Source organism: Thalia democratica, chromosome 5 (genome assembly GCF_965202585.1).
Source record: "Thalia democratica chromosome 5, ktThaDemo2.hap1.1, whole genome shotgun sequence".
NCBI lineage: Eukaryota > Metazoa > Chordata > Thaliacea > Salpida > Salpidae > Thalia > Thalia democratica.
This window is the reverse complement of record NC_139169.1, coordinates 6,325,908-6,397,996: the sequence shown is the minus strand read 5'-3', so window position 1 is coordinate 6,397,996 and position 72,089 is coordinate 6,325,908. Positions and strand designations below refer to the sequence as shown.

The 72,089-nt window shown below is 26.9% G+C and overlaps 2 protein-coding genes across 2 annotated transcripts; both read right to left on the bottom strand.

Annotated features, from left to right (window-relative positions):
* Window positions 1-24,511: 24,511 nt before the first annotated feature.
* On the bottom strand, window positions 24,512-35,356 carry LOC145836214 (uncharacterized). Its single transcript, XM_082944033.1, has 13 exons — window positions 35,240-35,356; window positions 34,982-35,044; window positions 34,740-34,757; window positions 34,149-34,184; window positions 34,037-34,072; window positions 33,118-33,339; window positions 32,434-32,895; window positions 32,283-32,376; window positions 31,203-31,832; window positions 29,953-29,979; window positions 27,365-27,601; window positions 25,920-26,039; window positions 24,512-25,550 (listed from the first exon to the last, which is right to left on the bottom strand). Exons 1-13 carry the CDS (start codon window positions 35,354-35,356, stop codon window positions 25,441-25,443), a joined length of 2,172 nt encoding a protein of 723 aa, XP_082800159.1. The 3' UTR covers window positions 24,512-25,440.
* A 307-nt stretch (window positions 35,357-35,663) lies between these two features.
* Window positions 35,664-44,651, bottom strand: LOC145836213 (uncharacterized). Its single transcript, XM_082944031.1, has 7 exons — window positions 44,413-44,651; window positions 40,853-41,022; window positions 38,937-39,078; window positions 38,083-38,129; window positions 37,516-37,649; window positions 36,590-36,750; window positions 35,664-35,689 (listed from the first exon to the last, which is right to left on the bottom strand). Exons 1-7 carry the CDS (start codon window positions 44,618-44,620, stop codon window positions 35,664-35,666), a joined length of 888 nt encoding a protein of 295 aa, XP_082800157.1. The 5' UTR covers window positions 44,621-44,651.
* Window positions 44,652-72,089: the final 27,438 nt, after the last annotated feature.

Genomic DNA, 72,089 nt, shown 5'->3' with positions numbered 1-72,089 from the left:
AAAAGTATATATAAATTATTAATTTATTAGTTATTAAGTTTAAGTTGTATACTCACAATGTATTTATGTATTAAATGAAACCAAAAGTTAAATGAATTTTTAAATAAAGTTAAACCATAGTCACCTTAATTTTGAATATTTGTTATTAAAAATTGTTGTTATTTCCAAGAGTTTCTTGAATATTCCATTTTATTCTACTAACTACTTAAAAATTTAAAAAAATTAACCACCATGAAAAAAATCTTTAATCTTCGTATCAAAAATATAAACTTGAAAAATACAGTAGCAAAGTTCTAAAGGGAGACTAAAATTAAATAATATAAAAGTTTTTATTTTTAATGTTTGCTATCAAGACTACGGTTTCGATTTTATAAAAATTGAGTTTTACTAAAATGTTTATTTTGCTATTAAAAGTCTAAAAAATGTGTATTTAGACAATCTTAATAAAAACCTCTTTTATCCGGCTTAATTTTTGAAAAATAACTGAAAACTTGCTTCCAGTTTATTGTATTTACGATGTCATTATGTAAAAATAAAAACTTAAAGTAAATTCGTATTAAATTTTTGTAAAATTTAAAGCTATTTTTTGAACTTTTGATTTCTTATTACAACCTAAAATTATTAAGTACCAATGTTTTAACCGAATTTGTAAGTTATATATATTAAGCATACATAAAAACTCTGTTTTGATAGCTAAAATTAAAAAAAAATTGCTAGAATTGGTGCTTAATTTAAAAGTTTTTATTAAAAGCATAGAAGCAACCAATACTTTTATAACAGTTTTATACTGTCTATACACTTTTAGCTAAATTGATAAACCTAACAACAATAAAGTCTCTTTTTTATCCTTTCATCGTTGAAAGATCAAAGATAAAAATCGATTATTAAAAATAGTCTTTGAAACCTAATACATAAATTTATTTTGGTGTCAAACTTATTCAAATTTAAAATGATTTATTCGTAAATTTATACTTCAATTGTCAGATTAAAGTTGGTTACATATTTAGAATACTTTAAATTTAAACTGTATTTAATTTATAATACTTGGTGTTACTAGCTTAATGTTTTATAACTTGTACATGTATTTCAATCCTAAAACTTAATCTTAATTTTTCTATCTGTGTTGATCGATGTGTTTGTGAAACTCATTTGTTTAATGAATTTAGGTATCTATCAATTTAGAATTGTTTGATAAGAAACATACAAACTACCTACGTGAAAAGAATTTAAAGTGTTGACAAAGCTTCAATAAAGTAATTTTTTTATACAATTAAATTGAGAAGATTTAAGATTTTGTTAAGTTTATATATTTTATTTCTGCTAACTGCATTATTAATTTTATTTCAAGCAATCATCTTGAATTCATTTTTTTCTAAGCTTCTTTAGTAGAAATTAATATAAACAATTTAAATAAAAAGCTTTTGTTCAGCTTTAAAATGCTGCAAAACTCTTATGAAAACGAAAGTGTTTTAAATAAACTCAATAATTGATTTCCTACTCAAATAACTAATCGTGAAGAATTTTGATAAAAGATAATTTTCTAACACTTAATTAAGTGTGGCGACTTATTTGATTGCTTTCCTGGATATTAAGCTGTATCCTTGGTTTATGACTTGATAGCTGAAAAGTTTTTTCGTAAACCAAGTCCTTGGACAAAAATTTTTGAGCACTTTTTTTGTCTTTCAATAAATAATTTATTTACCATATCATCTTTTAAGATATTCAGATTATAAAGATTGCTTTTTGATAATTAAAAAAAAACTTTTCTAATAACTTTATAATATCATTCAAGTTAAAATTCTTTTTGATGTCTTATTTGCTGAATTGCGTAAAATATTTACTTAAATTACAAATAAAGATTAATTGTTAGATTAATTTTGAACAAGTTAACCATTTTGAAATTTTATCTAGTTTTGAATTTAAAATTTGACAACTTAAAACTGTAACTAATTGGAAACAATAAAAAAGTTTAGTATTGTTGTTAAATATGATTGATTTATTTAAATATTTACTTGTTACCAGAATAGGTTTTAATGTTTAAAATAAATAAATTTTAACAAATGGAAACCACATTTATTTATAAGAATTTGCTTGACGTAAAAATTTTTTTCGATATTTAACCTGTTTACTTTAATAGTAACAACTTAAGTAAAAATTCTATCTTAATTAGTATTAATGTGGATAGAGTAGAAATACTTTAGATTGTTAAAAAGTGTAAAGTAACAACACTCTTACTATTTAAAACATGTTAATCTTACCGATTAGTTTTTAAAAATTGTGTTTTGTGGTAAATTACTAAAATTTTGTCTGTAGTAAAGAAGGTATCATGAAAAAAAACTTGTTCTGACATATTATGGTGATCAGATTGATTGAAAGGCTGTGAATTTTAAAAAATAAACTTTAGTATAAGATTATGAAAGTATAGTTGTTAAATACCAACTTAAGTATTTAGTAAGAACTTATTATAATGTTAATATTTTTATACTTAAGTTTGCGATTTGGTGAGTTTATTTTTATAAAAAAGGCTATTTTAAAACGATAATAAATTTGTTTATGTAAAAAAATTGATCATATTATCAATACTTAACAAGTTCATAAAAAAAGAAATTCAAAAATAAATGCTTTTTTGCTTGTTGTTTAAACAGTAAATTAAAGTTTTTTATTCTAATAAGCATGGAAACATTTTAATTTTCAGTAGTTAAAAACACAAATTTACCACTAATAAATTTAAATTCTTTCTATTTTCATATTCTGTTAAAAATTAGCGCATTTAATTCAATAAACCATACAAAATTCTTGATTTTTACCCAAACTAAATAAAATCAGCTAGTTGTATCATATCTTTATCTTTCAACAAAAAGGGTTTATAACTTATTAAAACTTAAAGTACATATGAAAGACTTCTATGACTGCTTGGTTTTGCAAATGTAAGTCATTTCAAATAAAAAAGCTGAAAATTTACTTTTAATAGTTGAAAATAAAACTTTAATACATTTCAAGGTGGTTTTTCACAAGTGAGTTCGTATAAACTAAATAATATTAATGTTTCTATTGTTACTATGACAACTTCATTGTTTTCATAAATTGTGTAAATAAACTTCAGTCATAACAAAACAATTTTGACACTTTTGTTTGTATTAAAGTGTTATATTATTTTAGGTTTAGGAAATTAATACTTTTGTTTACCTAGCTTATGCATCATTGAATTTATGAATAAAAAACAATATCCTAGTATTTTCAAAAGTCAATTTTGAAACAATATTTTTTTTTTATTTTTTATAACATTTCGTGTTTTTTATTACCCGTATCCTTTTAGTCATACTTTTTTCAATATATCAAATTCTAGTAGCATTTGAAAATTTTAAAAAGTCAATAAATAACAAAACTACAAATACAGTGTTACCCTTGGTGTTTCAAATTTTATAAGTTATACTCATTAATATTTTCATTTACAGTAGACTTATCTGATATTATAGTACAAAGTAAAACTCTTATAACCAAGTAGTTGATATTTTAAAAAAATTAAAACAATATCTATGCAATGAAAATAAATGCTTATCGATGGCATTTTGTTTTTAAGTTAAAAAGAAATGACAATAAATTATAATAGTAGTTGATAACAAAAAAATTATAAAGTAGTCAATATCTAGATGTATTTTTATTAAATTTTCTTAAAAACAATTTAAAAGCAAAAAGAAGACAACAGCATAATCATTACAAAAGAACCTTAACAATTTACCTAAAACAGTTTGTTTAATAACAAGTGTTTACTTCGTTAAAAACGAATCAGCAAAAGTTTGATAACACAATTAGAAAAGTTTTAAATTGCATGTAGGAGGAATAATGAGCTTTACAGATTTATTTACCTTATTAAATTAAAATATGTGAAACTTTAGTTTGCGACAGTTTATATCTAATTTCTAAGCTTTACTCAAGTATCTATTAAAAAATTAAAAATAAATCTACTAAAAAGCTATAAAAATGGTCTGTTAAAGCATAAATCTTACTAATCTAACTTTCTTTAACAACTTAAGTATCGTTTAATATCCAAAATTTCAAACCTTCGTTATATAACTAGTGCTGTAATAATTTAAAAAACAGTATTATTATGTTTTTACTTGAATAGTTTGTAAACAAGCTTTTGAATCACATACTTAATTAAACATTTCGATATAGCAGTTTATCTAGATAAAATCAAACAGACAGAATCATAAAGCAGACGTGATGAAATTAAACATATCGCTAACAAAATAAATTAAAAAAATCAAATCATCATCTATGACTTTAGCCAGAAAATCTTTTAAATGGCATAATTAGTTAGAATATACAGAAAAGAACTAAAATGTTTTGCAAACGAAAATTAGATAAAACATAACGCATGCAAAAACTTGTATCTTAATTAATCGTCGTGTAAGATTTTATAGTTTGCCAACTATTAATATTGCAAAAAATTATAACAAAATACAGTTTTTATTTTGGCATAACTCGATAAGAATCAAGCAAACTAGAGTTAAACTATTATGCATAACGGAAAATACTTAAGTCTAATTGGTCTTTTTGTTTATGCATCATCAAAGGTTATTACAGATAACTTGCATTAGATTTAAACAAAGCTAGCTTTTGTTGATAAAATCGTATTTTAATTTAATTTAATTTTAGCTGAAAACTTAATATTTTTAGTTAATTTAAATGCATAGAGCTTTTACTTTTTTTCAAATACCAATAATAATTAAATAAAAAGTAATACTAAACTTTTATTTTCTACATCAAAGATTTTGTTATTAATAAAACATTTAATGATCAACGTTAGTGTGCACTAAATTTTTGTAAAAAAAAGGTAATTTAATCACTTTCAAAATTTATAATACAAAATCTTATTGGTTTAAATGTAAAACGTTCATTAAATAACAGTGTAAACAATGTAATAAGCTTCTAATAAAGAAAATGATAAAAATTAAAATTTTGAAAAAGTTAATACGTTGAACTTTGTTTAGCATTTTACGATAGAAAGTAAATAATCATGAAAACTAGACCTTGTTTTGCCTCTAAAAAGTTTTCTTCTTGTCACTAAATTAAAAAAAAAATTTTTATAAAAATTAAAATGAGTAAGCGCAGTTTTTTTTTCCGGTATAACGTTTTATGATGTCATTAAATTAATTATTACTCGTTACTAAAATTATAATCATAAATCTATTATAACATAGATTTTAATTTAAAAGGTGCAATGTCTGAATAACAGCTAACTTTACACATAAATAACTATATTCTTAATATAAATTTTAAATCATAGTCTAAATCAAAATAATATTGTATTTGACTTTAAGAAACATAAAAAGAGTATAAAATAAACAAGAAAAAAAAAACGATTTTTTTATAGATGTTTGCTAACATGTCTGTGGTTTCTATTACTAAAAATTCAAAGTCTTTTTATTTTCTTTCTAGTTTTTAGATATGGGATTTTTGTGTATTTAACCAACATTAACAATAGAAAGTGTCTTTTATCTTATATGATAAGCATTTCATGATGAATTATGAAGACGTTTGTTTCCGTTTTAAATTTCATCAAGATGTTATAGAACTAATAACTGTTAAAAATTACAATTTTTTGATTTCAGAATAATAAATTAAGTTTTCTTTCAGTAAAATTTTTAGAAGTTGCCTTTAGTTTTTGATACTTTTACTGATTTTCTAATAGATTTACTAATGTTTATTTAACAAAAAAGCGCTATAAAAATTGGTCCAAGGACCTGGTATACAAAAAAACCTTTCGGTTATCGAGTCATTAACTAGGATACACAATTATGTCTAATAATACTACTAAATACTTAAGCGTTTTAAATACACAAACATTAAAGTGAAAGTGTTGTCTTGTTTATTTTTTTGGCAAACAAAATTATTATTACTTATTATGTGTTTTACGTTACGTTTAATATTTAAAATAACATGCCAATGTAACAACATATGAAATTTATGACTTATTTAGGCGTATCTAAATAACTCATAGCTTTTTATTTTGATTTCCGAATTTTATTTAGTAGTAAAATAACAGATAACTTATGTAGAAACTTGATCAGTTATGATTAGCTTAAAATGAGTCAAAAAATTTTAAACGTTTTGTTTCTACTATAGTTTTAAGTATTACATATTAAATTCCTAAATTAAATTAGACAAGGTTTTAGTTACAAAATAATTTAAGTGTATATAAACAAATGTGTAAGTTATATTCGTTATTAGTACTAATAAATGTAATCTTTGTTTTGAATTTCTTCTAGAGGTAAAACATTGTTTTGTATTTTGGTTTTAGTTTATAAAATGAATAATACTTAAGTTGCATTACTAAAATTATTATATCACAGATGTTCTTGTGCTAAAACTTTATTTCAACTAACGGCGTTTCACTGCTCTCAAATAAATTTAAGGACAGATCTACGGAGTCTCAAAAAGCTCTAAGAATTCTTAGAGCTTTTTGAGACTCCGTAGATCTGTCCTTAAATTTATTTGAGAGCAGTGAAACGCCGTTAGTTGAAATAAAGTTTTAGCACAAGAACATCTGTGATATACATTCCGATAAGCTTAGCTTATCAGGATCTCCAGGATTTAACGCCTTATAACGTTACATCTTATAAAATTATTATATGTTAAAGACACCAATCAAAACTTAGTAACAAAAATAGTTTTTTTAATGATATTTTGCGTAATAACACAAGTACATAAATAAAGAAAAGCTCAAACAGGTAATCATAGTATTAATAAAAGAACATTGGTGTAATAGACCTTTGATAGTGTTAATTGAGACTCAAATAATATTTGAAGTTTAATTAAACAAAAATAAAAAAGTCATTATCAAAAGACTTGTTTTGTTTTCAAAGGCACTTTTTTGTATGTTATAAGTCTTTATTTTCTTAAAAATACCTTAATATATGTAATGTAATCAAAGGTGTTTCTTATATTAGACTGAAACTCATGCATGAGACAACAAAAGTTTATTTGTATTTAATTATTTCCTCTATACACCACAAAACCAATAATATCTTGTTTCTCTTTAAAAATCATTCTCAAAATAGAACTTTTCTACAGTTAAAAATAACTGGACTATAACTTTTAAATATCTTATGTGTATTAAAAAAAGCCTAAACCTTCTATGCATTAGAATTTGCATTATGTTTCTTTTCAAGATTTCAAAAAAAAAAAAGATTACCGACTTAGAATATTTATGACATCATAATACAAAGAGTAAATAAGTTATATTTTCTATACTTATCAAATTGATGAATTTAACTTCGAAATCTTTACTTCCATAAAATTTTGTAAGCTTACATTTAGTCAAGAACATTTTCATAATTTGAACTTGACAACTAACTGAAAATTTATTACATTATTTGGATATTTAGCATAGTTTGCTATTTCACTTAAGAGCAAAATAAGTTGTTTTATTTACTTGACCTAAAACAAAAACATTGACAAAGTAGAAACAATATGAAACAATCCGTCGATATGTATAATAAATACTTTTACGTGTACTTGTCTTAATCATTAGTATGATATTTTTAATAAAATATCTATTGATATTATTGATATTATTGATATAGAGTACATTCTCACAAAATTTCACGCTTATTAGTCTTAATACTTTATTTATTAGCCTTCAATTAGGTTTTTTTAGCATCTAGTCTATTATCTTGTTTTTTATAATTTTAACTTTACCAATAAATAAGCTTGAAAATACAATTTTCAGCATTTAAGTGAATTAATCGTAATTTTTAGAGCATATTTTTTTGGTCCGAACTCAATTAAAAAACTAAGTATAAAACAAACTTTCAGAAAACTTTGATATAAACATTCAGAACTAGATTTTTATATTAAAAACACAAACTTTAAATTAAAAACAGTTTTTAATCTTGTAATTTATATCTTCAAAAGATAACATTATGACAGTGTTCAGTCAAAAGAAAACTGTTCCATCGATTTTTTGATCAGATCTTATTTATTATTTTTGCTTAAAAAACCTTATCAGATTTAAAACAAATTGATAACTGTAAAGGTTAAATAAAGGTCACTGTTTATGTGTTACAATACAGTTTTATCTGAAAAATCGGTAAAAAGTTAGTTTAAATAGACATTAGTAAACATTAAAAAACTTCCATAATCTAGCTGTTAAAATCTTAGAAATAAATATAACTTATTTTTGAAGTTTAAGTTCTTCTGACAAACTCTCATTATTTTAGATATTACTTTTTGAAGATTTAATTTGCAAAGAGTAGTATAATTGTTTAAAAGTACTGTGTATAACTAGTGTACCAAAAAATAGTTTAACAGTTATTACAAAGTTATTATAATTTAAACATGTATTAATCATCGTTCAAAGGGAAAGTTTTCTTTATATAAAGTCAAACAAGATAAAAAAGACCAAAAGACAAACATAAAAAACCGTTTTTTACGATCTTATTTGCTGACTAATCTGCGGTTTGTATTTAACAGAAACCTGATATTTAAACGGATATTTATTTTACCATTTAAATTATAAATTTAATTTGTATTTAGACAACCTTTGTAGAGAAATGTCCTGTAAAGCCGTTAAACTGTTTTATGTTTATGGGCAACATTTCGTATTATAAAAGCTATTAAACTTAAAATATATTTTCTGATCAGTTATATAATTTTTTAGATGACAAATTAAAATAAAATTTTTGCAAAAAACTATGTTGAATTCTTAAGTTTGTATAAAAACTTCCTGTTACAAATTTATTTACTATCTATTTTCTTTCTATTTATGAAAACATTTAACATTAAAAAAAACAAATTGCTTTTCATCAAATGTCCATGGGTAATTAAATATATATAGGCCTAAATTCTAACCTAATAAAGCTTATAAGTTATTCAACTATAGTCTGCTTTTAGTTTTGTACAATTTCAAACACTTTTTATCTAATGACATCTTTGTTTATTAAAATAATGTAATAGTTTATTATTATCCTTTAATGTACTTGATTAGGCTTAAATGTTTGAAGTTAGTTCTTAATCATAATTAATTAAAGCATTCATGTCCAAGTATAACAAACATAAAGTAAGGTTTATTATCTTAAATTTCGGGAATATGTTTCCGATGCGTCTGTGACATCATAAAGCCAACAACTAGCCAATTGTAATCAGAAAGGCGCCTCAAAGTTCGGTTCTTGAGTAATTTGGCATTCATAACTGATTTCATTATCAATTATTTCAATCAATTTTGATTAGCTTAGATTATAATAAAGTTTCTTATTTTTTATTTTTACAAAAAATTGTCTAGTTTACGTTTTGTATATTGTGTTATTTACTTTTTTAACGAAAATACGTTTTAAAAAAATTTATATTTAAGTTAGCTTGTACTTTTTTATTTCAGTTTTATAAGTTATCCAAAAATAAATAAAAATGCAAGCAAAACATAAAGTCAAACTTGTTTTAAGTAAGTAGTTTGTTTTTAAATACATTGTGTAACACTTTTTACAGCAAAAATATTGTTTATAATCTTTTAGATAAGATTGGACTCAAAAATATTCACACATTAATAGAGTTAAAATACATTTTAAAGCTTGACTGAAATCTTATTTAATCTTGTTGTTAATATCTTCAAAAGATTAAGATTAGTACAATTCGTGATCTAACAACTATTTGATCACTTTTATCTGAATTGTTTGTCTGAATAGAAACTGATAAAAAAGGTCATTAAAAGGTCTCTGTTAAAATGTAAACAAAGTAAATGTTTGTTTAAAAATGAAAAAAAAAAACAAAATATTAAAGAGACTAGTTTCACACTTTAACAAGTATGTATAGTTTTACAAAGTAGATCCTTTTTTTAACTTCGTTTTAGTTTTAAGATAAAAAAATACTTTGTCAAGGCTTACAGTTAAGTTTCTTAAACATTTTTAATATGTGGTCGATTAGATAAAAAACCGCCTAAAATAATCATCTTAATGTCAAAAGAGCTATTTATAGCGTAAAACCAAATAGTTAAAACTGATTCATTGAATTATTGCTTCCAAGTTTGTATTTTTAAAGATAAAACAACGTTTATAATGACACAATCAAAAAACAAAATTTTTAAGTTGTTTATAAACTGTTAAGTAAAATGAGTATTAAAAATACTTACAATTTTCAAAATTCAGTTAAAATTTATTTAGATTTTTAATTCTTGACTAACGGAAATTGTATTGATAGTTTATTTCCGATTGGTTACCTTAATTACAAAGCAAATGAAACTATCAATCTGTAATCGATGGGCGTAAATACTAGATCTTATGATTGCAACATTTCGACTCTTAAATGACTTGACGTTGGTAATTGAATAATTTATCTACAATTGTAATCAATTTTGATTAGTTGAGATTAAAACATGCGTTTATAATCTGATCGCTACAGGCAGAATTTGGACAGTATGAAATAAATTCAAAGTATAATTTTTAAATTTTTATAATTTTTAATGAAGTTTTTTAACATTTTTTATAATTGTCTTCATTAAAATTCAGTTTAATTATTTTTAAAAATATTTTAGAAAGTAATTAGTAAAAATTTCTTAAAATAGAATAAGTACAAAATACCTAAGAAGTACATTACTAGTATGATATTAGTTTGTATATTGTTTATCTTTATTTAAAATTATATTAATGAGACTAAAACTTTTGTAACTCTGATCATTTCAAAAAATAATCATTTTAACGTTGATTCCAAACAAATCTACTCAAAAGTTTGTGATATAATGAAACAGCCTTTATTTCATTCATTTAAAGTTTAATTACCATAGCTTCTTAGTAATATTTAATAAAACCTGTATTCTCTTAACAAGTAAATAATACTGTATGTTTATTGTTATGATAACTTTATTTCTTTCTGTGAAAAACAAAACAAAATTATTTTCTTCAAATAAATAATACCTGATATCGGAAGCAATATGACCAATATTAGTATATTTCTCAAGTTTAAATAGGTTTTTCACACATTTTGAAATACTTTATTTTCGTAACATATCTATATTTATACATTTACAAAAAAGATATTTATACTATATTTCAATTAAAAAAAATATCTTTTAGTATACATAGAACCTCAAGAAACATGTTATTAAAAGTATTGTGATATTTTTGCTTTAACTTTAACTTTTTAGGAAAAATATGAATATCTCCTAATTTTCAATTAAGTTTATATATTCAAGCATGACTACAAAATCTTAATCACTGATTTATAATTGAAATACGTAACTCGATGACACTATCTTTTATTTTTTATTTGTGTTGTGTTATAGGAAATAATTATATTAGTTGTGAAAAAGGAACAAAAAGAAAACTTTACAACTTTAAAATTGTCTAAAACATCTATTTACACTTTTTATAAACGGATGTAGTATTAGTTGTTCACTTCCTATTTATTACTTTGATCATATTTAAAACAAGATTTTGCATATCTAATCAATGGGCGTTTCTAGTAAACCTTTTAATTGCTTTAGTTCGACTCTTAAAGGATTTGAAGTTGATGACTGATTACTTTATCTACAGTTTTAATCAATTTTGATCAAGTCAGATTGAGATAAGAGTTACTATCTTGACCTTTAATGGTTATTACAACATTTATGAACGTTGATAGCGTCTAGATGTAGTTTACAATTTAAATAGGATGTTTAATTGTAATAATTTTTACATTGAAATCAATTTATTTAATGTACAGAAATATTTTAGATACCATGTACTTGAGTTTTGTAAAAAAAGTTCGTGGAAAGTTGTAGTACTGAACTTTTGACTGATTTAATCATTTAATCATAACTAATAATTACTTTCATTATTTTTCTTTATTTAAAATATAAAGTTATACGTATGTTAAAAAAAATCTTTAACACTTAATTCATTCAGAATAAATACATAAATATTAAGAAAAAAAAAACATTTGAAAGAATAAATTAAAAAATTTAAATTTTTAAGTTAACAATTAAATATATAAACATCAAAAGAAAATAATTTAAAAAACTCATATTAAAACCAATTAAACTTGAAAAAATATTTGTACTTGTAAAACTTTATATTGTTTTAGCTATTAAAAATTCAAGATTTTGTTTTTATATACCTTTTGTTCATCAATGCAAATTAAATATCTACAATTATAGTTTTATCGAGATTTGTACTTTTTTAACACAATATAGCATTTTGAAGTTGAAAAACAGTTTTATGAAGTAAACTTAACTTCATAACTTGTAACACTGCTACTTAAACGTAAAAAAATACATATGTTATTAAAGTTCATAAAACTGTTGTACAAAACCATAAAAAATTCTTTTTGAAAGCAAAAAATAAGTTAGAATAGTTAAAGCATATGAAATTCTAAGCCTTGGATCACAAGTTTTCAAATAGACTTTCTTAAAATAAATACTGAGAGAATAATACAAAGTATAGGATACACATTACACCACAAAACCTCAGAATTGTTTTTTATAACCACCTATTTGTTTAACTTTGGCAATAAACATTAAATATGTACTTTGCTTTATAAATAAATTATATTAGAAGTAGGAAGTTATTTAATCAATTGTACTAAGTTTCTCAAAATTATATAAATTATTCTCACAACTTTTGCTAGATAATGCTTAAATGTTTTTATTTCGTCTTATACGTCTACTTTAAGGTATTTGCTTTTAATTCAATTTAGAAAAACTTAAAGTAAGTAAATGACCACAAAATTTTATCTAAATCAAATTTCTTATGCAAATACTATATTAAACAAAACGTTGTATCTTCTTCTAACTTCTAATGTGAAAAGAAAGTGAGCTTTTTAAGTCCTTTTAACTTATAACATAATTTAATTTCAAGGTTTTATTTAAACGTTTTTATTTTGATTTTATGTTGATTTTGTGTAACCGTACAACGTATAACCGTTTTATGAATAAACAAGCTTTTAAGGTTTGTGGCTAAAAGTTTTATTCAAAATAGTTGTTATAAACTTTGTAGTCTATCTAATACAGGGGTCGGCAAACTGCGGCCCGCGGGCCAAATGCGGCCCGCGAAGGATAAGTCTGCGGCCCGCGAGCACGTTATTTTTTTGAGTGGAATGCGGCCCGCGAAAGAAAATTTTGTGGCCCGCGAGCATGCAAATGTGGCCCGCCGAGCAATAATATATTTCAAGTTAAATTTTTTTCGGTAATTCGATTTAATTTGATTAGTTTGGTTTCAAGTCTCTGAATACCATTTCAAAATCATTAGAAGAAATTACTGCTTTAGTATAAAAATGTGAAAAAGACAGATTAGCGTTCTAACAGGTCATTTTCTCGTTTCCATTATAACTTCTTTTTTAAAACAGCAAATAATTAGCTGAAAAAAAAATGTAAAGAGTGCTTAGATTTAATAAGTTAGTTATAAAATAACTATTTATTAAACAAACTAAATGTTTTCCATTTTGTACAAAAGTTAATGCACAGTAATTAACTAAAGTGTCATTTCTTTATAGCTTAGATATTCTTTTTCAATATTTTATATACCTAAGTTTCTTTCATAGATTTTTTATTTTTAAATGTTAAAATTTATTGTAAGCATATTTAAAATAACACAGTAATAAGAAATAAGGTTTTTTTGATTTTAAGTTTTATAGAAGTTTTCTTTGCACTTGAAATAAATTTCTATGCACACCAACTTAAAAAGATGCAAATATTTAAAGCCACTTTTTATTCTATACTTTATTTAGTTTGAGTTTAGTTTATGCATAATTTTCTAACATTCTTCTTTCTACATGTAATATCTAAATTTGTACAGACACATTTAAAACAATATATATGACAAAAAATAACATAGTTTTTGTAGGTATACATTTTCATTTTTCAAACATTTTTTTTCTCGAACTAAGTTAAGTTTTATGCCTTGCATATCAATACACACAATTCCTGTTTTTTTAGGCTACCTATTTAATATAAACTAGATTTAGGGATAGTAATTTTGTTAAGTTTGTACATTAATAATCAAATTAGTTCAAATTCAAGCAAATAAAAAACTAAACAATACCACACATTTAGACTATCACTATTTGAAGACTTCAAATCTCAGGCCAACTATTCATTTTTTAAGTTTTAGGCTAGAATTGATTTTGTATACAAAAATACCATAAATGATTTTGTTGACTCAGGCTGGATTTTTTGCTTGAAAGAGTGGCAAATTAAACTTATGATGTATGTTTTGCTCAATCCACAGTTTTAGTTTGAGTTATAATATATGTTGTATTTTAAGTTTTGAAGCTGATGTAATTCAAAAAAATATTTATATAATTTTGTATATTTAAGTGTTAACAATCAGTGTTGCCAAAAAACTTGAATCTTGGAAAAGCTTTAAATTTGAACAATTATGCTTAAAAATTCTGAAAAAAGACTTGAATTTGAGAATTTTCGAAAAGACCTGGTATTACAAACAATTTTTACATGTAATTTAATGAAATTTCGGTTTCACACAAAGAATTTACCAAATAAATATTTTTTTATTAAAATAAAAATTCTTAGATTAGCAATAGTTTTTCTATCAGTGCTCTCATGTTAACAGATTGATTGAAGTACTAATTTAATTTATGCGACTTTATAACCTTAATGCATTTTCTAAACAAGACTTATTGTTGTATAAACAAAAGTTTTTCATTATTACCATCATAAACTCTTAAAAAATTTTTTCGAATTATTAACGGTATCTCATTTTAAGTAATAAATTTTGCTACTGCATAACTTGACTTAACTATTTTTTCTGATCATTATGTAGTTACTAAAGATTATCATGTACTTTGTTGGAACTGACTATAGTGAATTGTTTTTTTTTTCGTTACTCGCAATAACTCCTAACTAACGTTTTTTTAATGTTGTAGCTCGTCTTATATTGTACAATTACTATTTTTAAGTGCAGTATTCCTAATGCAGATAAAGATTTGCTATAATGCTTAATAAAAATAAGTTTTTCTACTTAGCTAACGACTCTATAAAGTTTTATATTTTTCTTAAATTTGTTGAAGAAACGTAATTGTCCATTCCAGCTGACTTATAATTTTTTTTGGCATGTAATTTATTTACTGTTAAAAACCTTTGTTATATTTTTATGTTGTGAACTTTATTTTAGCTGGGTTGCTACACAAACAGGCTATTTAAAAAGCTTGAAAACTTAGGTGTGTGTCAAACTTTTATTTTGGCACTTTAAAGAAATCTTCCAATTCTCAGAATAGGTTTTATCACTTTAGTGTAGTTTACTAATCGTAATTTTTTCTTGTTTTCTTACATTTTGAGTACTTTTTGATAATAATGATATTTAAACTAGGTATTTAAGCTTGATTAACATATATTTATTAGCTCTTAATAAACTTAGGCTAGTTTGATACAATTCAGACTTTTTTGATTTTTAAGTGGCAACCATGTAAAAGACTAATTACTAATAACATATTTTATTAAAGTACTCGAAAATTAATAATGTTAAAGAATTTGTTTTAGCTTTCTGGTATAAAAACAGGTATTAGTTTTGTTAAGTTAATTAATTACTATTTTTTTAATGAGTGTAAATTATTTAACACGCGAAAACTTTTTTTGAAGTAAATATTATTAGAAATATGAAAAAAAGGTTGATAATATGACAAATGTATAAAAGTAACCAATAAATTGTCTTTCAAGTTAGATTTTTTATAGAGAGTTAGCCTGTAAGTAAAATTATAAAAGTATTAAGTTTAACTTTTTAAGTGCTTATGAAAGTACATAGTTTATTAACATTGAAGTATATTAGTCAATGTAAATTTTATTCAAATAAATATTAATTTAAATAGGCATTGTATGTATAGCTAAAAGTCATTCAAAATAATAAGGTGAATAAAAGTAAAACTTTTCTCTAGTGTGACTAAAACTAAAACCAAAAGATTATTCAAATGTCACTAAAACTAAAACTGCGGCCCGCGAAGACTTTGGAAACTTGAAATTTGGCCCGCGACCACCAACTGCCTGCCGACCCCTGATCTAATAACTAAACACACAAATGCCATGAAAACTAAATTTGAAAAGTTTAGGTTGAAAGTAAAATGTGTATTCAAACATGTATAACATAGCATTAAAAAGAGAAAGTTTATTCAATGTAATATCAAACAAGATAAGTGGAGACTAAATGCAAACAAAAACCATTTTATTTTTATTGATGTGTTTGCTTACAAGTCTGTAACTTTTATAAGTTGATACTTTAAAATCAAAAAATATTTTTTTATATATTGTTGTGTGTTGAAAAATGTTTTTTATTATTTATCTCGTCAATACTTTTGAAAAGGTTATTATTAGTAAAAAATATCTTAAACAAGATATATTTCTTTAGTAATACGTTTATGCGATACGCTGTACTTTATTCCATCTTAGATGTTTTACTAAATTTGATGAAGCTAGTGGCAACTTAAGATAAAAACGGTTTGTAAAAAAAATGTTTGGAGTAACATTGTAACAAAAAATTCGATTTAAACATTTGTTTCAAAATACTAAAGCTTCCTCTATGTATTTTGATGAGATCAATTACTATTTTATTGTATAAACTTTGATAACTCAGTATCTTAACAACTTTTGAAAGGTTAAGTTTTTACTAAAACTTGAAGTCATCAGTAAGTTTAATCATGTTTTATGCTTATTAATAGAAATGTTGAATTGTTTTTTCCGTTGTTTTAAACTAATCCAAAGATAAGGGCAGTACATGACATCTGAAAATTAAAAAGAAATATGTGATTTGTTTCAAATAATATCTAAGTTCAACAAAAGATTAATATAGACGTGCTTTAAAACTTTTTAATTCATATATAAGACATTTTAAACAAGTATTCGTGCAAAATAAAACGATTTAGAAATTTTAGTAGAAAAAGCTATTATAGGTTAGATGTTTATTATCTTTAGTAAAAATACATTACATTCTTATTTTCAAATTACTCGTTTTTAAATCTATTTAAAAATTTTAAAAGTTCACAAAGCTTTTATTATCTTCAGTTTTGAATATATTATTGGATGCGATGTTATACTAACAGTTTATAAGCTTTACTGTTTTTGTTTAATTTCTTAGAACAGAAAACCATTAAAACCAAAATATATTTCTCAAGATTATATTTATTAGTTTACGTTTTTATTTCCCAGTTGTTTAAACACTTCCATAAGCTCTAACTGTTTTTATATTTTAATTCTTTATATTATTTTCGGATTAAATTTAAAGTATACAAGCGTACTCTAAAAACATCTATAAAAAGACAGGAAACAATTTAATCTTTTAAAGTAAACTTCTCAAGTATATACAAGCTTCAGAGAATAAAAGGAAATTTTTTTTTGGATTTTATTATATAGTATTTAAAAAGCATTCTATTTCATACTTTATTAGGGAAATTATATCATAAATCTACAATAGCCAAAGTTAAATAATAATGTTTTAAGCCAATGTTGAGTAAACTGAGAGTTAAAAGCTCTTAAACTGTGAATACAAACATGTAAAACATTATTATGAGATAATAAACTTAATAAAATATCAAATAAGCTATTTTCAGACCAAAAATAAACAAAATGTTTTTTTTTGTTTTGAAGTTGTTTGCTAAATAGTCTGTGGTACTTATTTCTAAAAAAATGTATTTCAACAAGAAGTTAGAAAAAAGTTGCTTTTAAATGTTTATACTACAAGATACATGTTTAACCTTGAAGTGAAGTGTTTGTGTCTTTCTTTTTTTATACCATTGAATTTATGAACAATAGTCTTTTTCCGGTTTTTGGTGATCTCATAATACTTGTTGTTTAAAAATATTCGATTTTTTTTTAAATACATATCTTTGTGAATCGATATCATTAACTTTGAAATAATGCGAGTTTTTAAAACTTTGACAATTATTGATTTTATTTTTCTGTCTAAAACTATTAACCGTTTTATTTTAAAATAGACATCTTAACTAAACTTTTAGTTTTTACGGCTTTATTTTTGAAATATTTTAAATTGATAACTATACACTTCGTCTAGAATTTTAATCAGTTTTGATTAGCTGATGTTATTAAGTTTTAAAATTAAAACAAAACATTTATTTACCGGTATTATAATTCAACAAAAGCAAATCATTAATCAAATCAAGTTTTAATTAAGTTTTTTTTTTGTAAAAGTTCTCGTGTTCACACATCAAACCAGGTCTATTTTTTTCATAAATTCTTTTGAACAACTTTGTATAAGCGCTACTTAAAGAAAAATCCATTATGGATAAATAAGGATCTAAAAAAAAGGACTTTATGACTGATATCTTAATTTTTAGTAATTAAAATAATTTAACAGTTTATCAAATAACTAAGCGAGATTATCATTTAAGTTTTAAGTGCAGCTTATAAAGTTACAATATTCTCAGAACTAATTAAAACTTAATTATAAAGAAAGTGTTTATTGTAAAACATTGGCAATTTTTGATTAAAACTATCATTTTAAAACTATAGTGAATTCACAGAAAAACTTTGCGTTTTAATTAAACTTAAATTAGCTATGTTTGTGGTTCAAAAAGGCTGTCTATAGATTTTATAAAGAAATTCATTATTTTTAAATTAATACATTTTACGTGCTAATACATAGCATAATTTAATTAACTGTGGCTGAAGTGAAAAAAATTTTATCTGAAATAGTCTATTTTACAATGTTAAATTTGACCGAACCTTTCATTAAAAAATGTTTTAACATGTTGGTAAAGTTTAGTATAAGGATTGTAAATCAACCACTGAAAATTTTAATAAAAGCGATATATTTTAATTATTTTAAAGGTTTTGTAAGTTTATTTTAATTTCAATTCAACTTTACATGCTATCGTAAAAAACGTAGGTTAATAAATTTCAATTAATAAAGCATCTAGGTCTAGACACTGTTTTTTGACGATTCATTCTTAAAAAAATTGTTAAGGCCTTCAATCTATAAATAAATGAAAAAAAATTAAAATATAGATTTTAATAGCTTTACTTAAGAACAATTTTACATTTAAAAAAGTTAAATTTTACTACACTATTTAGATATTAAATTTAATAAGCTCAAAAGCTTACATCCTACAGTTTGTATAGCATCAAAAGTTTGACATTTTAAAACAGACAGTTAAGTTTAAGTGTTTTGTTTGAAGTAGCTGTAAAATTTGTAGAAATAAAATTTTATTGCGCTGGCTGTAAAACAAAACAATGGAGAATTTAAAGTAGACCACGAACATATCACGTTCCGACCACGGAATAAAAAAAACTAAAAGTTTTATTGTTTTTTATTGCTGTCGTTAAATAATTTTAAATAGGATTTTATTGCCTGTTTTATTGAAGTATTCGGAATATTTAGGAGTTTCCGAGAAATTCAGTTTTCATCAACTGTCGTTAGGTCCTTTTTTTAAAGTTTTCCAATTTTTAAAGTTTTGAATTTTACTACTTGAAACTTCAACAAGTTTAGTGGTCAGTAGTTTTATTATAATACTAAAAATAAATAACAATTTAAACACTTGATGTTTTAAACTGCTATAGAGTACTAACAGTATGAATTTCTAAATCTTAATTATTCTTTCAAAACTACGTTTTTATCTCTAAATTTTTTAAGGAAAACTTAATTAAAACGTACTTAATGTTGTTGAAATACAACATATAAACTTTAATTTGAACTTGTTCATTAAAAATAGCTAAGCTAGTAATTAATTATGACTTGAACTTTCACATTAGTTTTGCAAATTTTCAACTAGTACCGACCAAGTCTATTTTCACTAATTTGTCTAACTTTCGCATAGTTATTAATATCATTAAGCTAAAATTTGTTTATTCCATCAATATCTAAATGGGTACAGAAAATTGCGTTTAGTTTAGTTTAGATAGTTTGAAAGTTACAGTAGTTTAAGTTGAAACTTAAATTTACCAAAAATATTTTAGACAACTTTTTTTTTTGATCATAATTAACTAAAAGTACAGGCTTTTATCAAAACTTTAGTAATTTGTATTGAAAACTAAAGTTCTAAAAGTCAAAGCTATCACAAAAATTGAGTTAAAAATATATTTGAAAATACACAAGTTTTGAAGAAGCTTAATAAAAAACTTGCTTTTAAACTACCATTTTAGATCGTTGCTTATAAAAAATTATTATTAATATTATAAATTTTTTAAGTCAAATGTTTCTTAAAAATTTTAATTTTTTATAAAAAAAGCTTACTAACGACATATTTAAGGTTCTTGAAATACAACATACAAACTCTAATTTGAACGTTTTAATTAAAAATGGCTAAGCTAGTAATTAATTATGAATTAAACTTTAGCATTAAGTTTTTAACTAGTACCGACCAAACCTATGTTAGTTAATTCTTCTAACTCATGCAACAGTTATAAATATCATAAAAAGAAAATTGTTTATTTGATCAATATCTATATGGGTACAGAGAATTGCTTTTAATTTTGCTAGTTTTAAAGTTAGAGTATTTTAAGTTAAAACTTAAGTTTATCAAAAACACCTAAAACAATATATGATCATTTTGGTAATAAATAAGAAGAAAAAACAGGCTTTTATCAAAACTTTAGTAATTTGTATTGAAAATTAAAGTACAAAAAGTCAAAGCTATCAAGAACATTAAGTTTATGAAATTTCTTTAAAAACACAAGTTTTACAGACGCTTAATAAACAGTTTGCTTTTAAACTATCATTTTAGATCGTGGCTTATTAAAACATTATTATTAAAATATCTTATCTAAGCTAAACTACTCTTTAAAATTTATATTTTTCTAAAGAGAGCCTAATCAAAACATATTTAAGGTTCTTAAAATCCAACAGATAAATTTTAATTTGAACGTTTTAGTTAAAAATAACTAAGCTAGTAATTAATTATAACTTGAACTTTAACATTAAGTTTCCAAGGTTTTTACCGGCCAAGCCTATTTTAATTGATTTGTCTACCTTTTGCAATAGTTATAAATATCATTAAACTAAAATTTGTTTATTCAATCAATATCTATATGGGTACACAGAATTGCTTTTACTTTTGCTAGTTTTAAAGGTATATTATTTCAAGATGAAACTTAAACTTATCAAAAATACCGTCTTCGATTTTTTTGATCATAATTAGCAAGTAATACTAGTTACTACTATACCTTAAGTAACTTGTATTGAAAATTAAAGTACAAGAAGTCAAAGCTATCAAGAACATTAAGTTTATGATTTTTTTTTTAAACACAAGTTTTGTAGACGCTTAATGAAAAATTTGCTTTTAAACTATAATTTTAGATCGTGGCTTATTAAAACAATATTATTCTTAGCTCGTAAAATACAACAACAAAACCACATTATGTTGAAAAAATCTAATTTCAATAGGTCGTTAGATTACAGATATAAATTTGATAAGTAGATAAATACTCGTGGACATTAATTTTCAATTTACGTTATTACTTGTAAAAGAATACGGTTCAAGCTATTATTGCGTTGTAAGTTAAACGGGTTTTGAAATAACAATATACTGCTATTAATATTTACTCGCGTAAATATATATATGTGTCTGTAATGTTGTTTTAATGTTTTTTTGTAAACTAGGTGAATTAATACCAAACAGCTACCGATTATTGCATAAACTTTTGTTTTATGCGAGTAAAAATTACAGATAAGCTATAAAGATTGCAGTTTGTAGTCTTTAACTAGCTTATATACAAATTGGTAGTTTGAAATGTTTTGTTGTAAATTAGTAATGAAATAGTTTAGTTTTTATCTAATTAGTTTATAATAACTTTAGTAGTCTATACAGCTGTTCACTTCTAGTTAAGTTACACATCATTACTGGTAAAAATGCTTAAAAACTTACAATACTGCTGAAACATACTTTCAAGACAGTTAACCAATTTCTTATAAAAAACTTTAATATTGTACTTAAGTTGCTATTGTATTAATTGTTACTTATGCTAACTTGCCTAAAAACAACTTACAAAGCTTTATGCATTAATTTTAACTTTTAAAGAAAGTATTACAGTTATAAATAAATCGAGAAGGTATTTCAATGGTTTATTAAGAAAAACTAAACATTAAAATGTTAAGTTTGGTTAGATGTTAGAATACAAAAAACAATTTATTTGTGTTTATGCTCCTTTTAACTTAACAGTATAACTGTTGTTTCTATCTTTTAAATTTTTTGTTATTAAACTTAAGTGAAACTTAAGTCCATAAAAAAGAAAATAAACCCCTTTGTTAGTAAATTACTTTTCTAATAAAATATGACAAACAGCATAATTAAAGATTAAAAAAAATATTTTTGGCTCGTAATGCTATAAAATTATTAACCATTTGTATCTCAATACTTATTCGACACCGAAGAAACATTACACTCACAAATCTCTGTATAGGAAGTATGCGTATTATTCTTACTATCTGACGTATCTGTCACGCATGAACGCACACATGCGTGTTAAAAGCTTTGCACAAGTCGTTCATATATCACACCATTGTTGCTCAATTGACCCCTTTCAATGTTTGTTTAGTTGCCTAGGAGGATTCTGAATGTTTGGTTCGGTGATATTTGAGTTGTATAAAAGATTTTACACTTGGTTTGCTGTAAATGATTTGTGCACACATAATTGCAGAAGAAAACAAAGTTAAATGCTAAAACATTTTCATTCAAATTACCCATGGAATACTTAACATTTAATTTTCTATTTTTTACAAATTCATATAAATATGATATTTTTCTTGCTACTTAAAAGATCTCTTTAGTTAATAAAATTATTTAAGAAATTGAAAACGATGGTTTAAAACTAAACGTTGCAACTTTGAGTAAAGTGTTGCAAAGTTTTTAAAAAAAACCTGTTATTTAACTGTAGTTGTAAATATATTGAACTTGATAATAACAAGTAGTTATTTTTGACTCTTTTGACAGAGTTTATTAAATTTCGAGTGTTATTTGCAAATAAAACTCATTACGTAGAAAAGATAAGAAATTTTAAATAAAAATACACCCTACTTTAATAAACACTAGCCTTATTGAACTAATGTTTATATCTAGAAGCTTCCGAGCAGACACCAGTTGCTCTCAATTAAATAACGACACATATACACAACTTCAAACATGCAGTAATTACTAAATATAAACTTGGCTGCAAATGTGTTTATTAAGCTGTGGATTTAAAGTTTGAACTGCTAGCTGCATTGTGATGCAACATTGACCGATGAATTAACTTCATTGTTTTGATTCGCTATTGTTTGTTTTTGTTTTGTTCATTAAGCTAATCAAATACAGTTTAAACAACTTCTTTATTAACTCTGCTTTGTTTAATTGTTTGCTGTCAGTGATATGATAGTTTCAATGAAAATAATTTCAAATTTTAATAAACTGTATAAAATAACTCAATTGAAATTACAAAAAGCGAATTTCAAACACTCAAAATTATTTGATGTTTTCTGACGGTTTTACTTTTTATAAATCTTTTTAGTATAATTTTCAAAGTTTGAAAAACTATTAACTAATTAAGAAACTGATAAGTTAAGTAATTTGTTAGGTGTAGGTTTAAAGTTTTAATATTGTACTTTATAAAACAAAAAAGTTATTCATATATTTAAAAATATTAACCAGAAACAATAACTTCGTATAAAATAAGGAGTTAAATTTAATACAAAATATAGTAGTTGATCTATAGTATACATTTATACATTGCATTTTGTATTTTTAAACAAATAAACAACTCTTTAATTTTTTCAATATAAGTCATAAAGTTATAAAAACTTAAACAAAGTCATTTTAATACACTTTATGATTTAATGAGCTACCAATTCAAAAAAAAAAACATTTGTTTTAGTCTTAATTTTATCGTTTTTAGATAAAATGTAACACTAGTTATTTTTGATCTGAAATTTATAGTTGACATTTAAAATAAACCTCCAAAACATCAGTAGGAAAGAAATGTAAATAACGTTTAGTCAAAGATTTAGCCTTGCAATATTTGCTTAACTTTCAAAAGTGATTTATAAAGCTTATGCCAACATTTAAGCAGTAAACAGTTTGTACATAACTTTTTTAATGACAAATATTTGCTAGAATAAAAAATACAATATTAAACGTGTTTACAAGTTTTTAAAGCTATGCTTTATGGTTTTTCTATTAACTTAATATTGATTCTTTATAATTTTATTCAATGTATAAAGTTTCAATTTTTCTAAACACTAGTTTATGAGAATTACAGTAGATGTTAAAGTTATTTATTTCTAGTAACATTAAAAAAAACACAATTTTTTTTTACTCCACAGGGATTACTTAACAAAGTTACTAATACAACTTAATACTTAGCAACCAGTTGATAATTAGTTTTATGTGTATATTCATACTATTTATAACTAAACTAACCACAAAAATTATCTAAATTTGATAGTTTTTAGAATAAACAATAAAGTATTCACAATAACTTAGTATTCAAAATAACAAATCGTTTCTAAACTTAATGGTATTAAAGAATGTAAAATCTTTTTTTTAAGTTTTAATACTTTTTTTTAATTAAGAATAAATTAATTTTACACTTAAAAACCAAGACCAAACGTTTGTTTTTTCATTCTGATTTATTATTTGGAAGCGATTTAACTGTGGGATTCATAAAAAACCACTTGAAATAAGACACTCAAAACAAAAAAGATAAAACAAAAAAAACTTAAGGCGAAAATAAAATGTGTGAGAATATTCTAACTCATCTAAAAAGTGCCACTCGGGTATAATTTCCAAAAAATTTTACAAAAAAAAAAAGTCGCAATCCAAAACTACAAGCATATTTTAAGATGAATTTTTTAAGTGCAATAAATATATAAATACAATTTTTCGAAAAAGAGCCGTTTCCGTGAAGCAATTTCGTATAAAGCATAACAATTTAGTAAGCTTAGCTTCACTTGTTTATAAAATAAAATGAATTTTAAACCAAAAATAAGCTTGAAACAGTATAAATTGACATGCTTTATAAAAATTGCTGAGCTTTTTAGAGCACAACAAATGGTTAAAGGTTATTTTTTAAATTAGTTTAAAAATTAACTTGATAGAATAATTTCGAATGGCTCCATATTAACACTCAAACCAACAACTAGTATGACGCACAGCATATCAAGAGAAAAAACACAAAATAAAACAAACAAAAACATTCTAAGAAAGTCAAATGAAAACTTTCAAAAGTTGACTAACTGATTTGAAGCTACACAAAGAAAATTGCCTTACTGATGTTTTTAATGATTATGTTTCAAACACTAACAGTTTGGCCTCTAAAAATTCTTGTTTGCCTAAATTTTATTTGTTTTTTAGAGTACAGAAAAAAATGAGGTGAATTTGCTGTAAAACAGAAAAGGAAAGGTCAGGATCTATAAAAGGTATGCTGATTATGTTCGTCGTAATAAAAAAGCCCGATCAAGAGCTAGCAAATATTATGTATGTTTGTTTCATGATGGCCTGTGATGTCGATTTCCTTCGAGTCAATTTCTGATGGTGACGTCACAATTAGAAGTCTCTTTCTCCTCCGAGCTCGTCGTAGTAGTTGCTGGCGTAGTAAATTCCCGAGGACTCGTCAACGTCATCGTCGTCCGTGGGGGGAATCACTTCCTCTTCATCTGCATTGTTTGAATAATTTATCAAAAACGTTTATTTTATTTTTAATAAATATGTAGTGAAGCCGTTTCACAGTGGCAAGCAAGCTTTTGGTGATCAAAACTCTTTAAACATAAACTATTTTCGACAAATTTTTTTTTAATTCATAGAGTCTACAAAAGAATCTATGACGAAGTTATAAAATTTTTACTATTTAAAGTAAAAATGTAAAAATTTAACTATTATAAAGAGCTTTTGGTAAGTTTTAAAATCTTGTTTGTTTAAAAACTTTAAAACACTAAAATATTACAAATTTTTGTTTTACTATAATGTCTTTAGAAATTTTTTTTACGCAAAATTAATCCGCAAAAGCGAAATGTGACGTCACAAACCTTCCGGGGATTCCCCTGAAGACTCATTGGGGAAAAACCCTATTTCTTCCTCTTCGTCCACCGGGGCCTCCGTCATCTCCGGAGTGGGTTGGGGCGTGGTGGTGGTGGCGGGAAGCGGAACTGCAGTCAAGCGTGACGTGTTTTAAACCAATGAGAAGCAAGTAAAAATAATAAGCGCGCGCAGTTTTTGTTTTAAAGTCTTGAATTTTTTCCAAAAAAAAAGTTTAAAGTTTTTTTAATAAACTAAAACGCAAACACACTGCAAACTACTTTGTAAGCAAAAACCAAACATAAAACAGAACTATCAGAAATATTTAATAATATCTGAGTGTTGCGCGCAAAATTTGAAATTTCATTAAAACGTTTTTGATTTCAGGGCGACGCTAATCCGCCGCCCGTAGCAACAAGATGATTAGCAACGGCACGATTTCGCCGTGGCAACGAAAAAGTTACCGTGGCAACGAAAACGTTACCGTGGCAACGAAACCGGCCAATCGCATCGACGGTAGATAATCTTGTTTGCATCTCGCAAATTTAATCTGTGACCCCTGTCTGAGCCTGAAACGGGATTTAAATTTTCAAGTTTAAATTTCGAGCTTTTTTTTTACCTTTGTGACGTAACCATCACTTCCTGTGTGTCTCAGCTTAAAAAGATCACGGCTTTAAGATTTAAAACTCTTGTTTGTTTTACGAATTTAAACTCGAATGCGCCCGAATAAAAACAAAATGTTTTTATAAAGTTTTTTTACGGCTGTACTTTTTATTTGTTTTCGAGATTAGATAAAAAAAAAATATTTTTTATTGCCCCTTCGACTAGCTTAAATCGCAATTGTAAAAAACTTTAATAGCATAAATGTTCAGACCAGGTATTAAACTATTTTATACTTTTCTTTAAAAACTACGTCGTAACAATAACCTTGTAGTAAGTTTTAACGTTAAAAATGTGTTTAAGAATTTTTATCAAAATTAGCTTGAAAATAGTTGTAATAATACCTAATAGCGATGCATGAAAGCTGACAGGTTTAAATCTAAACAAGCTGTAAATCAACCTAGGAAAAACAAGCTTCTTCCTGGGCGGAACTTAAACCTTATTTTGTTGTCATAAGCTAAGATAACTTTATAATTTGCCTCAAGTTTAACAGTGTACTGATCTGCAGCTAAAAGTTCTGCAATGTTTTGTTCACATTTAACAAGGCTAAGGACACGTTTAAAGAGTTTAAGGAGGCGTTTATAAAACGTTATACAAAGTACAACTTGAATATACGTTTTTAAGTTAAAAAAAACTAAAATTACTTAGTTAAGCCCTAACGTTGAAAAATGATTAAGCAAATTAAGGTTTTTATAAACTCAACAAAGATGATAAGATGATTTTAACTTTTAATACGACATCACACTTTGAGTATCATGACGTCACACTTTAATCAATTATGACGTCACACACTAACTGTATCTATTGGGTATCTTCTTGCACGTGTTCTCGCACTCCCGCATCGAGTCGAATATGTTCGAGCCGGGGCAGTTCCTGTAGTTGTAGTAAATGCAGATCCCCTCCTGCGAGGACCAGTACCACTTGCCCACCGGCATCTGGTTGCCATGGAGACAGTTGCCGGTGGGTGGCGGGGAGGAGCAGACCTCCGTCCGTCCCTTGTACTTGTCCATCATCGGGTTCTCGGTGACTTGTTCTTTGAAAATTGAAAGATTTGAGTGTTTAATTTCGAATGTTTTCGCAAAGATGAATGCAGTCAGCCAAGTTTTCAGATCAAAGATGCAACAAATGACGTCACGGCAAAATGATGTCGCAGCATTTATGACGTCATCGAAATTCGCAGCAATCACCAAATGGGTTAAAGGTAGTTTGTTAAGAAACTTTTAAAGCATGTCAAAACATGTTTTGAATTGATTTGCTTAACAGTTTTACACCGCAATGTTAGCAAAGTTTTAAACAGAAAGTTTCAGCTTAAAGGTGTAAAAATGTCACAAAAAATATATATAAATGTGTGACTGTAAAACCTTATTAGTTAGTATTTTCTTGTAGTTTTAAAGTTTTTTTTCAAAAAGAAGAAACAAGAAAATAAAAGGTTAACTTTTTTATACAATCATTTTTTTTAGTGTAGCAGTTTTAAACTTTTGATATTTGACATTTATTTTAGAAGAGAAAAAAGTTAAAATACAAGAAAAGGTTAGGTTGCATCAAATGCAGTTATACACCATATTTAATACTTATTAAACAAACCACATACTCCAAAGTAATGGCTTTACTTTGGTATATTAATTTATACTTTTTTCCTTATACACAAACCTAAAAGCCGTTTAAACCGTGACAAAAAAAAAACATGTATCTTTCCAATGTTTTATTGTGAAAAAAACTATAAAAAAGCAGATCTAAAAAAGCGGATTTGATGATGATAATGGAATCAAATTAATACAAAATTAAGTCTCTACTCTAATTTATCTGGCCTTTTAATGTCCTGATCTCCATTAAAACTTCATTAAACTGTGTCGCCTCTACTAGGGGGTCTCGGAGTTAATTTCTCTGTTTATTTTAAATATTATTTCAAATCACAACGCTTTTTGTTTATTTTATCGTGTAGCTCGTTTATTTGCATAATAATTTGCGAAATACAAACGTAAAAGTTCAGTAATAAAGTATTTACAAAGTTTTATATATCAGCACTGAGACGACTAGAAAGAAATGAAAAAGAATATAAAAGAAAAGCACTTGAAAGAGTAGGACCCGCAATTACAACTTTTAAAAAATTGCTAAAAAAATTAAACGTTCTAATGCAATCGACGACTGTTAATTATCGACGAAAATATCTACTGCAAAATTGGCTTCTGACTTATAATAGTAAAATTATCGTCTATCTATATATATAAAGCAAAAATCCTACAAAAAACACGTTGGAGTATTTTTTGTGATTTTCTAACAAATCGGCACTCTGATGCATAGTTCGAAAAAATTAAGAGATCACGTTTTACAAGCGTCCCGCATTGAAAAGATTCAGCAAAAATAACAAGATTTTAAACGCTCTGTCGACTACGTAAAAGTTAAAACGACAATTTAAAAGGCCTCCCTTCATCGCTTCAAAGTTTGTTTACAAGTTTTAAACTCCCCTGTGGTCTATTTTAACGGACCACTTGCCTCGAAAGCGACCTTTTGTTTACAATAAAAGGTATTTATTTGTTTAAGGTAGATTATAAGAGCGTTTTTAAACTTTGCTGTTGAGCAACGTAAGGCGCTGGTTTTCTATGCTGAATTTTTAGTTTGAAAATTGAGTTAGATCGGTTCTTCTTGCTGAATATTTTATCGGAAAAATGTGCATCGTAAAAATAATAGTCCCCTGAATAGAAAAAACGAGCGAAACCCGAGCGATGATTAAAAAAATATCGAGAAATTAAAAGAAGTCGAAGTGACAAGAAATGAAGAAATTAAAAAAACTAAAAATTTATGCAAAATAAAAGCAATCCAAAAAAATTGTGACGTCATGCATCGTATGACGTGATTCGCGGGGATTTCCCTTAATTTTCCTCGTCGTGCTCGTCGTCATGGTGATTTCCCTTTTTTCCGTGGTGACGGCGGAAACGAGCAACTAATAAAATTTTCAATAAATTTTCAAAAAATATTTTAAACTTTTAATTTTTTTTTGCAAAACTGTGAAAGTTGAGTCACCGTTGAAACTTAAAAAAGGGCTCCTTTTTCGGTGGTGACATCACACAAATTAAACAAATTAAATTAAATTAAACAATTGCAAGTTTCTCCATTAAGTTGCTCGTATATGACGTCACCACGTCGAAAGAGCACTCATTGTGACGTAATAATTAAATATCACACGAAAGTATTATGACGTCACGATTAACATGCGCTGCGTTGTGACTCGAAAAAACAGTTTGCAGTGTTAGTTTGTTTGTTAGTTGAAAAAAAACAAAAAAAAAAAAACGGCACACATGTTAAGTGGTGATTTTAAAATAATATTTAAAATAAAATTTTAATGAAAATAAAATGCATTCAAAATAATAAAAAAATTTTACTCACCTATTTCATCAGCGTGTTCTTCGTTAGCTGTTAAAATAAAAATTGATTAGATAAAAAAATTAACACAAAGAAAAACAGCTAAAATAAATAAGTAAGCATCGAAAAAAGCAAAATAATAAAAGCTCAGAAATTTTCTATAAACTGCAAAGCAAAGATATTTGTTTAAGAAATTAAGTAAAAAGCCTGATCTACAAAAAAAAAGTAAGCACTGTTGGAAGCTTTGTTTATTAAGTTGCAAAGCCTTTTGCACAAAGTTGCAATGATTTCTCATGTCAATTAGGATTTGTTCAGCAAATGTAATTGTATTTTGATTGCTTAGTTTTTCATGCTCATTTGCTTAACGAGATTTCTCTTTTAAAAATTCGCAGCTTGGTTGAGAAAACAGATAAGTTTTGTTGTAATTACACAACATAACTTCATTAAATTAAACATATTCATAGAAGTTTGCTTTGTTCAAAATTTGTCAAAGTAAAAAGTTAAATTTTAAAATGAAAATTAGGTTTTTTCTTATTCACTAAGGCGTCATGTTGAAACTCAAAGATTTTTCATTTAACTGTAAACTACGTTTTGTACAAATCAAATTCAAATCTTTACATCTAAAATTTGCCTAATTAACAATAATTTTATGAAATCAAGTATTTATTAAAAACACTTGGTTTATGAATATCAGAAATCAAATTCCAACGAAAAAGCATTACTTGTAAAACTGATTTTAACGTTTATTTAAAAGGAAAACAGCCACTAGTTTTATTTAAGCTGAACGACACACCATTTTGTGCCATAATTTTTCAATGGACTTAGCTTTCAGCCAGGGTATACACACTATATCTTAAAACTGATAAACTAAAGGTTCATTCCAATTTAGGGCAAGAAAAAGAAGATTTCAAAAGCAGAGTCAGCCAATATGATGCAAATTAAAAGACTTATTTATGGTTGCTTAATTTCTCTTTGTTCTGAGTAGAATATTTTATCATGCTTTCGTAAAAGCTCACCAACTAATTCTGGCAGCCTAAAGTTGGCAAATTAAACCATTTTGCATTACTTTTGATTGCATACTTAAAGTCATTCAACGATTCATACCAGCCTAAATTAAAAGCATCTATACTCAGCCTCTAAAACATTTTTGATTGCATTTTATTTCTACGTCATTCAAAAGGAGCACAGCAGTTTTGTTCAAACTTTTTTTCTTTTCACAGCCTCAATTATCAAAGCCCTCAAAACATTTCTGATTGCTACTTGGATCTAGTTACCTAAGATGTGGGACTCGATCTCGTTGCAGATCTTGCTGGTCATCCTCTCGATGACGGCGTCAAGAGCGCTGAAGTCCGACACGTGGATGGGCTCGTCCTTGGACAGCATGGACAGGATGTTCTTGTTCAGGTCCTCGCCCACGCCGACGGCAAACATCTGGTCGAAGATCTCCTTGGCGCTGTCCAGCGCTTCGAGGTTCTCGTCGTCCGACGGGGACCCGTCCGTGATGGTGATGAGGACCTTCTGGGAGTCACGCCTCAAGGTGGCGCCCACGTTGTCAACCACGTAAGCCAGCCCCGACCAGGTCGAGGTTCCCCTGCCGCCCTTCCTGATGGCGGCGATCTGCCTCCTGACGTCATCGAGCTCCTGACAGTTGTCTTTGACGTCATCGGTGCAGATGGTGTCCCTGACCTCCTGCCTGATGTCGCCGAAGAACTGCACGATGTTCAGGTACAACGGGATCTCGATCTGGGAAGGCTTGAAGGTCTCGACCACGTCTATGATCCACTTCTTCAGGGTGATGAAGTCTCCGGCGGGGATCGAGTGGGAGCCGTCCACGAGGAAGACCAGGTCGATGGGGTAACGGATGCTGCATTTTGGCGGGGGAGTCGGCTCCTGGTTGCTGTTGGCTGTTGTCATGACAATTTCGATAAATCAAAGCACCAAATTGTTTACATATTGAAAAATATAAGTCCCCAAATCGAATGTTTGTTCACCAATTTTTTTTTTTGGAATTTTTTTGCTAAGCAATTTGTTTTTTAAATTACAAAATGTTTTAACTACTCGTAGCGAAATTAAGCATTAAGCCGTTGAGACTTTAAAAAATTTAAATTGGATAAATTTTATATTAAAAAATTTACTTTGAATAAACCGTTTCAAAATGTTTTTGAGTGAAGTCTCAAGTTTAACATTTTAAAACTACAAAAAGCAAAGTAAAAAAGCATGCTTGATCTTACTGTATTCCAAAACTTCTATGCACAATTCACTTACCGCATTCTGTAAAAAATAACAAATTTTAGTTATAGTTCAAAGACATTTACTTTTCTTAATTATAATTTTTTTCTAATACTCATGCTAACCAGAAGGCATCAGGTCTCTGATGATTTCGACGATCTTCGCTCTGAACTCCTCAAAGTCGATTCCGGTGCATTCACCCTTTTCTCCTCTTGGTCCCTACAAATAATACAAAGTAAAATATATATAAAAAATATCAATTTAATTCCAACTCACTCTTGGTCCTTGCACACCAGGTGCGCCCTGTGCTCCGTCCAAACCGTCGTTACCTGACACTCCTCTGGGTCCCCTCGCGCCTGACACCCCCTCGGGTCCTTGAGGTCCTGCAACGTTAGAAGGCTCTCCCTTTTCTCCCTTCATGCCGGCGACTCCCTCGCGACCGCGGGGTCCCCTCTCTCCGGTCAGACCCTGCTCGCCCTGCGCTCCGTCCCTGCCGGGCTCGCCTCTCTTTCCTTCCATGCCCTGGACGCCCGGGAATCCCCTTGGACCCTGCTGTCCCTCGGGACCGGCCACTCCGTTGCTGCCGTCTTCTCCCGTCGCACCTCTTTCTCCCTTCATGCCTGCAGGGCCGGGGGCGCCGCACAGACCCTGCTTACCTCTGGGACCGTCGTTTCCGTCGGGACCCATTTCTCCTTCGGGTCCCTGGGGACCTTGGTCTCCCTTTTCTCCTTGGTCTCCCTGTAAGTAATAACAAAATAGTTTTCTTCTTTTAAAAATTACATTTTAGTTTGTAAAAAATTTTGAAGGCAGCTTATTATTATTCACTTTAGTCTTTTTTTCATAAATTTTAAAACTTTAAAAAGTTATTAACGCTGTGCAAATTATTCAGCATTTATATAACTTAAAACCACCAATTAGTTATAAACTTCCTGGACTTAACTTAACATTTGTTTAACTTACCTTGATACCGATACCGGGTTCACCTTGTGGTCCTTCCTCGCCCTGTGCACCCTTCTGTCCATCGATACCGTCCAAACCGTCTTTTCCTGGCGCGCCCCTCTCGCCTTCGTCTCCTTGGTCTCCCTTCTTGCCCTCGGGTCCCTCCGGTCCGACCTCGCCCTGATCGCCTTGCTCGCCCTTTTCGCCCTGCGGTCCCTCGGGTCCGGTCTTTCCGGTTTTGCCCTTCAAAGAAGCAAATCAGTTAGTCATAACGAAGAGTTAATATGTTTTTTTTTTGTGACGTCATAATACAAGAATAATGCAAGATATTAACTTTTAAAAACGTTGCAATTGATGTTGAAAGCTCAATTATTGCGCAAATGTTAACAATAAATGGTTAATCGGGGGTTTTAAATTATTGTTCTGTTGCAATTCGCTCTTTGATGTTCGAAACATGTTTAAGTTGTGACGTCACAAACAAAAAGTCCAGACAAAACTCGTGTCCGTCACGACTTTTGTTGCACAAAAATCTATTTTTAATCTTGCTTACATACTTATTCAATTAGAGCTTCGAATAAAAGATCAAAGGAACTGAAAGGGCATAAATTGTCGGATTTATTATTAAATAATTAATCATTGTCGTGCGTCAGTTTATGAAGTGATAGACTTTAAAGCGTTTAATAATAATAGAAAAATAAGTCTGCTTTTATCATTTAATAAAATTTTAAATGTAAAGAATAAGTTCTAAAATTTAGAATATACAATTTTGTTTTTTTAGCTCATTGAATTTGAAATAAGTGTTTGTTTGCATTAAAAGTTGCCTTATAAGTATTTTTTAATAAACTTTAATAGAATAAATGCATATAAGTTATATTTTTAGGGTAAAAATATATTCATTAATACATTAATAAATTATATTTTTTATATAACAACAACTCACTCTCTCGCCTGGTTCTCCTTGTTTGCCAGGTACACCCTGTGAAGAAAAAATAAAAATATTATTAAAATGAACAAACAACAAATAATAATAACCGTTTATTAAATATTCTTACCTGTTCGCCTTCGTCTCCTTTTTCGCCTTGCACACCCTGTAGAAAAAATAAAATAAAATAAAATGAAAATTACTATGAAATAATGATGGATTAGGCAAAAGTCGCCCCGATTTAGCAGAAAAGCACATCAATCAAGCACAACAATGGAACCAAGTCTTTTGTGTTTTTTTTCAAATGTTAAAGCACCCGATGTGGCGCTCACAAAAACGTCTGAACTTGAAAACGTGTTTTTGTAAGAAAATTCGTTTGTTTGTGTATTGTTTTGGATGTTGCAACATTTAAAAGATTTATTATTTTTTTTTACATAATGATGTATTGCTGCAATGACAAATGTAAATGGCATCTTTTGTGCAGCTGTTAAACTGTTTTGATAGATTTATTATTTTTTTAATAGTTGTTTCTGCTGAATGATAAATTTTGAAAACTTTAGACAACTATTGTGGACAAGTTTAAGATTTATTATTGTGTTGAGTGTTATAAAATAAGATTAATGATAGATTGAATAAAAAACAAAAAAACAACTAATACTGCAATATTGTATTTGTTTTTTATATTGAGATTGTTTATAAACAATAAAAATTTAAAACTTACTGGCTCTCCAGTTTCTCCCTGTAAAATTTTATTACTTTATTAGTTTGATAATTATAACAAACAGTAATGAAGTATCTTAATTTAAATCAAGAAGAAAATATTTTGTAAGTTTAAATAATATGTTTTAAAAATAAAATCTTTTAATATTTTAACTTCTTTTAAAGAGCTTTATAATAAATAAGTATTATTTCAATTCAAACAAAACAGTGTACATGTATTTTATGTATAAATAAAAAATTTACCTTGGGTCCGGCCAAACCGTCAATACCGTCAACACCATCGTTACCTGGTTCTCCTTTTTCTCCCTGGCAACAAAAAACACGTGATTAGAAGTGCATAGCAACGTACAACAAAAGTTTTATATATTTAGTTTTCATATGGTTTAGAATTTGAAGAAACTAAAAAGACATCAATTTCTTTTTTTTTAATTCAATTAGTTTATAATACTTAATTAATTATTTAACATTTTTTCATTATATATTCAACTATTTATTATGAACCTTTACGGAGTCTCCCTTGTCACCCTTATCTCCCTTGGGTCCAACCGGAAGGTCGCAGGTGCAGTTGCACTGTCTGCACTGGTCCACAAGTTGCTCTGGGGCATTTCCTTTGATCATCTTTTGTGTAAAGGGAAAATTTTTTTAAATGTTCATTAAAGCATAAAAAATAACTGTTTGAGTTTTAACAAGTTTTTTTAAGTACATTTGTTTTAAAGTTTAAAAGTTTTAATATTCTATGGTAAAAGTAATCATTTAAAAATAAAGATTTTATGCTCAATCATTGGTTTGAAACACTTTCATTTATATAATTTTCTATGGTTTTATGCTTTTGTTTTGAAAACAAATAAAACGAAAGTTTAAAAAGAGATGAATAAAAATAAAAGTATGGAATTTTGATTCTTTGTTGATTATTCTTGGTGCCATATCAAGTAAGAACTTCAAACTCACCGCCTGAAAAAATAAATTGAATTTAACATAAAATAAATATAAATTATCAAACAAAAGTTTATTTATTTTCGTTCTGGACGCTCTTAACGTTGGTTTATTCTTTACACGCTTTTAAATGCGTTGTAAATCAGGTAATTGGTATTTCAATAGCCAAATGCTACGCAAAGGTAAGTGTATATACATAAATAAACAAAAAGTTTTAACTTTTGTGCAAACTAAGTGTGTCTTTTATTTTTCTAATGATTTATATAGTTACCTAACAATCCTTAAACTTTTTTGCTTAATTTCATTTACAGTTGAAATATTTTTTAAGATAATATTATAATCAAATAAAATATTAATACTATTAATACTGTTATATAATTGCTAAATGCTACGTAAAGGTAAATGTATATGTATATATATGTTAATTATATATATACTCAGCTGACATTTTATTAACTCAGTGGCGAATTAGCATTACCACAGCTTACCTTTTATAAGCTCTATAAGTGGAATTAGTTAGCGTTTTAGAACGTGAATAGATTAATTAGTTCTCTTACAACTTGATACTTTAATTGGATGTTGCTAATTTAATTGTTTATTCTAACCACGTTATAATTAAATCAGTGTTAGTTATATTAAGCTAGTTTACCACCTACGGCCTTTTTCTAAATTTAATTTTGTGTTAGTTCTAAGACAGTGTTTTGAAACTTGGTTCAGTTGTTAAAGCAAAAAATATTTATACCTAAAAAACTTTTAAATATTTATGACTGTTTTCTTTCTATTGAAATAAAACATCCTATATGACAATTTATTTTTTTTAAGAAACATCAAAAGTCTATGTAATTAGTCTACGTCGTATATTTATAGTAATTAAGATTACTTTAAACTTAATAAACTGTAAGTTAATTTTTATTTAACCTTTCCTTAAACTCACTTTAAGTTCTTCGACGATTTCCATCATGGACTCGGAGTCCTTCATGGTCAAAAAGTCCCTGTTTTCGCGGTTGACCCTGGCCAATTTGGTCATTACGGTCACATCTGGGCACAGGTTGTCGTTCCATGAGGCCTCGGATGGGAGGCTAAAAATAAATTGTTGAAATTATTATAAATAATATATAATAAACTTTAGGTTGACTTGTAACGAGTTTGTTTGAAGAGTTTAAAAAGCTTAAAAAAGTTAGAAAAATAAAAAAATAAAGTTGTTGCAAAAGTAAACGTTTTCTTCAGTTTGTTAATAAAATAATGTGGTACTAAAAATCATTTTTAAAGATGTTCTTGAAAAAAGAGCTGTGCTAAATATTAAGTCTTAATTTTCAAACCGTTTTAATAAATTTTATTAAATCAAAAGCTTTTGTTCCCCTTCCAAGTGATTTTTAGATTATGAAAACTGCCAATTTAATGAGGCTTAGAAGGTGACTCATTTGTGTGTCAGGTAGTGCTTGTGCTTGCTACATTTCAATAAAAAGGCAAAACTCGGCTTTTGCTTTTATTTTGTTTGTTTGCGGCTAAACGACTTTAAAGCGTTTTTGTTTGGCCATTTTTCGTGGCTTTGTTTTGTTTATTAAAAAATAGCCGTAACTTATGTCAAAATTCGACTTTATGTTTAGTCTATATAATATTTTTAAACATTACCTTATTTGGTTAAGGTAAAACTTTTGTCTTAGTAAAAACTAAAGTACTTCTATGTTTAATACAAACGGCAGTTTAATTATTATCTTGTAGTAATCGTGTGGTTAACATTTCTCAAGATAAAATAAATCACCATTTAATTGCTACCCAGTAACCAGATAAACCAGATAAGTTTATAACTACTTTAAATTAATTAATTTGTATGAGAAACTGACTGGCATCTTCTGGTGACGGATACCGGAATGACGGAGATGTCTGAGACCCTCAATCCGTTGATGGAGTTCTCAATGTCGTCGGTGGTGACATCGGGGTGAGACTTTCCGTTGGTAAGGGTGATGATGACTTTTTTCTGGTTAAAAAATATTGTTAATTTTTTAATTATACAATGACAAAAACTATATGCTAAATATCGTCTAGTAAGGGTGATTATTACTTTTTTCTGGTTAAAAAATATTGTTAATTTTTTAATTATACAATGACAAAAACTATATGCTAAATATCGTCTAGTAAGGGTGATGATTACTTTTTTCTGGTTAAAAAATATATATGATATTTTTCTGTTTAATGTTAGTTTTTGTTCGCTAGAAGAGTTAAAAAAAAAATTATTTTTATCATCCAATGACAAAAATTATATGCTAAACATCGTCTAACAGTTTTTTATAACTGTTTATTTTATCAATCAAAACTGCATAAGCTTAAAAACTTTTTACATGAAATAATAACTTAAAAGAAGCACTAAGAAAACTAAGAAAAAATAAATTCACATTTCAAATTAAACTTACTCTTTCACTGGCTTCTTCGTTGAGCGCGTTCATTGATTGATTGAGTGCTGTTAATTGAAATTTAAGTTAAAAAAAATCTTGATTAAACGAAGATTAAAATGTCAAATTATCAAGGACAAATTGCCGACAAGTTATGGGAAAAGTTTCATGTTTGTTTGTTTTATGTGAGAAATTTTCTTTGAAATCACTCTCACATAAAAATATCAATGATTTACTAAATGTTTAAATATTTGTACTGTGTTTTCGAATGATAACGGTTTGTTGTCGGAAGAGTTTGTTAAACTTTTACTTATTTTTATTTAATTTTACGTTATTATAAACTAATATTTAAAACATATATTTTGTAACAACTATTTCTAAAGGATACATTACAAACAGCTGTGATGTCAAATACAAAGAAAAACTAAATTTTACACTTTAAGACACATTGAAAAAAATTAAACACAGCTGCAGTTAGAATAGACTTATCATTGTTTATTTCAAAACAAAGAATTCAAAGCAGTTTGTCAATTACTTACAGTTTTATAGTTGTAAGTACATATTTGTTAACGTATCGAAATAAACTTAAACAGAACTTGATGATTTATTTAGTCTCAGGTGTTGGTACAAAGTAGTACTTAATAAATTTATTTTATTGATAATTTATTAATCAGGCTACGCCTTAAAAACACAACTGTTATCGTTAAAAACTTATATATAATACAAGCTTGAATTAACTTTTATTTATTTTCAATTTATTTAGTCTGTTGTTAACGTCTTTAATTATCTGTTATTAATTTAATTATTCTTAAGGGAGTTTTTTTAATGAGTTTTTTATTATCGTTCTAACATTAAATGTATGTGTAAGAACAAACCTTTATCCAAGTAAGCTCCCTGTCCGATGAAACCGAGGTTGTTGAGAGCTCTGTTGATCTTGCTGGTTATTTCCCTGTTAGTTCCCTCAGTGTATGACTTGAACGAATCGAACTCAATTGGGAATTTGATTTGGTCACTGAACTGTAAAATAAAATTATTAGTTAGAATTTAATTTTTTGAAAGTTCGAAGTTCATTTTTAAATTCGTTTTTAGCTTATTAAATTCAACTGCTAAAATTACATAAAATCTCAACTAATAAGCTGAATTTCGAAGTACCAATTAGATTAGAAATGATTATTTTTATTTTGTTATGCTTTAATAGTAAGTTCAGATTCAATGTCAGAATTAGGTTTAAGTTGAGATAATTTAAGTTATAAAAAAAAATATTTTATAAAGTTTTTAAGTAATTTAAATTAAAATAAGTGTTTAAGCAGGTGTTTAAACTGCAAATATTTTAACTGATAGGTCAGATATCCTAGTGGCTTAATACATTACATTTATACAAATACACAGTTGAATGGTAACTTATATTATAAATGCTTTTACTGAATAACTGTGGTTTGAGTTTAATATATTTCACCGATAAAATCAGTTTTCAACTGAACTTTATTATACTTTAAATTCCAGTGGGTGCTTAACTAGTGGTTTAAACAGTAAACATTTTACTGATAGATCAGATATCCTAGTGGCTTAATATATTTTACATACAAATACACTGTTGAATGGTGGTTTTGTAAATATTTCCACTGATAAGCAACCACTTGACTACTTGGAGACACTTATCTCGCCTCTGAAATATCTCAACATAACTTAAGTGCAGCAGCAACATTTTAATACTAAGTCAAGTTGTTGAAATGTTTTTACAAAGTTGTTAAATGTATAAGAATTATTGAAACGTCTGGACTAGCATGTATGAAATAATATCAAGATTTTAAAAAGCTCGTTTAAAATTATACAAATGTACCAACTTCATAAACAGTTTATATTAGTTGTACAAAAAATACTAAATTTGTGAAAAGTTTATATTAAGCTGTACAATATAGTTTATCAAGTTGTTTTAAAGTTTATATTAACATGACATAAACCTTTAAGTTGTACAAATTTTAAGTTTTAAAAGTTTTTTTTTTCAATTTTTGAGTGAAGTGTTATTATTACTGTGATTTTAAAACTTGAATATCTTCTAATTAAGGTTTACAATACAGATATGCTTTACTCTACTTGTAAGTAACGAAATATATTAATCAAGTGTTTCAAAACTTTATACTTCTTAAACTGCTCATTTTAGTCTTATTTTTAAAAAGCATTAATTTTTTTTTTTTGATATAAATAAACGTTTACAGCCTTTATAAAGTTTGAAAGTCTCACATTTATTTTATAGTCTTACTGATATTCAAAGGTAATTGTGAACCTCAACATAATGCAAGTTCAAGTTAAAAGGTATTAAGTTGAAACGCTTCCTGTAATTTGTTTTTGAAAGCTTTAAATTTTGCACATTTTCACACAAACCTGTAATTTACAAGGCAAGTTTAGAATAATAAACTCAGGAGATACTGCAATTTAAGTTTAATAAATTCTTGAAGATCCTACAACGCTTTCTTAAATAAAATTTTAAAACAACTGAAGTTTTGTTTCATATAATTTTATCTGTTCAAGCTTTAGCTTAGTTTAATTTTCAACTTTTTGTATACTTAAAACTTAACTAGATATTTTTAAACGCTTATACAGGAAAAGTTTAAAGATTATTAGTACTTTCTTGCAAATTTCAGTTTTTTTCTAGTACTGAACGATTGAGTCTATTTCTTTACTACTTTGAACTACTGTTGCGGCTTTAGAATTATTAGGTTATTACATTAAGAAACTAATTACTAAATAGTGATTACAGTTTATAGTTACTCATTGTTTTATTTTTATTTACCTGCATAAGTGCAAGTCTGATGTTGTCGGATCCGAAAGTCAATTCGTCATCTCTGGAGATTCTCTTCACCAATTTTGTCAGGTATCTGATCATCCTGGAGTGTTGGTCCCTGAAGCAGGCGCTGCTGTCAACTGCCAATACGAGGTCGAGTCCTGGAAGCTCCAATTTTGCTGTGAAAAATGATTTAAATAAAAATCTAGTTTTAATTGATGTTTTCTTTTTGGTTAACTTTTTTATTTGTTTAGTTTCTGAATATTTTCCAGCGGTTTTAGACTTACATCATTAATAAATTAATACTCAAAGACCAAACTTTTTTCCAGTATACCAAAACCTTAGTAATTTAAAATTTGTTTCTTGTAAAAAAGTGTTCAAAATGGAAATTTTAGTTGCTGTTAGGGCAAAGGAAAAACTTTTGATTGAAATTATACGGTGAACTGACTTACTAACCCAATTTATCGGAATATAACCTTTTAAACTTGAAGTTTTAAATTACAGTTAAGAAAAAAAAAACTACTTTTATCTCTGATAATTCATTTTCTATTGACCCGTTACCAAACTGAGAAGATTTGAAAATCTTTGAATTTGTCTTAAATTAGTTTTTATTTGCAGTAAACAATAGTGTCAGTATGAGTATTAAGTTTCGTTTAAAGTAAACAAAATTTACTTTCAGTTTTAATCTTTCGTTGACTGCTGGCCTAGTATAAGGGCAAACGTTTAGATTTAATATTGATAATGACCTTACTTTTCGTACTAGTTTCATTTATTACCTAACAATTGAAAAAGATTCATTGCAAAATTAAAATTCTTTCAAGCTAAATTATGCGTTTTTAATTGACCTATCAAACTTCAATTTTGAGTCAAAAACAAAATAAATCAATTAGTTAACGTAGATTTAATTTGTTAGTTTTACTGAAATGATAGAAACCCAGCTTTCGTCATAAATTACTCGTCGTTTTAAACAAACTAAAACTAAAACAGCTGTGACAAATTCAAGTTAAATGCTTTCTTAACCGAACTGATCATGAAATTCAATTCAAAATGAATTATTCGTCACGGAGTAAAGCTTTTAAGATAAACGACTTCAAGTAAAAAGGCAAATAAATTATGAATGGCCGTCTGTGGAGATTCGATAAAGCAATCAAAGTTTCATGATTTTATTGATAAGATAAGCTGACTTTCTTTCAGTTAAGTTTTGTTTAGACACACAGTTTAAATTGGTCGAAATCTTGTACGTTGAATTTAAAAGGGAACTACTTACATAAATAAATGGTTTAGGCTGTAATTTGTTCGATCAAATGAGAAAAAGACTAAATTTTAAGAATTGTTTTACTTAATTGAACTTACGCAAGAGTTTTTGAAAAGCCCGATAAGCTAATCAAAATTTCATGCGATCGATAAGATAATTCGTTTGAGTTGGGCAATGTTTAGTTATGCTCAAACTTAGTCAGATACTCGTCTACATCTCTATCTTGAGAGTCTGCGCAAGATAACAAATTACAATTATTGCTGTCAGAAATCAAATCTAAGCTAGATTAATTGCCTCCACTATACAGCCGTTCCGTGACAGTTTTCAATTAATTAAACTTGTTTCCCAGGTTAAAACCGCGCGGGAAGGTAGGACGTTCAGCTAATTACAACAGCTTAGAACAGCCGCAGAGACCTCAATAGGTTCGGTGCCAAACTAGAGGATTACGGGCATTACGGAGGGCAGAAAAGGCAGACTGTGTTGGTATGTTAAAAACTAGCCGAGTGTGTGAAAACCAGTGATTACTAAACAATGAAAAGTTAACAAGGTTTAAACTTGCCCGCATTTTGAAAATTGCCCCCATTTTAGAATGCAGGTGCGGGTATTACTGCGTGTTTTGGCGATGATACGATAATGCGGTTAATACTCGCGTTGAAAATTGCCTTGTTAGTGCTTGATAACGTCCCCTCTTTTCAAAAATGGTAATTTATCTCCCTTTATTGCATCTCGGACCACAACAAACAATGCACCCATATTAGTAAATACACGTATCTCGTAAAAAATTGAATTTTATATCTGATTTTTATTCGAAGTGTTGCTATTGAACGCTGCAATGCACGTTTTAAATTTACAAGATTAAAAAAAATTACATTTTCGGTTATAAAATATTTAATGTTTATTTTTATCGAAAGCTGCACGTATACATTATAAATGACTTCTACAAATGTTTAACTTCTTTTTCCAGATGTTTAAAGTTTTGAAGTTAACAAAAGTAAATTTTATAAGAACATCATTCGTTCTATGTATGTAAAACTATAAAACCAAGTTGAGTTTAAACAAATACGTGTGATCATTATAAGCTTACGAGACGATGTTTATAAAACTCAGTAACGTGAATATCAAAGGCTTTGTGTAGGATGTTGCGAGGTAAAAGTTTAATAAAGTATGTTTATGCTTGCGTGTACATAAAACTACCAACAAAGTTATGATGTTTTTTTTTCAAAACATAGATAAGCCAAGCTAATGCACGGATAGATGTTAAGCTTGAAGCTGAAATATCAGTTTACGAAAAATGTTTTATTAACGACCCATAACTAATTCGCTGGTGTTTTAGTGTAAATAAACATTTCTAAGTTGCTCTGCTTTTGTGTGAGAACAAATTTGTGTGTAGGCGTATTTTTATCTTTTGGATAGTTTATATGTGTTATTTTTAAGTTTTAAATACGGATAAATTTAGCTTCGAAATGATATACTACACATTTGACTTTTAGCTTAGTTTTTGAAATTCTTTTATGTATAAGTTTAACATTTTGAAAGTTTCTTTTCTTTCAAATTATATGCAAATATATACAACTTGATATAAAAAGGCAAAAGTTACACATTAAAAAGATACTTAAATCTATATATATTTTTTGAATTCCGTATACCTAAAAAAATTTAGATTAACTGAATTAGTATTAGATAAAGTAACAATTTAAAATTCACAAATATCTCATAAGTACATTTACTTTACATGTTATTTACAAATAAAAATTGAATTTATTTGAAATCTTTTGAAAGCGCCTTCACGTTTACTATTACGTCATAAACCGCATTGCTATTGAACTTTTGACAAATTGAAAACGCCACTTAATAACGAACTTTCACAACCGCTTATATTTTCCCTGTCACCTTTTGTGGCTCTTTATTTATCATATCTTAAGTTGTATTTATTGAGTGTCGCTCAAGTTGTATTTTTTACGTTTAAACAGCTTGCTAAAAATTACAGTATAAATGTAAATTAAACTAGTATGTCTGTATTTTATATAATTCAGCATAACTTCAATACTTAAAAATTTTAACTTCGCAGTTTAATTAAAATGTCAGTTCAATAATTAAGTATTGGGCTTGACTTTCGAAAAAAAAAAAGAAAAGTTTAAATTTTTATAGACTCGGAAATAAATTTTCCGAGCTAACTACATTTTCAAAAGGCCCCGTATGTTTAATGAGTTAATAGAAACATCATTTTATAAAAAAAAAATGCGGTACCATTCACAGGTAAAACAGCATATATTTAGTTGTTTCTTATTTGTTTAATTTAATTTTACAAACAAACCTGGGGGCTCGTTGGGGCAACATTCGCAGGTGCACATTCCCTGGACAACCGCCTGGGGCTGCACGGGTTCCACCCCCAACAGAGGGTCGTCGTTCAAAAAGTTGCTGTTGTACAGCGAGCCAAAGTGGTGGGTCTTCCTCTTGGGGGTTACGTCCACTAGCAGGCATCCAAGAGTCAGGAGGACCAGGAGTCCGCGAACTGAGGCCATTTTCTATTTCAAGTCTAATATGTAATATCTAGAAGCTGTGGATATATAAATTATTTTGTTTATATATTTTCTATTTCAAGTCTAATATGTAATATCTAGAAGCTGTGAAAATTAATAGTTTGTTTAAATATTTTCTATTTCAAGTCTAATATGTATTATCTAGAAGCTGTAAATATATAATTTTTGTTGAAATACTATTTTATGGAAGTTTAACTTTAAAAATATTTGTGTGGCTGCAGTCTATTGTTGAGTTAATCAAAAAATAATAAAAAAGTTTGAAAATGTACTGCATTTTTTAAGTTGTTTCTAAAACAATATATATATATATATATATATATATACATACATAAACTTATATACTTTTTTTTGAATTTAAACTTAAATTAAAAAAAAAACATACAAAGGTATGTATTTTAACTTTTAACTTTCAGATCGGTTGTCTCGAAACCTGATTAAGAGATTACTCGCTTTGTCTAGCACCAACTTTAAACTGCACTGTTACACATTAACTAGCGTGAAATTAGATTAAATCTTGCAAGCCCGAAGTTGTTTACATTTAATCAATCAACATTAAGTAAAATAAACAAGCCGAAACCGCCCCAAGTGATAATAAATTAAACGAGCAAAATAAACTGCTTGCAATAAAAAACGCTTGCAAGGAGTATATTCTTCGACTTGCCGATAAAAATTCAACTCAACAGTTTTTATTGCTGGAATCTGTCAACACGATCTACAAAAACAAACCAAACTACCCCTTCATTTATACTGCAAGTCGGCAATAAACTGTACAATTTGCCCTTAAATGCTAAAATGTTGATCATTGAGACTTTGATCGTTTAAGCTTGCAGTTTGAAACTATTTAAATTATTTACCGAGTTTCGATTTTTTAACAGCACTTAAAGGCAGCTAAGTTTAATTAAAAACCTTAATTTTATAATTGCAAATGTAAACCATTGAACAAAGTTGTAAATCTAAATAAAATTGTGAATACTTTTTAAGAAGCTTTTTACGCAGCTGAAATTATATTAAAAACGGTTCGTCAAAAGATGCTTACAAAAAAAATTTATAATACTCTCTTTTTTTATACTAAACGGCTTGAAAAAGCGAATCGACTGAACAAATTCTAAACTTCTGACAAAACAGCTACGCAAACATCAATCTATCTCCCATTGAAAAGAACTCAAATGTATTCAATAAATCATTCAAGCTTAATTTTTTGCGGAGTTACAGCTGAGCCAACAATCAGACTTCCGCGTCAAATCCATCAAAAATCTTCGAGATTTCACTTCCCCGCACACAAAAGACGTCTGCATCAAAGCGGAAGTCCGTACTTGACTGGAGTCTGGCTCGACTGCGGAGAAAGAGAAAAAAGTCTTTCCGAAAAGTTCAGATAAGAGATTTTGTTTGGCCAGGGCGGATGTTCGACGTGCATTTTCGCTTTTATGTGTATTTGCTCTAATACTCCGCCACAGTTGTGCTTTTATGTTGTTTGAAAAGTTGCCGACGGTGCAATGTAAACAGTAGAGAAGCTCGATTGTTGGTTTTGAATTCACGCCAGCTCGTTTTAATTTTGCTTTGATTTGTGTGACCCGGCGTGTCACGCAGTCTGGTGTTCTGATCGCTGAGTAATTGTTTTAATTGTTTCTGTCGCGTTTTGAAATACTTAGTAAAAGCGCCTTTTAAATTTCAGCTGGATATACTTTTATGCAATCGATACTTTCCTACTTTCAAGCATTGTCAAACTTAAGATATCTAAAGTAACGCGTGAAAGTGTCGATAAAAAGCATTCTTCTAATCTTTTAGCGATACTAACTTTCATCTTTTGAAATCTATCTACAGCTATGACTTGATAAAAATCACTAGTAAATAAATAGTTGTAAACAAAACATCTATCGGGTAACTAAACTTTTACACACTAGATTGTTCACGGCTGTGTACTAAAACTAAAAACTAATTCTCAGAGCTCTCAATATTTTTTGCCACGAAGCGCCGACTTGGCGGTGAACTTTCTGAACTTCGAGCCTCTCTAAACATCTACTATCTGGCACCCTTCTAAATGTTCCATGCCAACCCGCACTGCTTTCTTATATCAAGCCTCGTCGCCTTTTTCTCTCAAAGTTTCAGCCGACCGCAGCCGACTTCCCCTCTCTCGCCCTTCTTCTCTCGCTTCTCTCCTTTCGCGCTTGAACGGTTCTCTCTTATACATAAAAAACTTTCGGTTTTCAGCAGACCTGATTGTTAGAAAAAAGTTTGATTTTTTTTTGCAACGTCCCTCCCACGAACAAAACCTACCACTGATAGTTAAAGTGGCGCCAAAGAGAAAAAGTTTCGGCAATTCGTTGCAACCGGGATTTACTGTTAACCACCACCGCAATTTTTAAGGTGGTTCCCCTTTTTTAATACACCCACGCCCGGTCCAGACGGTGACATTTAAGTGGCTTTATGCTCGTTGAAATGTCGATGACAGAATTAAACGGATCGGTCTGTGTTGGGCGGGTTTGAGTTTTGTTAAAGTTATATTCGTGTCTTTATGCTAAATTTTAACACTTGGTTTACTGTTTGTAGTAATGGAGATAAATGAGCTTTGAAAACTTAACATTGTATAGCGGTGGTAAAAAGGATGCGTTTTTGGAATTTGTATTCAATACAAGAGCTTAATTTAACATTTGTATATAAACGTGTTAGATTAGGTTTACAAAAAAATAGCAAAGTAACGGTATTTAATATACTGTTATTATTTGGTGTTTATATACTATTGGAGATAAATGAGCTTTAAAAATTAAACACAATATGATAGAAGTGTAGTCAATTATCATAGGCGAGTATATTTTTGTGCACATTTGTTTTTTGATACCAAATATTTAATATTTTTATTAAACATGTAAGTAGACTACCTTTAAAAGTAACAATATAATCTGAGTGCAATAAGTTATCACTGATACATAGATAAGTTTCCACGAATATTCGTGTTGTTGTACACGTACTAAATTTAATCTCACACTTGATTTTTTTTGATAATAACCACTTTTGCTTTGTTCTTTTAGATAATAAGCAATATAATTAGATAATAAAAAATGACAATATAATTTGTGTGTGGTCTATAATAGTTTATTAGTAAATTTTTGTACTAACTTATTTTATTATTTTACTAACTAATTTTCGTACGAACTATAATTTATTAATTTGATCTAATAAAAAAGTTATTGACCTTATAGCTGGGAATTATTTTTAATTTAATGCGAGGATATATCTGGGATTGTTTGTGATTTATTGGTGTTATTATTAAGTAAAAAGTCGAGTTTCATACGGTGTTTGCCTATAAGGTGAATTTATTAAAATTCATGGTTTAAAATAAGTTATAAAGTTTAGTGTTTGAATTAGGGGTGGGCAGACGTGTTGTCAAATAGTAGCAACTAGTCATGTGGGCTGGTTACAATAAACACTGAGTTTGACATTTGCTTTGCTGCCGCCGGTTAGAATAAACATGTCGCAACAATCGGTTAGCAAACTGGCTACAAGTTGCAAAAATTTTGTAGCCGCGCTAGTTAAAACGTGTGGCCATGATATTTATGTTGCAGCGCACAAAACTAGCGTGCCCACTGCGCAATCAAAAGAACGTGATTTTCGCTTGCAAACCGGAAAAAGTTGAATTGAGTGAGGTCAACGTACTTTTTCATTGGTGACCTTCGAATTTACATGCCTCGTAAAGTGATTTGTAATAAGTTGCAGATTTATTATTTAGTTATAAAATTAAATTAAAGTGTATAATTTTTATTGTACACTGGTTTTTTACAATTTTCATATTTTACAGTGTGATTTTGTTACAAGTAAAACGTTAGACTACCTAATTTGAAACGTTAAACGTCTAACTTTAATTTAATGATACTTAAAAAGGTGTTTCTATAGTCTAACTTTATTCCATTAAATGTCAAACTAATTCCCTGATATTTTGAACTAAAAATGTACAAGGACCTTCAACTATAAAAATGAAAACATTTGTTTTTCGGTAACTAGTAGTGAAATCTTGTGTTGTGTTTTTTCTGATACAAATGAGTGGCTGAAAATGAATAAATTTGGAGATTATAAACGGATGGTAGCAAATGTATTGACTTGAAATTACAATCGGACAAAAACTTGGTTTTGTATTTTTTAATGCTTCTTATTTATTATTGTAAGTTTATTGTCGTACGAAGGACCCAGGCATCAAAACCTAGGCCACTTATACAGAAAGACATACAACAAAAAGACAAAAAAAAACAAAAATTGTACACTAAAAATGACAAATTTTTACATTTCTCTAACAAAAACCTTTAATTTAGTTAAGTTTGCAATGATTGAAAGATAATCGTATTAAATACTGACTGCGTACAAAACAAAACTTGAAATTTTATAAAATTAATCTTGTTTTATGATTTGTATGAAGTTAGTTTATCTATAAAGTTTCACATAAATGTTAGTTTGTGTGTTTTTACTTTTCTATGTACATATACAAGCTGAACAAATTATTAAGATTAATAAAAACCAAAACACTATTTACGTTTGGTATAAACTAATGTTGTACTTTATGAGAAACTTTAGATTTTTAATATTGTGTTTAAACAGAATATAAAGCAACTGATTTTACATTTTTCTTTAAGCATACTAAAAACATAAAGGTGATAAATGTTATAACTGTGAAACTTTCTAGACTTTAATATTTTTGTTTTAACTTTTATTTTTTGTGTTCTTAAACAGATGTGTCAAAGTTTTTACCTATTAAATAAACAAAAGGTTATAAAACTATAAAAGTTTGAATTGATCTCTAACAACCTTCCAAAAAAAATTAATATTAGGGTTGTACTAAACAGCTTAGTTTTAATTATGTAACTACATTATTTTTAATGTAAAAATCTTACATAAAAACCGTAGCTAATTTGCAAATTTGCTCGAAAATAAAACTTAATATCGCTGTGAAATTGGGCTCGAAATTAGTCGCAAAAATGTGGGAAAAACGACCAATTGACTTTGAAAAGACAAAAATTCCTCAAAGCTTAAAATGATAGCTGCAAATAAAGTCTAATATACAACAATTTGTGTGTTAAATTCGAGAAATGAATTTAATAAATTTACAGATTCTATTGACGTACCTGGAGGCGTAGTATGTGGAATTATAATTTAAATTTTTGTGGTATCTTTGCAGCATTGAATGCTGAATATTGTGTTGTGCAATTCATTACAGTTGTTCACAAATATTTTACGTCACATACTTCTGCCGTGAAGTTTCATAAGTTATTTTAGTACAAATATTTATACTTGTTTGAACAAAAAATACTTCTTTTACTTTAATTTTATTCTTTTTGATACAACTTTAAAGTATAGAGAGTATTTAAAATAGTGAGTTTTAACTATAAATAGAAGAAAATTATCTTAATTTTTACTAAAACTTGTTCAATGAAAACTTTTTGAGATATGCAAATCTCAAACTTGAGCTATTCATTAAACCAAAGTCATGTGCAATAAAATTCAGACTAAATTTGTTCACTAATGTTTATAGTTTCAGCGAAAAAGGTAATTCTCAATAGAAAATTGCAATTTGTATACAAACTTTTCGAGAAATATGTAAGGTATAATTTATAGTAAATCGACGTAGACATAAAAGTTAGACTTACATAGTATTGAAAAAAATCTTAAAATTTTCAATAGAAATACGTTTAACGTCTATATACGTACTTTTTACTATATTTTCTTTTCATTAACAAAATTTTCTTTCTATCCATTTAAATTAGTTTCAATACAGTTGAAAGTTGTTACTTGATGTCCTTTAACAAAGTTTTAATTTATCATATACAGTATAAAGAAGTGGCTTGTTTTTAAACTATTAGTACTAAATTGCATTAAAATAAAAAACACTGAACTAGTATAGATAGCATAAACTGTTTTTTTTTCATTTTAAACAAAGTTAAGTTCAAAAATATAAAACTTAGTTTATAATAAAATCAATTATTTACTTGATAAGTTTCCTAATTTAAATAAACATTAAAAAAAGAGCTTTTCTGTATATTTTCTGATATATACTTTTTGTGAATATAAAACTGTGTTCAAGTAGAAACTTATAAAAGATAAATTGTTTGTTTGGATACTTTCAAGACATAAATACAAGTTTTTACAACTCCAATAAACCTTGTTTTCGTTCAAACTACAGCTAAAAAACTAATAAAAATTAAACTGATAAACAGATATTATTAGACTTTCTAATAAATCTACGAGCTGCTTTTAACTAATTCAAGTATTGATATTAAAGCTAAGTCTAGAAGGGTCAGACAATAATGTTAAAGCTTGTTGATAATTAGAGCTTATATTTAAGTTCTTTTTTTAATGTCAGACTCTATTATCAGATCTAAATTAGCTTTCAGCTATGAAATCAATATTAAAAATAAACAAACTAAAAGATAAAAAACATTAATCGCATCATACTTATAATTTGCTGCCAGACTTAATTTTTGAAGACTAATATTTAATTTGATATCCTTGCATAAACAAACAAAAATTTATTGATAAGCATTGATATTAACTGAAACCTATTTTTAATAATTTTCATCTTATGAGTAAATCCGTTTTAATGCTAGCTAAAAGGTTCAAATTCAGTTCAATTAAAATCTGGTAGCAAGTATTCTAGTTAATCACAATTCGGCTGATAGCTAATTGACCGCAAGCTTCTACATGTAGACTTTGCTCTCTTGTTTGAAGTACTACTTAAAGTTGCTGTCTATTTCTTGAAGGCTTGTTAAGTACAGATGGTCCATTTATTACAAAGTAAATTTCTTTTACTTCGTTCAAATAACTGTTTTAGTTGCATTTTAGTTGCAATTATCTTCAAATAAATACTTTTAAGTACAAAAATGTACTGTTTAGTAAAGATAATTGTAAGTTTAATTGTAGACATAATTAAAGCAAATTCATTTTAAATACTACTCTTTCTTTACACATTGATTATAATTTTTAGTTTTTATCTAAACTCTAAGACAAACTTTGTAAGAATTGTTGAAATGAACAGACATTCCTTTTATACACTGTATATTTATTTATGGTATTTTTGTTAGTGTAAAGCAAAGTGGAAAATAATTGATTATAATTTAATTTTCTTATATATTGCCAAAACTTTTGAAAAGCCGTATTGAAGTTATTTTTTTACTAAAACTATAATATTTTTGAGATTTATCGATTGTTTTATTATCAATATTAAAAATAATAACCGAAAACGCGTTTTATAACTTTTAATTATAATTTAGTTTTATAAAACAAATCTTTCCACTCGCTATTTTTCTAAATAATATCAAATATTAAAGTAAATTTGATATAGTTTTATTAAGTGATTATATTTTAAATGTTTTATAGTTATCTTACAAAACTATAACATATTTTATGGAATACAATTTACATATTTTTTGTTAATCTTTTTGTATATTTACAATAAACATAGTGTTAAGTTTAATTTAATTTTGTTAATAAACTTATTTGTTATTGACCATTAGTATAAAGTTGTTAAATGCTGACAATTAATTTCACTAATTTGTAAACTGTTAGACCCATTAAATGTTTTTATGTAAACTTTATATCGAAATTTATTTACTATAAGCGGTTTTATAACACTTAGCTTTTATATACAAACGAAATGTATACTATATATGATAAAACACATTCAAGTTTTTTACATACTAGTAGTAAATAAAATTACAAGTAATTATGAAATGCTAAGTTATATAACTTTTTTTTTATTCAAATTAATCTGTATTAAAACTTTAAAACCTAACAAACAGTATTTATGTCATAACTGATTTAATTTAAAAGAATTAAGTTTTTATATTTGACATTGTATAACCGCTTTGTAAAATAATCTTAACTGTTTTTAATTAAATATACTTGTTGTTTAACAAAGTTGTACAAATATAGTTTCATGTATATATGTTTTAAGTGAGTCGTTAGTTTTATGTTTACCTTATTTGTTGTGTGGTTAGCTTTCAAAACTATAAGTTTTAAAAATAAGTTGTACCATACTTTTTCGTAGGTTACTCAAAGCAGACTAAGTTAAATCATAATAAATATATTTTAGTAGTTTTCAAAGCGTTAATATAGTAAATAGTTAGTCTACCTACGTGCACACAATACCTACATAATATTTTGTTTAAAGGTTTACAATTCTTACTTTATTTTTTTAAAGTTAAAAAAAAACACTTTGTCAAAAAACAAAAAAAATACACATGAGGCTCATAGAATAAATAAAGTTTTCTAAAAACAAAAAAAAAAGTACAAAATAGTATTCATGGTGTCAAGAAATAAAGCGGAAAAAAAAGTCATGCTTAAAAACATTTTTAATAATTAAAAAACTAAATTAGTTGTTCTGTAATACTGTTAATTGATTAACGTAAAATTTAATTGTTGTTTTAAAAAGATTGTTATTGAAAATTTTCAAATGGGTTAGTACGTTGTACAGCGCTTACTAATTTTGATATAATTGTGACGTCACATTAAATTTTCTCTTTATGACGTCACGTTCATCTTTCCATGTCTCCTCCTTCTACGTCTTCGGTTGTCGCCCCTCGGAGGAGGTCTTTCTTCTGGTTTTGGTTCTGTTTTTGTTTTACATATATATTCTGCTTGTGTTTATCGTGAAAGTTAAATAAAAGAATAATTATGAATAAAGTTTGTAGATGTTTAAAAAACTTGTTTTTTTTTTTAAACGTTTTAAAATCGATTTATATTTTTGTTGCTTTATCTTAATGCAGAGTACAATTTTATAAAACAAAGATTTACTATCATTAAAAAAACAAAGCACATGTTTACAAGCCAATAAAAAGTATTGAAATTATTACAAGTTATATTTAAACATGTTAACTAACTTTCTGGTTCGTGAGTCTCACAAACGGTCATCAGTATGTCCTTGAAGTTTTCATTCAAACTTGTGTAATCTTTAACGCTTATTACCTATAAACGCAAATTAGACTTAACATAAACACATTAGCAAAATAAAATGATTTATACAAAAAAGCCTATCACACTTATAACCTTTAAATGAGTTATTTTATATTTTTACAACTTAATGTAAAGTGTTTAATTTATAGTTTTAATAAAATGTACAAAGTTGAAAAACTTTTATGTCTAATTACTATTTGAAAATATTATATTTATATATATTTGTATACAACAGAATTTTTATGAAATACAATTTAACAGGATAAGAACGAATAATAAGTCAGAAAGATACTAAAAAATCACAGAATTAGTTACATTAGAACTACTAATAACCTCGCTATTCTTAGTGAGGTCTTCCAGTTGTTTCCAATCTTTCTCACTAAATTCACCAACTCCAACTGCAAGCATGTGATCAAATTTCAGTTTAAGTTGGTTCAACAGGCGTCTATTTTCATCCGTCGCTTCAACGTAAGCTCCGTCTGTTATTGTGATCATCACCTTTGAAAAATTAAGAAATAAAATGATTAAATTTGTTTTATTTGTATGCATGAAATATTCAATCTTAGATAAATTAAAATAAACATAGTTTTACAAATATCCTAAAGTAGACTTTTTCAAATACAGTTCCTAAAGCAGTGTATGTTTAAAACAAATAAAAAAGCCCCCACTTTAGTAGTTGTCCTGGCAACCTTGTATTCCATTTCCCCATCCACGTACTCCAGCGCCTTCCACATGTCCGTTCCTCCTCTCTCATACTGGGAAATCCCCTCAATCGTTTTCTTCACGCTCGAGTAATCTTCGCAGTTTGCCAGGGACAATGCGGGGAGGGGGAGTATCGAGGGGGCGTTGCTAGGCGGGTCGTTGTCAGGGAAGTTGCTCACCACCACCGTGTCGTTGCCGGGGTTGTTGCAGATGTAAGTGTTCACCTCTGTTCGAACCTGTTGGAAAAATAAAAGCTAAACAAACATGTTCTGTACGATTTAGAGGATAAAGAGGTAAATTTTGCATACATTCTTGTTTGAATCTAAAAATTTCTTGAGATAAAAAGTAAGTTTTTATTTTTATGTGTTATGTTTTTACATTTTGTTTAGTCAACTTAAGGTACTGGAGTTAAAAGGTATCCGTGGTGTACGACTAGATAACCGAAAGTGAAACAAACATTTTGAGCGCTTTTTAATCGTTCAGTAAACAATGTTAAATTTAAAAGTTAGTGAAGTTTAAAATTTCAGCTAGTTAAAAATATAGTTTAATATTTTTACCACTCGTTTTAAATATTTACCTGATGTGCAAACTGAACGATTTGGAGGTTCAAGGGGTCGGTCATGTTCTTGGGGTTGGGAAGGACAGTCTCCATCATACCTGTGGTCCATTGCTTCAACTCCTGGAAGTTTTGGTCACTTATGGACTCGCTACCGTCCATGAGAATCATCAGGTCCATTGGGAGGTACTTGCATTCTATAAAGTGAAGATTTTAATTTGGTTTCATGTCTTTACATTGCTAATGTATTATACTTAACTGTACATAAAGGTGTGTATAAAGTTAGAACTTTTTGTAAAATCAACACAGTTCAGTCACTCCGATAGGACTTTATAAAACTTAAGTTGTTTCAGTTTTTATAAATAGTTTAGAAAATTTAGATTGTTTTTTTGTTTAAAAAACTTATAAATATAACTGTTAGCTGTTTCTATTAGGACATTATACGATTATACAAGCAACTAGTACAACTTGTATCAAAGTAAATCCAACCTGAATTGTACATACATTAGGTTTATAGTTAATAGAAAAAAATTTTTACCCGGTTTATCACAACAAACTTCTTCAGTGACTTCGTTGATGGCTTCAGTCAAGTTTAATTCGTTGTAGTTGAGACATTTTTTATGGCAGAAGGATGACAACCAGGTCGGTTTGTTTTCTCGCATCGAAACTCCGTATCTAGGTAGTAATATTAAAATAAATGGTTGTATATTATGCTTTTGTTGTGATTTTAGACATATTTTTTGTTATTTTCGGTGCTAAATTATACAAAAACATAATTAATTCAGATAAAACAATTTTCACGTTATTTTTTTTTATAAAAGGCTAAAGAGTTGAAGTATAAAAGGTGTAGAAATCTTAACAGTTGTTCTATAATTTATACGATTAAAGTATTACTTAAATTCTTTTAACACAATCTATATATATATGTCTGTTTTTTGTTCGCAGTAAAAATTTGCAACGAGTCACCAATTATTTTTTAGGTTTTAGTATTAGTAGGAAGAGTTTTAGTTTCAAATTTAAATCGGTTTTTAAATCGCAAATCGTTTTAAAAATTTTCTGCAAATCTTATAACACATATTCAGATGATGTAATTGCTGACGTTTGTTTTTTCAATAACTTGGTACCTGTAATCGAACTTCTTCATAATGATGCCGATCTCTTCTGAGAAGATCAGCTCATCTGCGTCCTCTAGTGGCCCATCCACGATGGTGATCAGCATTGATTCGGATTTCTTCCTCAACGTGAAACTGTCGCTTGATACGTGACTGTAGGAAATATATACACTAAAACTAAATAAACAAATTGTATATTGATTTATCTAATAAAACGTTTCGATTAGTTTCGACGAATATCAAACAATGTGATAAAACCGATATAAAGTTTAAAATAGTAAATGAACTAACTTTTTAACATTTATTTATAAATATGTATTTAAAGGTTTTACTAGTGTTATAAAACATAAATTAATGTTCACGCTAAAAAAATATTGAAACAATTTATGTAAGTTATTTGATTTACTGATATATAATTATATCGAATAGTTAAGGATAAAGTAACAGTATAGCTGTTGTAAAGGTTACATTTTGTTAAATTGCTTCAACTTGAACTGTTAAACTGTCTATCAACAAACTTGTTGTTTTAAAAATCATGTGGTCTAAACAGCTAAACGAAAGCTTTCAAATTAAAGCTAAATGAGCTGTAGTCGATCGCTTAAAAGCTTATAATGTCATAATCCAATATACAATAAATAAAAATTAAATTGACGATATCAATTAGCATGTTTGAAGTTTAGACCTTATGTAGTTAAGTTAGGTTTAAACCTCAAAACGATTAAGCTATTTAGCTAATAAGCTCTTGTTTTAATCTGAAAAAAAACCTACAATCATTTTAAAGAGCTGTAATTACAGAACACACGTTTTCTGAAACACAAAATTATAATTTATACGAGTTCAAATTATGTTAAGTTTTTACAAAGTAAAGGTTGTAAATTTTACTGCTGAATTTGCTGAAACTTTGACTTATATATTCCACTATAGTACTATAAATTCTCTGCTACATTATTCGTTTATACTTTAAAACAATAAGTTTCTCAACAGTTTATTACTAATTTAATACATGTACTTTAGCTTCTACTCCAATTTTTTTGATATTTATCATAAATTAAAACAAAATAACAAATTAAAACTAAAATATTTACTTCAACGCAGGCATGATAGTTTTGTTCTCTCAAATTCTCTGAATACCCATGATAAAATTAAGGCAAAACAATAATTAAAAAATCAAATAATCTCAACACAGGTGTAATAGTAATTTTCCCTCAAATTTGCTGAAAGCTCGTAATAAAACTAAAATAAAATAAAATAAAAATAAAGAAGTTCAATTTACTTCAACACAGGCATTATGGTTGTTGCCCCTCCAATCTGCTGAATACCCATGATCGCTTCCTCCAGCTGGGTGATGGACATGCAACTCACCCCGTAATCCTCCCTGGCTATCCTCCGGTCCAGACATACGTGGGTGTCCACGTTACTGTTGTAATCGTACCCGCCAAAGTTCAGCACCCTGACCCTCATTTCGTGCTTGAATTTACCTGGAAATATAGTTTTGTACGTTACTGTTATGAAATACAGGTTTTAAATATTTTAAATTTTTGTGAAAAGTTTATTAAAACGTTTTTAAATTGCTAAGATAATTGAACCATGCGAGAAAAATACTTAGAACTAGCAATTGTTATTTACAGTTATTTAGTTTATTTATAAATTTATTTAGACATAGGTATTTGTCTGAAATTAACCTTTAACTGTTATGTTTAGATAAGCTTTTTGTTTTACAGTAAATTGAGCAATATTTTTTAGTTAAGTTTTTATTTGTAATAACAGTAGCGTTGGTAGGTGGAATTATTTTATAAAGTTAAACAAAAATAAACAAACTAACTTAACTGCAATCTAAAAACAACAATGGTAAGAAAAAAGAACCTATATCACTTCTTACCTGGTTTAATTGCTTTCAAACTTTCGAATATAACTCTCTTAATTTTTTCGAATTTATCTGTAGCCGGGTCACTGCCATCAATCACAAATACGACGTCCAATTTCTTCTTCTTGCACTGCTTGTAGCAAGTTATGTCGTCTGTGTCGACTATGGGCCATGGTAGATCTAAAAAATGTTTAATAATTAGTGGTGTTTTTTTAAAGTATTTGGTTATAGATCAAAACAGTAAAACTTTATAAGTTTAACTTTAAAGTTTTAGATTAAAAAAATTAATTTTAATGCCTTTTTGGTAATGAGTAATGTGATTACTGGTGGTAACAAATCTAAGCCTAAAGTTAAAAAAAAACAAATAAGTCAAGATTACAAAATTAAATAATAGATAATTTATAAAACATAGCATTAGACTTTGTAAAACTGTATCTGTGTTCGCACAATATGCGTAAAATCGTTTTAATCTCCAAATTTGTTGCTTACTAAATGACCGTTGATTTAAAATGGGGAACGTAAATTCATTTAACTAAACTTAATACAATCTAATTTAATAACCATTTTCTTCATAAAATTAACTTGGTATCACAATAATCAACAAAATCGTAAAACTTTAAAGATAACAACTTAGTATGTTTAAGGAATTAATTAAAGTACAACGTTATGAATAATATTAAATAATGAATTGTTTTTTATAAACAATCAAAGTTTATTGTTGATCAAAAAGATAATATTTCGTCAACAAATAACAAAGTAATTAATTGTTTATGTTTTTTTTTGTCAACATTCAACTTTGTAACATTTATGACCTCTATGTTGTTTTAATCGTCGACCGTGAATAATTAACTTTTTCACAAAACATCTTTACAAATCGCTACTCAAATTTTTTTTCTATGGCTTTAAACTTGGCCTTTGTGCAAAATTAAGCAAACAAGTTTTACGTAATTTCACCAAAAAAAAAAAAATTAAATCGATCAAAAGAACTTTTCACAATAAGCTTCTATTCAACAAAGTTTTATTATGTTGAACAAAATGATGGGAAAAGTTTTGTAAAATGAAACTTTTAGTGAAAATTTGCACGTAGGAATGTTTATGTAAACTTTTAAAAGTGCAGAAAATTACATCATAACTTAATCTCCCTACAAACTTTATAACTTAATCTTTTCGCAAACTTCACAACTTAATCTTTTTGCAAACTTTATATGTTGAGGCATTTTATCTTAGTCAAACATTTTCTAGAGTTACAAAACAAACACAATTTTTTAAACATTCTTCAAGTTGTCTGATATATTATGTTTTATCTTTTCATACAACACGATTTTATATAAAAAAATTTAGTATGTACATTTATTTTATTTGTTTACTTTTACAACTTTTTTACCTCCAGAGTTGTCTTCAACGCATTCTTGGCATTTTCCGCAGTCTGTAAAAGAATAAAAACAATTTGTAAACGGTTGAATAAATAGATTTTTCAGCCTTCTCATATAGTTACTGCAGCATTAGGAAACACTTAAAACAATTCAAGAAAGATTAACTTGAATACATAGGAACAATAATAGGAACAAAAGCTAATTTTAATTTTCCACTATAAACAAGCTTTGAACATTTTTAAATTTTTTAAATGCTATGCTTGTGTGTTTTAAGCTTATCATAAACTAGTTTACTACAAAAGAGTTTTTTTAATGCTTTTACTTAAAAACATATTTTTCCTACTCACTGGTTTCCTCGTTGTATTCTATTATCATATTTCTAATGAGTGTTTTCAGATAAACTTCATTGACTTCCCCTCTAGGACCTTGTGGACCCTATGTATACAAGTTATATGAAAACTAAGTTAGAACAAAAATATTAAGTATAAAAAACTAAGTTAGTATAATAATATTAATTATAAAAAAACTAAGTTAGTACCATAGTATTTATCTGAGCTTGTTTTTAATATATACATGCGTGTAGAGTGAACAAAAAACTAAATAAAATTCATTTTAACCTTGCAGCTTAAACAAGGAAAATTTTGTTAAGTTAAGTCAATAAGCTATTACACAAGTAAATTTTTATATTATTAAAAAAAATAATTATTTAAGTTCAACGTACCACTGGTCCTCTTTGCCCTGGTATTCCTTGGACGCCCTGGTCCCCTTTGTAGCCAGTCTGACCCAGTTGACCCTGTGAAAATATATAAAACTTAGAAATATAGTTGTTAAGTTAATACTGAACTAAATATTTTTTTAAAGGAAACCTTATAAAAATAAATGTTACGTATTCAAAACCATTCTTTCAATAATATTCTAAAGAACGAAAAACTTTAAAAATATTCTGTAGCAATACTACTACTTTTGTCTTATCTAACAATATTTTCTCAACCTAATGATATGAAATCAATATTTTGTTATAACTTGTATTATATTTGTTATACTATTTGATGTTTCTATCTACAATCAATTACAAATTGTAATAATTACTTTTTGTCCAGGGCTTCCAGGCGGTCCAACTGGTCCTGGGGCCGTGGAAAGTTGTCCCGGTAAACCGGCCTCCCCTTTCGGACCCTGGAAAAATGTTTTGAAGAATAAAAAACAAGTCTCTACTTTATTCAACCTCGAAGCTATATGTTGTACAAGTTTAACATTCTCAGCTGAATGCCAACTTAATGTTATATCAATCAGTAATTAGAAAATAACTATTATGAACGTTAATACGCCAATTAGTTTCATAGAAGTATAACAATCATGTATCTAATTTGTTTTGCTAATCAAAACAAAAATAAAATATTGAACTGATAAAAACTTTTAACTACATGAAGTAAGAACAAAATATTTACCAGTTCAGTTGATATAGTTCATGATTTATTTATGGTATACTTACCTTTGGCCCGATATCTCCTTGTATTCCTGGTAATCCACTGTAACCTGGCGGTCCTGGGGGTCCCTTTAGTCCTTGTTCTCCCTAAAAAATTACAGATAATTAAAGCTCAAAAAAAAGTATTAAAAATACTTCATAATTTTCTTAATAACTTAATTTGATGCAATTTTAGTAGACAAATTTTACCAAAAGTAAACGGTACTCAAAATAATTCAACTTTATAAAACCTTAGCCATTTAAAGTTAAATAAAAGTCATGAAAAAATAAACAAAATTAAATGTTCACCTTGTTTCCTATAATTCCTGGAGAACCACGAGATCCTTTTTGTCCTTGCAAACCCTAAAAAATAATTAATTAATACTTAAAAAACAAATATAAAACGAAGAGATAAGATTATAAGCGAAATAGTAACTTGTTTGAATAGCATGTTAATTTTAATCTTGTATTTTTTATTAAGCCTAGTTTATTTATTTTAGACTATCTTTTAAACGTGATATTTTAAAAAACTTTATATGTTTTTAATTACGTTATCTTTAACAAAAGATAATTAAAAAGCTATTAAAAACTCGCAAATCATTCTGTTGTACTATTTACTTGCAACATTTAAGTTTAATAAGTTTATTAAGTTTACAAATATAATTAATAAATTTTAATTGTTTTATATTTTTACTTACATCAAGTCCGTTTATTCCGGGTATTCCATCTTTACCACTTTCACCCTTTATGAAATTAATAAAATTAAGCAAAAAAGATTAGAAACGTATCTATTTTAAAAACACTTCAACTGTTGTGAATTTATTGTTACAAAATGTAATTCAAACTTTTAAAGCTAATCGTTTCAAAATAAAAATACCGTTTTGGCTTAAAGCAAAATTATTATTATTATTTAAAGTTCAATTAAAAAGTTTCTTTTAGAACTAATTTTTGTTGGTAGCTTTAAGTATAAAATCAAATAACACTTATTTTAATCAAAAAATAGTAGAGTAACTTTATTTGTTTTCTTTTTAAAAACTTATTACGTAACTGAAGCTAGTTTTCATATAGTAGTAGTTTGAAAGTTACGTTTCTCAGTATTTGCATTTATTGTACAACAAGTAATCGAAACTTTGTTAATGCTTTATCATGCATAAAATAATAAAAATAAACAAACTTTAGTTCCACTTTTACCGGGAATGCCAGGGGGTCCACAGCATCCTTTCGGACCCTAAAATAAAAATAAATAATTTGTTTGTTTTACAAGCATAATAGTGTTCTAAAAACAAAGTTACTGTAAAATTCCAACGTTTTTTTCTTCTTTGTTTTAGATCATTTTAAATTGTATGTTTTAAAATTACAATGTGTTTAAAATCGCAACATTGTAGTATTAAACATGCAAAACTTATAGCATAAATATGTTCAATAATTGAGGTTATAACAAAATTCCAAATGTCATTCTTCGATTTTTAGGTCATTTTAAACTGTTTTTGTGGAAATTACAACAAATTTAACAGCACAACAATAAAATTCGGAAGTGCTAAACCCGTAATCACTCGCTTCAAGTTCGAATAAAATTTTAAATTAAAACGAAAAATGTTAACTGCTACTTCAGTAAATCGGTAAGTTTAGTAAGCTTTTCACATAAGTCACAAATTACAAGTTAAACTTTTCAGACGTTGTCATTATTAGTCTGGAATTTATTTTGTGTCACTTAATGAGTGGTTTTATAACTTTTATTAAAAGTTGATACGTTGTCATGACAACTAACCTTCGATCCCGGGTTTCCTGGGTTACCATCGGGACCGGGTCGTCCCTTTGCACCCATTTCTCCTTTTGGACCAGGCTGTAAGTATTTATTTATAATTTTTTATTATTTTCTTTTGTTTATTTTGAATAACTTACTATGTCAGATTTGTCTCCTTTTTCGCCTTTATTACCTTTGATACCCTGAAATATTTCATTTTTAAAATTAAGTGTGTTGAAAATTTTGTTTTGAAACTTCTTTGTTTTACAAACAGAATAAATGACAATCATAAACGATAAGAAGTATAAGTTAAAAAGCTTAAAAAACATTTTGATTTAAGTTTATAGGCAAAAATAACTAACTTTAGTTAGACTAATGATGGTATTTAAAATTTTCAGAAAATTGTGTTGTTTTAAAAACTATAAAAATACTTGTTGCGTTTGCCACTTTAAATAAGTTTTTAAATCGAAACCATTTTTCGGCCAGAAGCCTAGTAAACGTAATAAAACTAACATAAAATCGTTGTAAATGCTTGCAAATACTTAAATGTTTCATACAGTGTAGTAACAGAAATAATTTATCATATAAATTTAACTAACTGTTAGTCCTGGTAATCCAAATTCACCTTTTTGTCCCTGAAAAGTTATAGTCACAATTTCTCTAGAAAAACATTTTTGTTTTGTCATTTTGCTGCATTACTATTTTTAACAAACCTTTTTCTTTAATATTATATTTGTTTATGAACACTTTAATATTTCTTTAAACTGTACTATTATTTTAAAACAAACTTTTTTCCCTTTATAAATATAGTTGTTTGTGTAAACATTAATAGTTTTTTTGGTTTGTTAGTATTACTTTTTAAAAACCTCTATTCCTTTATAACTGTAATTGTTAATGTAAATTAAAAAGATTTTTTTATTAGTTTTGTATCATTATTTCAAAACAAACCTTTTTTCCTTGATCGCCTTTTGGACCAGTTAAACCGTCATCACCTTTATCTCCCTAAACGTCATAACAAAAAGCTTAAATTGTTTTATTAACTAAAAAAGTATCAAGATTAAGTGTAATTTTTGTTATACAAATACAATAAATAAAAATTTAATAAAACGACTAGTTTATTATTTTATGCATTTTTACTTTAATTAACTAGATTCAATTTACTTGAACATGTTGTATAAAATGAACGTAAAAAACGTTACCCTGTGTAGAGTTCTTTAAAATTCATGTAAAAACTTTAAATAATCAAAAATCTGTATAGAACCTTTAGTTAAAGCTAATAAAAAATGGAAGAAAAACTTTAAAGTTCATGAGTAATCAATTTTTTAACTATATACTTGTTAAAAAAATAAATTCTAACCTTTTTGCCTTTGTCACCGGTGTCACCTTTTGGTCCAACAGGTCCGATTGGTCCTGGCTCTCCTTTGTTTCCCTTTAAAATTTAAACAAAATAATTTGCATGTTGTTATGAATTCAATTGGTATGAATATAAATTGTTTTCAGAATGTCATTTTACGACACATGATTAATTACTGACATCAAAACTTTTTGATTCTAACCAAAGTTAAAAAAAACATTATTCAATGTTAACAGTAAACTTCAATAATTTTTAGAAATAAACATACTTAAGTATATAAATCAATATTTTATTACAAATAAAACAATTAAACATATAAACTAAATAAAAATTAAATTTATAAATTAAAAACTCGTTACCTTTATTCCGTCACGACCCTCGCTTGGTTCTCCCTAAAATAATTAAAAATGCTATATATTATACAACTTTATTTGCATAAAAATGGCTAATAACAAACTTTTTTTCTATTATAATTGTAAACGTGTATATAAAACAGTTGTGCAAAGTATGAAAATGTTATTTAAATAAAAATCAAAATTACTTTTTGTCCCCTCTTTCCTTTTTCTCCCTGTGAAAATTATTAGAATAAATTTGTGTATAACTTTTTTATGAAACTTATATATTAATCTAACAAAATTCAAGTCTGTTAAAAATTATTAAAAGAAACTTTTATAAAGTTTTTATCAAACTATTTAATAACACTGTTGTTAAAACTTTTTTTCTAAAAAAGTGTTACTATAAACTTTTATATATAATTTTCAATTAGTTGTTTATATAAAAAGTTAAACGAACTTTAGGTACAGGAAAACATTTAGTAAATTATTAAATACACTGTTATTAAACAAACTTTAGATCCATCAAAACCGTCTAAACCGTCTCTACCGGGTTCTCCTTTTTGTCCCTAAAACAAAATTAAATTAAGTAAATTAAATAAAATGTTTGTAAATTAAAATTATGAAACTCACTGGGATGCCTTTGGCTTTGCACTTCGAGTACTGAAAAGTATAGATAAAGTATTAACGTTAAACGAAAAAATATTTAAAAAACGTCAAAAATATATATGAAAAAAAGACAGCACAAAGCTTCGAAAGTCGTTTAAAACAGAAACCTGTCTATTATTATTACTAATCTTAAAAGTTCAGACTACTTATAAAAAGTAGTGAAATAGTGTAAAGTTATTTAGCGTATGAACACCTGATTAAGACTGCTGACCCTAGTAACTTGTATCAACTATAACTTGTGCAATTAATTAATATCTTTATAATAACTAACAGAACAATAAATTTGTACATTTAATTAATATAATTACAAAAACTAACTGGACATGTGCAAGACGCTTTTCCTTGTGATTTACATTCATTTGTCTGTAAAAAAATATACTTACTTAAAAGGTTGTTAAACCAAATTTGAAATGTACTTTACCAAATAACTTAAGTCACAAGTTTACAAATGTAATTAAATACAACAAAGGTCATTATATATGTCATTAAATTATCGTTATAAGCAAATAAACGTTGTTTAATGTGAACAGTATGTATAAAATGAAATTTATAAAAACTACGAAAATCAAGAAAGAACAACATCTTTTTTATATGTTAAGCCTACTTTAAAATAAAAACAGATCTGTACATTAAAAAGCTCAATTCGTATATTATCAACCTTTTATATTTTCAAAATAAAAACAACAGTTTTTTCAAAATACGTTCATACCTCAGTCCTTATAACTTTCATGATGTCTGAAACGGATGATTTTCTCATAACAATCGGATCCCAATTATCTGAGTGTTTAATGAAAAATGAATTAAATTGTATAATTAATACTATATATATATTATAAAACAGTTTACCTGAGTTGTTATAGAAAGTTTAATTAACTTATATAGTCTTATATCTCATAACAATTTACCTGAGTTATTGTAGAAGAGGTTGAAGACTTCTCTGTTGGGACAGTTGTAATTGAGGTTATCTTCGTAGTGGGGTGAGCTGTTATAAAGTAGTTCAATTAACTAAATGGAAAAAAAGGTGAATATGCTTTTGTTTTTTATCGCTATACAGCTTAAGAAAAACTTTCTTGACTTTATAGTGCAGAACTGAGCAAAGTTACACAAGTAAGAAAGTATTATTTCTTCCAATTCCAAGTATAATTCTTTTTCTGTCACTTAAATAAGTCTGATCAGTTCAATGAAATAAAATTTATTGAACTTTACAACTATTTGATTAAATCATAAAGAATGTAAAGTGCCGTCATTCTGAATCGTTAATGAGTTCGATTTGAGTTTTTAGTACAACAGAAACGAACTTTATATTAGCATCAAAATGTATTTAATCGGTTTTTAGTCGAACTTGTTTACGATTAATAAATGTAAAAATAATTTCGGTTAATTGGAGGTTTAAAACTAAAAATAAAGGTTGTAGTTTTAAAATATTTTTTTTACTCATTGTTAATTTTTTAAATGGAAGTTAAAACGAATAAAGTTATTTTTGTATTGTTTCCCGTCTTATAACTGTACTGAGAAAAAAGACAGTACAAATTACTCACCGAGACAGATAATTATTTATTGTTTTGTATCAGTAATTGTGTCAATTTGGATTGGAATGTAATCTTTAAATAAACACCTTTTGAGTTTTGTAGGAAAGTAATAAACAACCATTAAAGCTAAATTGACTTGTACAGGCAAAAATTTTTTCGAATTTTCGTGTATTGCTAATAAAAGTTTAAATTAAAAACCGTTTATGTTTATTCGTGTTAAATACACGTCAAATGAATTGCAATATAAATGCACAATTGTATGTGCGAGACAGACAAATTTAATTCTTACCTGTATTGGCTGTGAACACTTTGCGACTACTAATTTGATTTATTGTTTCTCATACCATAAAGCCCTTGTTTAGTAAATTCATTTTACTACCTCGTCGAGACATATAAATCATTATATTTACCAATTGCAACACTATTGGTTGTGAAAATATTATAAATTGTTTCTAGTCTGTATTAAATCGATTTTTTTTTGAGGGTTTACTAACACTTTGTGTACAAAAGTTTTAATAAAAAGCTTATATCAAGGATTCTTTTATTGTGATGTATAAAAATATATATATTGAGCTTGAAGCGTATTTCTAGTTTAAATTAAACACTTTAATAAAACTTTTTATAAAGTTGTTATATCATTATTTGTTATTATTATTAAATATTTTTACTTAAAACGTAGATATTTAATTTATAAATAAACTATCAACTTCAAAAACTGTAGACATATATATTTATAAAAATGATAGTAATAAATTTATAATCTAAATAAACTCTATACTTAGCTTTATTTCACCTGACTAAATTAAAAATTATACCTTAATGTTAAAAGTTTAAAATTTTTAATCGAGACTTCTAAAAATTCCTGCTTAAAATAATATTAAAAATATTTTGTCTAAACCTTAAATAAGGAAGTTTACTAATGTACTAAAATCACAAAAGTATAAGTACATTAAAAATATTAACTAAATACAGTACAAACAAACAAATAAATATACTTTTAAAGTTCAAAACATGTAGTAGCGCGAAATTAATAAATAGTATAGCAATATTACAAAGAATCATTTAATTATTTAAAACATTATCAGTTATTTTGTATCAATATATATTAAAACCTGCAAGGTTCAGATACGGATACCGGAATTGTAGTGACCTCCATTCGTTCGAATCTTTTTAATTGTTTGTCAATTTGTTGCAAAGTCACGTGTTCGTCACTTTTACCGTTTGTAAGCACCAACGCGAATTTCTATAAAAAAAATATTAAATTTTTTATAAACTATTCAAATAGGTTTGATATTTTTCGTTATAAATGTAATTTAGTTAACTTTGTTACACTTTTTCCATTGTTTATTTTTTTTTGAATAGATAAGTTAAGTTTCTAGCTTTAAAAAATAAAAATAAACAATTACACTTTTAAAATTTAAATTATAACTGCCGTCATGATACAAGTTTCCCGTGTAAAACTCAAAAAAATAATGGTTATACAAAGTTGTTGTATCTATATAAAAAGTTTTTTATTACTTTTATTACAGAAAGTTAAACGGTATTTTATAAAACTTTATTATTAAAAATTTAACAAAATAAAACAAACGAACATCATTTTCAGAATTCTGGTTCTCAAAAGTATTAGCTGCATCTGCAAGACCTGAAATCAGAAAAATAATTAAAGTATTAAAAGCTTATAAAAACAAATTGAACTTGATATCTTGATTGTTGTTGAAATAAAAACAAGTTTTAATTTTTATTGATGTGCTTTTATGTTGTTAAGTTAACGCTGATCAATGTATACACATAAACATATTTGTAGTAATAATATTCAAGCTAATGTTTTAAAATCCATAGATCAGCAAATGAAGTTGATAAGTTTTGAACTCAATTAAGATAAAATAGTTTATTAACATCAGCTTAATTTTGCTAATACTGATTGATACAAAATATTTTACTTATTAAGTTAATACATTTTACCCAAAGTTTTATATGAAATTAAAAGTACAATAGTGAAAAAATACACCGAAAGAAAGTAAAATATTACCTTTGAAATTGTTTAGCCAATCGAAACTATTGCACAAAATTTTAAAAACATTTTTACTTGAAACAATAAATAAACAAACAATAAAAACAGGATAAACTAGTTTAGTAAATAAAATATTAAAAAACTGGAAAAAAAAGTCTTTTTTATACCAAACACAGAAATGTAGATTAAACTTGTAAAAAATTTCAAACATATAAAAATTTAAACGCCAAAAAACTTTTAAAGATAGATTGTCCTAAAAAAAATTTTATTTTGAACGATTAAACAAGTTAATGTGTTCCTCATTAGATAAAGTTTTGGTTATTAATCAGATTAATCAGTTAAAGTTGTAGGTTTTAAGGTTAACATAATTAATTATACCGAAATAAAATATAAAGAGCAAATGTTAATCAATAAAAAGAATCTTGTAAATTCTACACGAAAAGCTATGTGTATGACTCAAATAAAACTTATATTTAAAACCCTATAAAATTAAACTTTAATAGGTGCATAAAACATAAATCATTCTAAACAAACTAAGGTAAAACGGCAAAGTTTTAGATTCATAGTTCGAAGTATATATGCTCAATTCGCATAAACTTGTAGTTATCAATCAGTCTAGGGCAGTTGAAAGCTGTAGACTCAATAAAATAAATGATACCAAAACAAACTCTTACTGAGAGTAGTAAATTTGATATAAAGAGCAGTAATGAAGCTTAAAACATTTGTTAATCCATCAAGCATATTGTTTCAACAAATATACTAAAGATTCAAAACACATCGATTAAATTGAAATCGAAACTTAAATGTTTTTATAACAAATAAAAATTGTATGTTATTCTTAGTTGATTGATTAAAAACTTTGTTTACAGTGCCTATAACGCAAAAAAACTGGTTTATTTTTGTCTTAGGTATTAAAAATTTTATTTTATATAAACAGAAATATGATTATTTGTATTGATTATTAAAAAATAGCTCAACTTACTTGGTTATTTTATTAAAAATACAAGTGCGAATTAGCTATCCTATTTATTACCAGGTTTAAGTCGGAAAAAATAGAATACTTACTTTGCACTATTATTATTATTTATAAACACAGAAATTAATTAAGCTACAATTTAAATTTCAATGAGAATTGTTGTCAACAAACTTTATGCAGAAAATTTACCTTTGTTTATATAGATTTTGTGACGTATAGATTAAACTTAATTCTAGTCAAAAATAGGTTAGATTTTATGCAAAAAAGCTAGAAAAATTCTATTTAGTAAAAAATAATAAATCTCTATATGTTTTAATCTTTAATGTATATACTGCGAATTAATATTTAAGTAACGAAAACAATGACTAGTCTTATAAATACAATATTTAATGCATATATGTAATTATTAAATATTAATAACAAGTTTTTTTACAACTGAAAATACAAACAAACTACAGCTTAAAACTAGATCTTTCTACTAATAATCAAACTGTAAAAGTACAAAATAGTTAAACCAATTTGAATTTACTGCAGCAAGTACACGGATAAAAATAGTTTACTCACTTAAGTTGTGAAACACTAGGTAAGTTACAGAAACAAGTTTTGTAATTTTGAATTCTATATCAGATATAACTAATACGGTTGGTATTGGTAAAAAACAGTATAAATAAAATGAAAACAAACTTGCGTTCAGGAAAGCGGATCCCCCAAGAAAGTTGACATATTTGTCGATGTAAGATTTTATCTCCCTGCTATTAAATTTCATGAACTCTTTTGGCGGATACTTGGCTTCGAATTCGTCATTTCCAAACTTCGAAAATAACTCAATTAGCAACTACTAAATTGCTTCGAACTTACTTGCTTTGTTTATGTTTGATTTTTTTTGCGCAAATTAAGGTTAATGTGCCTTTAAAGTAGTAAACGCAAGCTTTTTGTTAAAATTGCTTAAATGCTCAGTTCTCGTACGCATTTTTATGTAAAAACTTGTTTTTTGTTGATAAGAAATACTATTTTAAAATTGACCGTTTTAAGAAAGCAAACATATATGATATATTTTAACCAGAAACTAATAAAAGCTTTAAATAAAATATCTTCGTTAAAAGTAAAGCAACATTTTTAAACATTTTTAACTTAAACTGAGTTTTTCAAAAATTTGTAATACAAACAAAAAGAAAAACAAAAAGTTTTCAAAAAGTGTTTTCGAAATTTTTTTCAAAAAAAAGTTATAAAAAAACTGTTTAGTTAATTAAAACATGCATTATATTGAAAAGTTTCTTATATACTTAGTTTTGAGATATTCAATTATCAAATTAATAAACTTTATTGAATTAAAAAAAATAACAAACCGGCCAAACGGCAGCCCTGGACGTGTCGGAGTCACAGTGTTTTCCGATCTTGACCACGACAAATTTGACCCAGTACAGGATGGCCTGCCACTGGTCCCGGAAACACTCGCTCGAGTCTATCAGGATGACCAGGTCGCATGATGCTGTGAGGAAAATATGAATATTTAAATTTAGTTTTAAGGTTGAAGTTTGATGTAAAAGAAAACTTATGATTATTATAAATGTAGTTTGTAAAGTTTTTGTAAAGTAAGAGTTTGGGTTTAACTTTTTACTTATAAAAAAATATAACTACAATAAAAGTAGAAGTATTAAAAAACTACGAATTATTATTTAAAATTGTCGGAAGAAATTAACTTGTAAAAAAATGCTTATATGGAAATAAACTTAACTCTACTGCACAAACAACTTATATTTTTTCAACTGACAGATAATGTAAACGAAAGAACTAACAAAATGCTGTGAAATTTATTTGTAGTTTGATTTAAATGAAAGAACAGTCGTAAGAGTTTGGGTTTAACTTTTGACTTTAGTAAAAAAAAACAATAAAAGTATAAGTGTTATAAAATACAAAATATTACAAAAAGTTCTCGGAAAATATCAAACTTAACTTGTAAAAATTGTTTAGAAAAAAATAAACTTAACTTTAGTACACAAACAATTAGTTTTTTCAGTAACTAACAGATAATGTAAACGACAGAACTGTCGACAGAGCTAACAAAATGCTGTGAAATTTATTTGTAGTTTGATTTATATGAAAACATAGTCATATGTAAAAAAAATGTAGGAAAAGATATTAACTTAATGTTAATATAAAAACAAGTTATTTTTTATAGTTGGCGAAAAATGTAAACGATCTAAGGTATTTTACAAAAGAGCTTTAAAAACGAACAGTAAATAATCAAAGTATACTTTTATTATGCTATAAACTTAAAAGCTTTTTTGTCTTAAGCACTCAAACTTTAAAAAAATCTTTATCTAAACGTGTTTATGTCATATGTCAACATAATTTAATAGGTTTTCAAGTAAAGTCGAATTTCTAAATTTTGGCAGTAATTATATCAATAAAAATATTCCCAGCATATATCGTTTCTAGATCTAATTTAAAAGCGTTTTTGTATTATTTGTTTTTACTTAATTAAAATCAGTTTTTAATTCTTGAGTTGTTTTTATTGTATCATATATCAACAAAATTTAGAAGTTTTTGAAACTATTTTGACAGTTTTAAAGCTAATATTTTCAAAGGTAAAGTTTTCAAAAGATAGATTAATGTATAGATATAAACATATTTAAAACTGAAATAAAAGTTAATGTATAAACAAAACAAGCTTTGGGTTGGTATTAGGCTTATTGATATAAACACGTTTTTGAGATAATTTTGAAAATTGGATTAATTTTTTAAATATCATATTGTACATTGCTTATTTTACAAAATTTGTTTCACAGTATTGACTACAATTATTTTAGTTGCTATGAAAATGTAATATAAATAA

Bases quoted from the DNA above. Each gene is read 5' to 3' on its own strand.
- LOC145836214 (XM_082944033.1), bottom strand. From the start codon at position 35,356: ATGATCAAAGGAAATGCCCCAGAGCAACTTGTGGACCAGTGCAGACAG. The intron at 27,602-29,952 runs GTGAGTAAAATT...CAATTTTCAAAG, and splicing joins AGAACACGCTGATGAAATAG to AACAAGTCACCGAGAACCCG. The intron at 25,551-25,919 runs GTTTGTGACGTC...CAAACAATGCAG, and splicing joins TTCAGGGGAATCCCCGGAAG to ATGAAGAGGAAGTGATTCCC.
- LOC145836213 (XM_082944031.1), bottom strand. From the start codon at position 44,620: ATGGCCTCAGTTCGCGGACTCCTGGTCCTCCTGACTCTTGGATGCCTG. The intron at 37,650-38,082 runs GTAAGTTTAATT...TTTTTTAACCAG, and splicing joins ACGAAGAAGCCAGTGAAAGA to AAAAAAGTCATCATCACCCT. The intron at 35,690-36,589 runs GTTAAATAAAAA...TTATTTTTTCAG, and splicing joins TAAAGTGAGTTTAAGGAAAG to GCGGTGAGTTTGAAGTTCTT.